Source organism: Salvelinus namaycush, chromosome 26 (genome assembly GCF_016432855.1).
Source record: "Salvelinus namaycush isolate Seneca chromosome 26, SaNama_1.0, whole genome shotgun sequence".
NCBI lineage: Eukaryota > Metazoa > Chordata > Actinopteri > Salmoniformes > Salmonidae > Salvelinus > Salvelinus namaycush.
Window position 1 is genome coordinate 36356209 of NC_052332.1, and position 71399 is coordinate 36427607.

The window sequence follows — 71399 nt, forward strand, 5'->3', positions numbered from 1 at the left end:
TGACGTGTACGACAGCTTATTCCAGTTCCCGCCAATGTCCAGCAACTTCGCACAGCCATTGAAGAGGAGTGGGACAACATTCCACAGGGCACAATCAACAGCCTGATCAACTCTATGCGAAGGCGATGTGTCGCGCTGCACGAGGCAAATGGTTGTCACACGAGATACTGACTGGTTTCCGGATCCACACCCCTACTTGTTTTTTAAAGGTATCTGTGACCAACAGATGCATATCTGTATTCCCAGTCTTGTGAAATCCATAGATTAGGGCCTAATGAATATATTTCAATTGACTGATTTCCTAATTTCAAATATAGCTCAGTAAGATCTTTGAAATTGTTGCGTTTTTATATATTTTTTGTATACATTTACATTTGAGTTGTTTAGCAGATGCTCTTATCCAGAGCGACTAACGGGAGCAATTAGGGTTAAGTGCCTTGCTCAAGGGCACATCGACAGGTTTATCACCAAGTTGGCTCTGGGATTCTAACCAGAGACATTTAGGTTACTGGCCCAACACTCTTAACCGCTAGGCTACCTGCCGCCCAGAATCCCCACCCAGTTGACTAATTTAAAAAATGGTGGAAGCCCTCAATGGCAATGTCCATGCTAAAATGGGTTATATCCATGATCAGTCCTCTATTTATCTCTATGACAACAGGTACAACTCCGATATAAAGTATTTTTTTGGAAAGTTGCGTAACAACCTAACCACTACAAAACTTATATTTGATCAAATAAGCAAAATAGCAATTCCATTTTTTTGTCAACCAAATTTGAAACTCATTGACCTCATTTAGTGGGCTTTTTGTCATGGACAGATTTTGGCCGGAGTAAAACCTCTTGCTTCGCCAATTTCTCTCTGCTATCAGGAACTTCTTCCAGTGTGTGGGTGGACTATTTCCACTTTGGCATCTCCAATTGCGTTACCAACATTGAGGTGCAACACACATTGAGTGCTCCCTCTAATTCTCTCTCTCCCTCTCAGAGGACCTGGGCCCTAGAACCATGCCTCAAGAATACCTGGCCTGATTGACTCCTGGCTGCCCCCGGTCCACCTGGTCGTGCTGCTGCTCCAGTTCCAACTGTTCTGCCTGCAGCTATGGAACCCTGACCTGTTGTTTTCAACTCTCTCTCTCTACGGCACCTGCTGTCTCTAACTCTGAATGATCGGCTATGAAAAGCCAACTGACATTTACTCCGGAGGTGCTGACCTTTTGCACCCTCTACAACCACTGTGATTATTATTTGACCCTGCTGGTCATCTATGAACGTTTGAACATCTTGGCCATGTACTGTTATAATCTCCACCGGGCACAGCCAGAAGAGGACTGGCCACCCCTCAAAGTCTGGTTCCTCTCTAAGTTTGTTCCTAGGTTCCTGCCTTTCTAGTGAGTTTTTCCTAGCCACCATGCTTCTACATTGCTTGCTGTTTGGGGTTTTAGGCTGGGTTTCTGTATAAGCACTTTGTGACATCAGCTGATGTAAAAAAGGGCTTTATAAAAACATTTGATTTGATGATTTGAGTTGGTTGAGTTTAAACACCAATAAAGACAATAGACATACATGATAATCACAACAGCTAAAGGCTCATAAATGACTACCGTATGAAAAATAAACAAACAACCAAAAACCATATAGACAGTATACGATTACAAATAGTTCAAGAAACATTATTAACAATGATACAAAATAAATGCTCTGACCCGATTCCATTGATCACCAACTTTCAATGTATGTTGCATTTTGGGGACACAAAATTGTCTGACTTGCATCTACATGTCACCATGTCCACCTCCAGAATTACTCTGCATTACTCACGCAAACTTTACTTGTGCAACTTCTGAAGCTGCAACTGGCTTGTCTGACGACGACTTCTCACAAACTTTGATGCCTATAAATCCAGGCTATTTTGTTCTATCAGCCAAACGATCAAATACAATTCGTACATTATTGATCATAATTAAATACGTTTGTTGTTGATATCTCCAAAGACAACACAGGTCTTTGAAGTTTGACAAAAAAGGGCTAGCATAAAGCTAATGCTAAATTACTTTAAAATTCTTCTCCTCATGAAACGCAACTCAGATTCATTCAATATTTGGTATATAGACACTCTGTAATGGCCACTAGCTAAAATGGCGCAGTTCGGGGAGCAACACGACCGTTAGACCTGATTACATTTTTCTGTGGATGATCTTCACTGGCTAACGTCGCCATAACATTGTCTACAAGCGTGATTGAGGGGATTTCTATTGGATAAGCATTTTCTAGGCATCTTTATCTTTGGAATAGTAGCTGCCTTCAAAGATGGCCGCTCAATGCCAATGGAGGGCGCCACTGTCACAGACTGTACAGGTGTGTTACTGTACAGGGGTGTTACAGCGATGTCACTGTTATGGCCTGTACAAGTGTCTTACTGTACAGGGGTGTTACCATGATGTCACTGTTATGGCCTGTACAGGTGTGTTACTGTACTGGGGTGTTACAGGTCTGTTACTGTGATGAGGTCAATGTGATACAATATACTTTATTGTCCATTTACATGGACAAATTATTTACATGGAAATTATTTGGCAAAAAAAACCTGTACAAGTGTTTGTGATAATGTCACTGGGATGACTTCCTGTAAACATACACCACTCCAGGTATGTACCCCTTCTCCGGCTCCGCTACGGCTTTCTCCCACTCCTCCACCTCCGTGATCGCCACGTGACCCCAGAGCCCCGCCCCCTCCATCAGCTCCAGCTCATGCTCCAGCGCTGCCTTGTACTCCAGGTTGTCATGGTTACCTCTGGTTGTCATGCAGACGTAACCACCTGGAAGGGGTAAAAGTGAGGCATGGTGGGGAGTTTGTTTCTGTCTCTTTCTGTTTATAAATACACTATCTGGCTGTTTGTAGATCTCCATTGTTACTTGTTCCATACACACTACCGTTCAAAAGTTTGGGGTCACTTAGAAATGTCCTTGTTTTTTAAAGAAAAGCACATTTTTTGCCCATTAAAATAACATCAAATTGATCAGAAATACATTGTAGAGATTGTTAATGTTGTAAATGACTATTGTAGCTGGGTACGTCTGATTTTTAATGTAATATCTACATAGGCGTACAGAGGCACATTATCAGCAACCATCACTCCTGTGTTCCAATGGCACGTTGTGTTAGCTACTAATCCAAGTATATCATTTTAAAAGGCTAATTGATCATTAGAAAACCCTTTTGCAATTATGTTAGCACAGCTGAAAACTGTTGTTCTGATTAAAGAAGCAATAAAACTGTCCTTCTTTAGACTAGTTGAGTATCTGGAGCATCAGTATTTGTGGGTTCGATTACAGGCTCAAAATGGCCAGAAACTGAGAAATTAAGGCTATTCCATGCGAGAAATTGCCAAGAAACTGAAAATCTCATACGACACTGTGTACAACTCCCTTCACAGAACAGCTCAAACTGGCTCTAACCAGAATAGAGAGGATAGTGAGGCCCCGGTGCACAACTGAGCAAGAGGACAAGTACATTAGAGTGTCTAGTTTGAGAAACAGACGCCTCACAAGTCCTCAACTGGCAGCTTCATTAAATAGTACCCACAAAACACCAGTCTCAAAAAAATTAGCTTTTCTTTCAAAAACAAGGACATTTCTAAGTGACCCCAAACATTTGAACTGTCGTGTATATAGAACAAGTGCATGTATTTCAGTATTATTACTAAATAGTATACTTAAGCAATAATGCTCGAGGAGGTGTGGTATATGGCCATTCTTATACAGCCCTTAGCCGTGTTATATTGGCCATATACCACAAATCTGGTTACCAAAGCAACTAGAAGAGTAAACAAGTAATTTTGCATCATACCAGTGGTATATTATCTGACATATCACGGCTTTCAGAACCCAAACTACCCGCTTTATAAAGTGGTACTACATTATTTACAGTATATTTTGTCCAATTAAAAACAGTCATGTGACCTGGTTTGGTGGCCTGGCACAACTCTCTGAGGACTCTCACTGGCACCTGGCCGTCGCTTAGCGCCCCAACAATCACTACCACATCAAACTGCCCTGCAGGAGGGTAGAGGAGAAGGACGACGAGTTACGGGGGATGAGGAGGCAGAGGGGGATTAGAGAGGAGGGAGATGGAGGAGGGTGAGGAGGAGGGGGAAAGAGACAGAGGGTGAAGAGGAGACAATGAGAAACTGTAAACTCTTTTTCACCAAGTTGCTTTTCTTTCCCTGCATTTGTTTGTAATGTAATCTCCCAGGGTAAAGCATGTCTAATCTAATCTCCCTGCATGTTTGAAATGTAATCTCCCAGGGTAAAGCATGTCTAATCTAATCTCCCTGCATGTTTGAAATGTAATCTCACAGGGTAAACCATGTCTAATCTAATCTCCCTGCATGTTTGAAATGTAATCTCCTAGGGTAAAGCATGTCTAATCTAATCTCCCTGCATGTTTGAAATGTAATCTCCTAGGGTAAAGCATGTCTAATCTAATCTCCCTGCATGTTTGAAATGTAATCTCCTAGGGTAAAGCATGTCTAATCTAATCTCCCTGCATGTTTGTAATGTAATCTCCCATGGTAAAGCATGAAAGTCTGCCAGTATTTATGTCAGAATAAATATAATGGTCTAGTAATGTCTTATTGCTTCAGACAGATTATTATGACTATTATGAACATGATCAGTTATACAAAGTTCAGTGGTACCAGCTTGGACAGGAAGTGGTTCGTCTCCCAGCATGCATTGCTTGAGGTCCTGGTAGAGGCCCGTCTTATTGGCCAGTTCCAACATGCCTTTGCTCCCATCAACGCCCACAAAATGCCTGAAGCCCATTATCTTCAGCTGAGTATCAGACAGACACAAAATCACAGAAGTCATCACTCACTCTAAAGCTACACGCCATCCTGTGTACTGTGCAAAACTGTGTTAAAGCTACCTGACATTTTACCATAGGTGTCGGGGTGTGATTTAGTGAGGCTCACCTGTGCTGCGACCAATCCAGTGCCACAGGCCACGTCCAGAATCACTGCTGTCACCCGGTCGCCATGGAAACAGGGGGACAGGCAGTTTGCCGCCAGACTCGGCGCACGATAGTCCAGAAGACCCACGTCCTGCGGTGGAGTTAACATACACACAGTTATACACAGTAGACACTGGAGTAGCCTAGTCTCTCTGGACCCCTCCCCTCCCTAAAAAAAATGAATACATCTAATGCGCCAGCCACTCAAAGTATAGACTACCGATTGATGTCCAGAGCTCTGAAATTGCGACGTCTACGCGGCTGTGGGGCGCGGCTCTGTTGCGACCTGCAGTGTGTGTGACGTTTGGTGTGGCGTTATCTTATGTTTTTAATTTGTACACTTAGTGGCGTTATTTTATGTTTTTAATTTGTACACTTAGTTTACAAACATTCTGCCAACCATGGATTTCCAGTGGTGGGGTGTTGGACTGATCTTGTTGATCGTGTACATACCCGCTACGAACGGACTAAATAATGAAAACGCTGCTGGCAGCGGAATCCAATACAGCAGGGAGTTTTTACTACAATGCAACTCAAATACGAACGCGATGGATATCCCAATGGCCCATCTAATACCTGATTGTCTGCGAGTGGATTACAAACCCAAATGCAAACGTGGAAAACGCGGGGGAATCAGACAACGACTTAAAAAAATTAAGAACAAACTTCCCTTACCCACCACCTTGCTGATTAATGCCCAGTCACTGAGGGGGAAAGCGGATGAGTTGTCAGCGAATCTGCGCTTCCAACACGAATATCGGGAGGCCTGTTTGCTGGCAATTACTGAGACTTGGCTGGATGACAGAGTCCCGGACAGAGAAGTGGAGCCGGCCGGCTTCACCCTGGTCAGAGCGGACCGCGATCTGACAGTCACAGGGAAACTTCACGGCGGGGGCGTCTGCCTGCTTGTCAGGGACCAGTGGTGTAAATCGATCCTGGTAAGAGAGCGACTCTGTACCCCCGACATTGAACTGCTTTCTGTGTCACTGCGACCTTACTATCTGCCCCGTGAGTTCCCCCAATTGTTTGTTACCGTTGTGTACATTCAACCAAAAGCTAATATAACAAAGGCATCAGAGATTATTTATAATCTGTCACAGAAACTGGAATCCATCTCCCCCGACGCACCCAAATTTATTTTAGGGGATTTTAACAACTGTACCTTGCGCAAAGTCTTGCGCACATACCATCAGTATGTGAAATGTCACACTAGGAAAAATAGGACTCTTGATTTGTGCTATGGGACAATACCAAAGGCGTTCTCTGCCACCACCAGACCTCCTCTGGGGACATCAGACCACAATGTGGTCTACCTCAGGCCAACTTACTGTCGCCTCCTGGAGAGGGAGAAACCCACAGTTAAAACTGTCCAGATCTGGAATGACAACAGTATCACTTGTCTCCAGGGGTGTTTTGACTGTACAATGTGGGAGGTATTTGAGGACAGCAGCTCTGATCTGGATGAACTCACAGAGGTTATTTCAGACTATGTAAACTTCTGTGTTGAGTCAGTTGTGCCTACTAAGACCTGTAAAATCTTCCCTAACAACAAGCCTTGGGTATCAAAACATCTAAAATCACTACTTGATAGGAAGAAGGCAGTTTATGCTGGGGGTGATAGACAGGCTTTAAGAGATGTACAACGTGAGATAAAAAGACAGATACTGGTGGACAAGGAGGCATACAAGCAAAGGGTGGAGAGGACCCTCTCCTCAGGAAACGCAAGGGTGGCCTGGCAAGGGATTAAATCCATGGCTAGCGCCCCCCATATAGGCAGGGGAAAAACCAGTGCTGACCTTGGGGGATATGAGGGCCAGAACATGGCTAATGAACTGAATGTTTTCTTCTCAAGATTTGAATCAGACAACTTCGTGTCGGAGGTAAAACAAATGGAAGCATCATTACAAATGTTTGAGAGAGTTGTTGTTCAACAGTCTGATGTTCTAAAGTTGTTCAGGGGATGTAACACATACAAAAGCCCAGGCCCAGACAAAATAAGTGGGCATGTGTTAAAGCACTGTGCTGAACAACTGGCTGGTGTTTTTACAGACATTTTCCAATCCTCACTCAACCAGCAACACGTTCCAGTATTGTGGAAAAAATCAATAATTATACCAATTCCTAAAGTATCGAATCCCTCTGTGCTGAATGACTATCGCCCTGTCGCTTTGACATCCTTAGTTATGAAATGCCTTGAGAAAATTGTGAAAAGTCATATTCTCAGTGTCACCCAGAAGCTCCTCGACCCATTTCAGTTTGCCTATCAGACCAGCAGAGGAGTTGATGATGCCATTCTTACCCTCCTTAACATGGTCTATAGACATCTAGAAGGTGCCAAATCCCATGTCAGGGTTCTGTTTGTTGACTTTTCTTCTGCCTTCAACACAATCCAGCCCTACATTCTGGCACAGAGACTCATTCGGGACTTTTCCTTAGATGGGGGGCTGGTTTTGTGGCTGTTGGACTTCCTGAGCCAACGCTCACAGCGAGTCAAAATAGGTCCCCATGTGTCGGATATACGCAATACCAACACAGGCTCTCCTCAGGGATGTGTTTTGTCCCCACTTCTGTACATCTTGTACACTAATAGTTGTACTAGTTCCCATACTGACAGACACCTCGTTAAGTTCGCTGATGACACTGCCTTGATCAGCCTGTTGCATGATGACGAGGAACATCATGGCCCGGTCCTAGATGACTTTGTAGAGTGGTGTGAGGAATCACACTTGGTCCTCAATACTAACAAGACCAAAGAGATGTGCATAGACTTCAGGAAGCGTACAACACCTACCTCTGCAACATCTATCAGAGGCCAGAATATAGAAATTGTAGAGGAATATAAATATCTGGGTGTCTTTTTGGACAGTAAGCTTCAGTGGAGTAAATGTACAGACCAGATCTACAAAAAGAGCCAACAGAGACTGTACTTTCTAAAAAAGTTGGGTTCTTTTAATATAGACTGTACTATATTGACTCTGTTTTACAAATCCTTTATTGAGAGTATTTTAACTTTTTGTATTGTTTGTTGGTTTGGCAATGCCACTGTCAGTCAGAGAAACATGCTGAGAAGGATTATTACCACAGCAAGTAAGGTACTTGGAGTCAAACAGACAGGCCTGGATGAGATCTTTAAGGTCAGGGCCCTCCGTAAGGCTCACAAAATCATTTTAGACCCAAGTCACCCCCTGTACCTGGACTTTGAATTACTCCCCTCTGGGCGCAGGTATAGGGCACCCCTCAGCAGGAAAAATAGAACGAGACAATCATTTGTGCCAGGTGTGATATCCCTCTTAAATAGCTTGGGCAAATGTTCCCATTGACCTTTAAGGCCAGCAGGCTAGTCTTTGTTTTAAATGTTTTAAATGTTTTAAATGTTTTATTTTTTAAATTTCTTATTTCTTACTAAAAAAAATTTTTTTATTGGTGCGTGACTGTTATTGAAAGTTGTATTGTCAATCTTGTTTTGTATTTAACGCCACTTTAAATGTGTACATGACACTGCAACAAAATTTCCCCATGGGGACAATAAAGTAAGTAAGTCTATCAGACTACGTGGTGTTACGCGTTAGCCTATAGCCTTGCTTTAACGGATACGCGTTAGCCTATAGCCTTGCTTTAACGGATACACGTCAGCCTATAGCCATCCTTTGATGGATACGCGTTAGCCTATAGCTTTGCTTTAATTGATACATGTTTATTTTTATTAGGTTGTCATTTTTGTTTCATGAAGCTATAGGCCTACGGTGTCGCGATGCTGCTATGTTGAATGCTGTCTGCTGGCAATAATGTATTTAGCTACACTACTGGTTTCGTCATTAAAAGTGGGAAATTCAAACATTGCAGATTGTAAAATGAATTTTCGATGCCAGCGCATACTAATCAGTAACCAATAGATTTTTAAGAATACACAACTGTCCTACAGCCTAACTTAGCCATCCTTGCGCTCTCTCGCAACTTGGATAGAAAGTTTGTGCTGCATAAAACCAGTCAATTAATGCCAAGTAATACAATCAGTCCACTGTCAAAACAGTAGCTAACTAGGGGATGTTCCATTATGCAGACAACGCAGTCTAGTCGATTAGCCTGTCTATCTATAGCTATATATAGTATTTAGCTGGTAGCCTATTAAATTACACGACGCTGTCGGGGCTATCCATCTCATCACTTGTAGGGGGGGGTTACTCATGAGCGGCACTGGGTACCTTGCAGTCATCATCTTGGTTTTCTGGGAGAGGAGGAGGATGGCTGGCACTCTCACTAGAGGCACTGAAACTGAGGCACTATTTGACCTTGATAGTTTGTGTGTATGCAGTGATATGTAGGCTGTGTGTGCCTTTTAAAAATATATATGTAATTCTGTCCTTGAGCGGTTCTTGTCTATTAGATGTTCTGTATTATGTCATGTTTCATGTTTTGTGTGGACCCCAGGAAGAGCAGCTGCTGCTTTTTCAACAGCTAAATGGGGATCCTAATAAAATACCAAATACCAAACTATTCTTGATGGGAGGAATTAGAGGAGGCCACTGTCATTGCCGGGCTAGAGCAGTGAGGTCAGTCTGGACTGGGGGGCTGCATCAGTAGGTCTACTAGCTTCCACCTGTGATGGTGTTTTGTAAGTGGAGAACGAGTTGGTAGCTTCGGTGATGTGGTAAATTGGCACGAGCTTGTTCAGATAAAGCTTTTTTGCTTTGTCTTCAGGCACCACTTGCCTTTCGTTGATCCACGTTGAGCAATGAACTTTTTCTCCATCGGAGTCCGACCTGATTCCCCTAACTTTTTTTGAAATTGATAGCGAAATAGGTTAGGATGCCAAGGTGGACTGCCGCCGGTGCCACTGAGAAATGGCTAATTAGATGCATGACAACTATATATAGTCTGTTTTCCTCACCTACTACCATGTAGATTGGACAGCAAAACACTTGCAACATGTGGATAGTAAAAAAAGAGGGATACTGTCAAAATGATTTCTTTAAAAACATGTATAGAAAGACATACAAAAGTATGTGGACACCTCTTCAAATTAGTGGATTCAGCTATTTCAGCCACACCCGTCGCTGACAGGTGTATAAAATCGAGCACATGGCCATGCAATCTCCATAGACAAACATTGGTAGTAGAATGGCCTTACTGCAGAGCTCAGTGACTTTCAACGTGGCACTGTCATAGGAGGCCACCTTTCAAACAAGTCAGCTCGTATAGTTTCTGCCCTGCTAGAGCTGCCCCGGTCAACTGTAAGTGCTGTTTTTGTAAAGTGGATATGTCTAGGAGCAACAACGGCTCAGCCGCAAAGTAGTAGGTCACACAAGCTCACAGAACGTCAGTGGCCATCAGTGCTGAAGAACGTAGCGTATAAAAATCATCAGTCCTCGGTTGCAACACTCACTACCGAGTTCCAAACTGCCTCTGGAAACAAAGTCAGCACAAGAACTGTTTGTCAGGAGCTTCATGAAATCGGTTTCCATGGCCAAGCACACAAGCCTACGATCACCATTGGCAATGCCAACCGTCGACTGGAGTGGTGTAAAGCTCACTGCCATTGGACTCTGGAGCAATGGAAACGTGTTCTCTGGAGTGATGAATCACGCTTCACCATCTGCCAGTCCGACGGACTAATCGGTTTGGCAGATGCCAGGAGAACGTTACCTGTCCCATTGCATAGTGCCAACTGTAAAGTTTGGTGGAGGAGGAATAATGGTCTGGGGCTGTTTTTCATGGTTCGGGCTAGGCCCCTAAGTTCAAGTGAAGGGAAATCTTAATGCTACAGCATACAATGACATTCTAGACGATTCTGTGCTTCCAACTGTGGCAACAGTTTGGGGAAGGCCCTTTCCTGTTTCACATGACAATGCCCCCTGTGCACAAAGCGAGGTCCATACAGGAATGGTTTGTCAAAATCGGTGTGGAAGAACTTGACTGGACTGCACAGAGCTCTGACCTCAACCCCATCAAACACCTTTGGGATGAATTGGAATGACGACTGCGAGCAACGCCTAATCGCCCAACATCAGTGCCCAACCTCACTAAAGCTCTTGTGGCTGAATGGAAGCAATTCCCCGCAGCAACGTTCCAACATCTAGTGGAAGACCTTCCCAGAGTGAGTGGAGGCTGTTATAGCATCAAAGGGGGGACCAACTCTATATTAATGCCCATGATTTTGGAATGAGATGTTTGACTTTTGGTCATGTAGTGCAGGTGTGAGATGACAGGCACATGGGCCCCCAGAGCTCGTGGAACCCACTCCTCGCGGGTCTGCCGGGGTTTCCGGCCCTCCAGTGACAGTAGATAAGTGGACGGTCCATCTAGTGGAGCAGTAGGCCTAACGCATTACATTGACAAGCTGTTGGATTTCAGACAAATCTCAAATGACACCCTTGTCTCCCCCTTTAGTGCACCATACTTCTTTTGACCAATGCCACTTAGACCTCAGGTCATAACAAGTCATTCACTACCGTATATGGGAAATAGGATGCCATTTGAGACGTAGCCTACAGTAATGATCCTACCTGGTCATAGTTCTCTGCCCAGGTGTTGTAAAAGCCGACTTTATCCCCGGCCTCTGTGTTTTTGTGGGCTGATAGAATGACGTCCTTCACGTCCTCAAATGTTCTATATGACATTCTAGATTCTTGTCAATCCTTTTGGTGGGAGAAAATTCTGTAATCAATGTCATGCATTCAGAATACTAACCTTGGCCCAAGACACCAAAGGTAACGATTTGATTGACCTTATTATGTCAGGGCTATCAAAATAGGTCGTTGTCAATAAAACGTCACAATAAGGAGCAGAGCGTTCGGCTGGTCCAACTCGAGGTGTCATAAAAAAAAAATTCGGCCCCATCCCCAAAGTTACATATATTTTCATATGACCCTCCCCCTATTAAAAATAACTCAAAAATAATTATTACCAGCATAAATAAAAATAACTGTAGTAACCCTGTGTTTATAAATGGGGATATCGACCTTACCACTTTAGCATGGTTTTGTGGCACAGTCGATGACACGCAAGGCTAAAGGGCCAGAAGGGTTAGTGTTCGCCAACCACCATGGACGAGCTCACTATCTCTGCCTGTCTCATTACACTACGATCAGAGAAGGCTGCAGACAATGATCAGCTAGTGGGAAATCACATTTTCTACATTTTGATGCTATATCTATAATTTAATAAAATTTGCAGTGCCTTCGGAAAGTATTTAGACCCCTTGACTTTATCCACATTTTGTTACGTTACAGCCTTATTCTAAAATGTACTAAATATATATTTTCTTTCAACAATCTACACACAATACCCCATAATGACGAAGTCGAAAACAGTTTTTAGATAAAAAATAAAATAAATGTATTTACAAAAGTATTCAGACCTTTTGCTATGAGACGTGAAATTGAGCTCAGGCGCAAACTGTTTTGATTGATCATCCTTGAGATGTTCCTACAACTTGATTGGAGTCCACCTGTGGAAAATTCCATTGATTGGACATGATTTTGGAAAGGCACACACCTGTATATATAAGGTCCCACAATTGACAGTGCATGTCAGAGCAAAAACCAAACCACGAGGTCGAAGGAATTGTCCGTAGAGCTCCGAGACAGTATTGTGTCAAGGCAGAGATCTGGGGAAGCGTACCAAAACATTTCTGCAGCATTGAGGGTCCCCAAGAACACAGCGGCATAGGCCTATGTGTCGACTTGGGAGAATGATGATCGGCAACAGACAGCGCATCAGTATTAGAAGTAAAAATACAGCCAGACTAGCCTGCTACTGTGCCTTTCTGTAATCTGTCCAGAGTAGACCCACAACTGACCTAAATGGAATGAAACATTCAAAATACAGGGCTTTTGAGCATTTATTCAAATAAAATTTTCACTGCAGTTTACGGCCTATAGTAGAACTGTACTTATTTGAAAACAATAATGCAATTATTCATTGATTATGGCGTTGTAGGATAGTCTAGGTAGGATAATTTTATTATCCATCAACAAGATCAATAGGGGAGATTTTTGAGCTGCATGTCTTCACTGCTCTTTTATGCGCAATGACGCACCTGGCCTCTCCGCTGCCTATCAGCTATTCCTCTATCTTGTGAATTTATATAGAAAATTGGTACAGATTTGAATTGTTTTATGTGTGGTATGATTGTTAGTTAACATATTGCAGATCTGTACAAATGATTCAACTACCACTATTGTCACTATGGCTAGAGGGCAGGATAGACAGTTTGATGGGTAGACTAAGATCAAATCGTACCACACATGCTCTGACGCTCGTCAGATGTGGCAGGGCTTGCAAACCATTACAGACTACAAAGAGAAGCACAGCCGAGAGCTGCACAGTGACACGAGCCTACCAGACGAGCTAAACTACTTCTATGCTCGCTTCGAGGAAAATAACACTGAAACATGCATGAGAGCACCAGCTGTTCCAGAAGATTGTGTGATCACACTCTCTGCAGCCGATGTAATACCTTTAAACAGGTCAACATTCACAAGGCCGCGGGGCCAGACAGATTACCAGGACGTGTACTGCGAGCATGCGCTGACCAACTAGCAAGTGTCTTCACTGACATTTACAACCTCTCCCTGTCCGAGTCTGTAATACCAACATGTTTTAAGCAGACCACCATAGTGCCTGTGCCCAAGAACACGAAGGTAACCTGCCTAAATGACTACTGACCCGTGGCACTCACATCTGTAGCCATGAAGTGCTTTGAAAGGATGGTAATGGCTCAAATCAACACCATTATCCCAGAAACCCTAGACCCACTACAATTTACATACCTCCCCAACAGATGATGCTCTCTCTATTGCACTCCACACTGCCCTTTCCCACCTGGACAAAAAGAACACCTATGTGAGAATGCTGTTCATTGACTACAGCTCAGCATTCAACACCATAGTGCCCACATAGCTAAGCTAAGGACCCTGGGACTAAACACCTCCCTCTGCAACTGGATCCTGGACTTCCTGACGGGCCACCCCCAGAGGACAGAGCACACTCCCATTCTCATCGACAGGGCTGCAGCAGAGTAGGTTGAGAGCTTCAAGTTCCTTGGTGTCCACATCACCAACAAACTAACATGGTCCAAACACACCAAGACAGTCATGAAGAGGGCACGACAAAACCTATTCCCCCTCAGGAGACTGAAAAGATTTGGCATGGATCCTCAAAAGGTTCTACAGCTGCACCATCGTGAGCATCCTGACTGGTTGCATCACTGCCTGGTATGGCAACAGCTCTGCCTCCGACCGCAAGGCACTACAGAGGGTAGTGCGAACGGCCCAGTACATCACTGGGGCCAAGCTTCCTGTCATCCAGGACCTCTATACGAGGCGGTGTCAGAGGAAGGCCCTAAAAACTGTCAAAGACTCCAACCAACCTAGTCATAGACTGTTATCTCTGCTACCGCACGGCAAGCGCTACCGGAACGCCAAGTCTAGGTCCAATAGGCTTCTAAACAGCTCCTACCCCCAAGCCATAAGACTCCTGAACATCTAGTCAAATGGCTACCTAGACTATTTGCAATGCCCCTCCCCCTCTTTTACACAGTTGCTACTCTGTTGTTATCATCTATGCAGTCACTTTAATAACTCTACCTACATGTACATATTACCTCAACTAACCGGTTCCCCCACACATTGACTCTGTACCAGTACTCCCCTGTATATAATCTCGCTATTGTTATTTTACTGCTGCTCTTTAATTATTTGTTACTTTTATTGATTATTCTTATCCGTATTTTTTTTTAAACTGCATTGTTGGTTAGTGGCTCGTAAGTAAACATTTCACTGTAAGGTCTACACCTGTTGTATTTGGCCATGTTACTAATAAAAATGTATATATGCTCCACCTACTACTGCAGTCACTATGGACAGAGGGCAGGATAGACAGTTGACTGGTAGACAATACTGATCTGTTGTATAGTAAGAGTGTGGAAATACCAAACACCTTTATATGGGAGGCGCAAGCAGATGAGAAAATGTCGCTATATGGAAGACATTATATAGTAAAACTTGCAAAATGGGGGAAAATGCACTCCCCTCCTGTGTCCATTATATGTTTATTGTTTTAACTCCCCAATGCAAAAATAAAAGAGTTTGACCCCCACCCAGCAAATTTCTAACTGTCCCTTAGCTGACACGTTTACTTTGCAAGCTACCGGTAGAAACTTTGTACAGTTGGCTTAACATATAGTGAGTGGTAAGTAGACCTAATGTACTTTTTTCTCTAACCAACGTAGGCATGCCTACCTAGAGAAGTTAGCTAATGTAACCAACCAACTTTATAACATTGTTTTTAATAGTGTTTAATCACGATTGCTGCTGACAGACAGGATAGACAACATTGATTGATGGACCACGTCAAATTGGCAAGATAGGTAATAGAAGACTACGTCAATGTCGCTAGTTAACAAGTTCATTTTCAGTGGTAAAACTAGATGGCCAAATATTGTTTGATTTGCTTGCCATCAAATAGTGGTGATGGCAGTAGTCAGAATGACAACTTCACCACGAGGTTGAGGACTCTTTCCAAAAGCCTAATCTGAAAAAGCAAGCTACAGTAAATGATACGTTTGCATAGATAACTAGCTAACGTTACAGTACATGCCAAGTGGATAAAATATCACACGTATCTGCAAAATTGCTTTTTACTCGTCATGAAAAGCATGCACTTAGCTACTTGCTGTATAACTCTGATGATAGAGCTAAATGTGGAATAACCGTTCATTTGTATTTCTGACTATGCTCAAGAGTTGACGATATTAAAGCCAAAACAACATGTATTTGCCAATGGTTTTAGCGGAACTGGGGTTCTCCTTGCCCCCCAGCAGCCAAATCGAACGCGCTGCACAGTATTGTGACGTTTTATTGTTAACGACCTATAGAACATTCAAGTAATTTCAAAACAACTATTTCAATCTGAGGCTTAAAAACGGTTTGATCTATAGATTACGGAAGTCATTGTTTGATTCCCACAATGCATGATCAGCACATACAACATCAAAGGCTACAACTAAGCATGTCAAAAGCATGAGGAAAGATGAGGAAACAGCCCGCTTCTGTACTGGTGTAGGCTATCTGAGGTCATTCAATGGCGCAAGACTAACCATGCATCTAATTTTATTTACTGTTATCACTCATGTTTTTACTTACCAGATTACTTAGCTAGCTACACTAGAAAACTGGAATGACTTTGGGGTGGCACAGCTGTGACGCACACACGCAATGCAAACGGGAGTCCAACAAGTGTTTCAACTATATAGTAAAATATATAAAAACAAAAATGTGATTTGGAGTATTAATTAAGAGTTATTGTTAGGCATACGGTTAACCGTCTGGATAAGGTTAGGTATAAAATCCAAATTTTAAGAAGAAAATTGTAGAAATGGGCGGGGTTTGTGACTGTGGCAGGTGACCACCAAGTCCAAGTACACGCCATATCAGAGAAAGGGGGGAGATAGGAATCGCATTCCAAGTACTAGAGACATTAGAGAAAGGAGATAGGAATCGAATTGGGCATTGAATAGCGAAACGTATACCACCCATCCAGCAGACTGTTGGACCAATCGCGTTCACGTTGTCATGGTGCGTCACGCAGTTGCTAACATAATCCCGTCTCAGTCAGGGTATGAGTCGATAAATCTGCATATTTTCCTCAAAAGTACGTATTTTTTGTAATGTTGTACTTCCTGTTCACGAAAATCATGCTAATGTTTGGTTGTCGCGCTAGCACGCAATTGACTCCCATTCTCTCCTTAAATGGAAAACTCACATTTCCCCAGAGTGCACCGCGTAGCCCATTGGCGATGCAGGGGAAACGCACACAATGGGCGTTAATAGGATTCCCATCTCCTCAAACGGATCTCTGCTAGTGCACGCGTATATGAGAATTCATAGTTTAGCTACGTTGTAATTCACGTCCATATATTATGAGCGTTTAGCTAGCTAGTAATCGGTTTTACCGTTCCCTTTTAAAAGCTCCTTCTGTACAAAGTTATCGAAGTGGCAGTTTTTTTATTTATTTTGTCATTATGGATGTTTGGAGAAAGTTTCGCCCGTCCCACAACTTGTTTTGGTCCGCTTTCGTGGCGTAAAACTTGTTCGTGTTATTGTAGCCAATAACGTTACTGTTAGCTAGCTTCGAAAGGTTCGGTGGCTTTCCCAGACAAATCTCAGCCTTTCCTTTTGACTCTTGTACGGCAGGAGTTGGAGCAGTTTATTCCTGGGACTCGGCCTAGTCTAGTAACGTGAGCTACTTTTTTTCTAAGGTAAAGGCTTAGCTACATTTAATGCACTTTTTCTAAAGCTAGCAGATATGACACAATGGTTTAGACGTTTTTAATCGTTTCTTCTGACTACAGTTAGAAAGCCATTTTGCTAGTTTAGTTAGACCAAACACAGGCTACCTTACTTTGCGCATGTGTAAAAAAAAAAATAGCTAAAAAATTCATGTTGTGAATAATTATATTTGAAGGAATAGCAGTGTTGACACCCTGTAGTTAATGAACTCTATAAAGCTGGGACAAACTGTGAGTGAGAAATAATGTTTGCTAACTAACGTTAACTAGCTAACAGTAGTTACGTTAGATGCTCATAAAGGATGCTCACAACAAGAGTGTAACGTTAGATTCACAAGAATCTAACTAATTTAACTAGCTACGCTAGACCATTTTCTTTACTTTGTTTGAGAGTGGGTATCTTTTTCTTATTATATATTGATATAAAATATTCAGAACACAAAAATTAGTTATTGTAGCGATCAAGACAGGATAATCTTGGAAACCAGAACCAAATTCTCGCGTGAACGCTAATTTGGGAAAGGGGATGTGGGCCTGAATCTGGGCTAGTAAACCATGAAGTTGTTGATGGAAAAATGATTGACATGTATTTGGTGGTGTTTTCCCCTTCTACAGGTATATCACCAATCTCCGAGGCCTCCAAAATGTCGATTTTAGGATTAAAAAAGAAACAACCAAAGACTTTTAAGGTCAAAGTCATCACTATGGATGCTGAAATGGAGTTTAGTTGTGAGGTAATGTACTTTTGCCTTATTGTAATGACATTACATTTTGGTGTGTACAACAAACAGAAACAGTAGCTGAAATAGTAGTCTTGAATGCTCTCGCTCCCCCTTCCTCCCTCATCATTGTCATGTTAGAAAACTGTACGAATAATTATATTCTCTGTCTCCTCTGCCCCCCCCCCCCCCCCCCCATCTCTCAGGTGAAATGGAAAGGTAAGGATCTGTTTGATCTGGTGTGTCGGACAGTGGGTCTGAGAGAAACCTGGTTCTTTGGGCTCCGGTACACAGTGAAGGACACCTATGCATGGCTGAAGACAGAGAAACGGGTGAGTGAGGGGAGTAGGGCAAGAGGAGGGGATAGGTCTTGATAGGAGAGAAGGGAGAGAGAAGGAAAGATGGAGAGAAAGCAAGATAATGGAGAAAAAAAACAAGATGTGTCATTGCCTAACAGTATAGATTTTGTTTGTGTGTATGCAGGTCTTGGATCAAGAGGTCCCTAAAGACTCGCCGATAACATTTCACTTCCTGGCCAAGTTCTTCCCAGAGAAGGTAGAAGAAGAGCTGGTGCAGGAAATCACACAACACCTCTTCTTCCTGCAGGTAAAACAACTGTATTTCAACTCTTGTTAGGGAATCCAGGAATCTAACAATGCTTTGATGTTGATTATTTGTGTATATATTAGAGGTCGACAGATTAGGATTTTTCAACACCGATACCGATTATTGGAGGACCAAAAAAAGCTGATACCGATTATCAGCCAATTTTTATATATGTATTTGTAATAATGACAATTACAACAATACTGAATGAAAAATTAACACTTATTTTAACTTAGTATAATGCATCAATATAATCTATTTAGTCTCAAATAAATAATGTAACATGTTCAATTTGGTTTAAATAATGCAAAAACACAGGGTTGGAGAAGAAAGTAAAAGTGCCATGTAAAAAAAAAAGAAAAAAAAAAAAAGAAAAGCTAACGTTTAAGTTCCTAGCTCAGAACATGACAACATATAAAAGCTGGTGGTTCAATATTCCCAGTTAAGAAGTTTTATTTTTTATTTCACCTTTATTTAACCAGGTAGGCCGGTTGAGAATAAGTTCTCATTTACAACTGCGACCTGGCCAAGATAAAGCACAGCAGTGTGACACAAACACAGAATTACACATGGGATAAACAAATGTACAGTCAATAACACAATAGAAAAACATATATACAGTGTGTGCAAATGTAATAAGATTAGGGCGGTAAGGCAATAAATAGGCCGTAGTGGCGAAATAATTACAATTTAGCATTAACACAGGAGTGATAGATGTGCAGAAGATGAATGTGCGAGTAGAGATACTGGAGTGCAAAGGAGCAAAAAATAAATAACAATATGGGGATGAGGTAGTTGGGTGGGCTGTGTACAGGTGCAATGTTCAGTAAGCTGCTCTGATAGCTGATGCTTAAAGTTAGTGAGGGAGATATAGGACTCCAGCTTCAGTGATTTTTGCAATTCGTTCCAGTCATTGGCAGCAGAGAACTGGAAGGAAAGGTGGCCAAAAGGGGAGTTGGCTTTGGGGATGACCAGTGAAATAGGCCTGCTGGAGCACGTGCTACAGGTGGGTGCTGCTATGGTGACCAGTGAGCTGAGATAAGGCGGGGCTTTACCTAGCAAAGACTTATAGATGACCTGGAGCCAGTGGGTTTGGCGACGAATATGAAGTGAGGGCCAGCCAACGAGAGCATACAGGTTGCAGTGGTGGGTAGTATATGGGGCTTTGGTGACAACGGATGGCACTGTGATAGACTGCATCCAGTTTGCTGAGTAGAGTGTTGGAGGCTATTTTGTAAATTACATTGCCGAAGTCGAGGATTGGTAGGATAGTCAGTTTTACGAGGGTATGTTTAGCAGCATGAGTGAAGGATGCTTTGTTGCGAAATAGAAAGCCGATTCTAGATTTAATTTTGGATTGGAGATGCTTAATGTGAGTCTGGAAGGAGAGTTTACAGTCTAACCAGACACCTAAGTATTTGTAGTTATCCACATATTCTAAGTCAGAACCGTACCGAGTAGTGATGCTAGACGGGCGGTCGGGTGCGGGCAGAAATCGGTTGAAGAGGATGCATTTAGTTTTACTTGCATTTAAGAGCAGTTGGAGGCCACGGAAGGAGTGTTGTATGGCATTGACGCTTGTCTGGAGGTTTGTTAACACAGTGTCCAAAGAAGGGCCAGAAGTAGACACAATGCTGTCGTCTGCGTAGAGGTGGATCAGAGAATCACCAGCAGCAAGAGCAACATTATTGATGTATACAGAGAAAAGTCAGCCCTAGAATTGAACCCTGTGGCACCCCCATAGACTGCCAGAGGTCCGGACCACAGGCCCTCTGATTTGACACACTGACCTCTATCTGAGAAGTAGTTGGTGAACCAGACGAGGCAGTCATTTGAGAAACCAAGGCTGTTGAGTCTGCCGATAAGAATGCGGTGATTGAAAGAGTCGAAAGCATTGACCAGGTCGATGAAGATGGCTGCACAGCATTGTCTCCTGTCGATGGCGGTTATGATATCGTTTAGGACCTTGAGTGTGGCTGAGGTGCACCCACGACCAGCTCGGAAACCAGATTGCATAGCGGAGAAGGTACGGTTGGATTCGAAATGGTTGGTGATCTGTTTGTGAACTTGGCTTTCGAAGACTTGTAGAAAGGCAGGGTAGGAAAGATATAGGTCTGTAACAGTTTGGGTTTAGAGTGTCTCCCCCTTTGAAGAGGGGGATGACTGAAGCAGCTTTCCAATCTTTGGGGATCTCAGATGATACGAAAGAGAGGCTGAACAGGCTAGTAATAGGGGTTGCAACAATTGCGGCGGATAAGTTTTAGAAAGATAGCAAATATTCAAATGAGAACTTTGAAGGTTGAAGTGGAGAAGGGTTCCATGTGAACAGCAGTTGAACATGGGTCAGTCGGTCCTTTTAGGTTGTAGTTATTATAGGAATAATACCATTTGTATTTCATATACCATTGACTATTGGATGTTCTTATAGGCACTTTAGTATTGCCAGCCTAATCTTGGGAGTTGATAGGCATGAAGTCATAAACAGCGCAGTTCTTCAAGCATTGCTAAGAGCTGCTGGCAAACGCATTGAAGTGCTGTTTGAATGAATGCTTACGAGCCTGCTGCTGCCTACCACTGCTCTGTCAGACTGCTCTATCAAATATAAAATCATTGACTTAATTATAATATAATAACAGACAGAAATACGAGCCTTTGGTCATTAATATGGTCAAATCTGTAAACTATCTTTTCGAAAACAAAACAGTGAAATACGGAACCGTTCCGAACGGGTGGCAACCCGAAGTCTAAATATTGCTGTTACGTTGCACAACCTTCGATGTTATGTCATAATTCTGGAAAATTAGTTCGCAACAAGCCAGGCGTCCCAAGCTGTTGCATATACCCTGACTCTGTTTGCACTGAACGCAAGAGAAGTGACACAATTTCCCCTAGTTAATATTGCCTGCTAACATTAATTTATTTTAACTAAATTTGCAGGTTTAATAAATATATACTTCTGTGTATTGATTTTAAGAAAGGGATTGATGTTTATGGTTAGGTACATTTGTTCAATGATTGTGCTTTTTTTCAGCAATGAGCTTTTGCTAAAGTTGAAGTAGGCTTTGATTCGATGATAAATTAACAGGCACTGCATTGATTATATGCAACGCAAGACAAGCTAGTTAACCCTGTAATATCATCAACCATGTGTATTTAACTAGTGATTATGTGAAGATTGATTGTTTTGTATAAGGTAAGTTTAATGCTAGCTAGCAACTTACCGTGGCTCCTTGCAGCCACAAGGTCCTTTTCACGCTGCACTCGCGTGGCAGGCTCACTCACGTAACAGGTGTTCAGCCTGCCACGCAGTTTCCTCGTGGATTGCAATGTAATCCGCGTCCAAAATGGCCGATTACCGATTTGTTATGAACACTTGAAATCGTTCCTAATTAATCGGTCAACCTCTAGTGTATATATATCAAGTTGGGATTCAGCTCTTTTATGTTCTGACTTTACTACTGTAGCTTAATTGTCCTGAGGAGTCTTGTCGTGCCAACTGTTCTCAGACTACCCAGTGTCTCTGCTGAGAACGGAATGGGTTAATGTCTAATTACCTCTAGGTGAAAAAGCAAATATTAGACGAGGAGATTTTCTGTTCTCCTGAAGCCTCTGTCCTGTTGGCGTCGTACGCTGTTCAAGCCAAGGTAAGGAAAGGCTTTTTCAGTGTGAATATCCTGTGTTGATATTAATATATGGGCTGTGTTTTCAAGGCTTCTCCAGATGTAGATTTCGAAAGCTGTCATCTACATGAATGTATTTTTCTCTCATACAGTATGGGGACTATGAACCAAACTTTCACAAGCCGGGGTTCTTAGCCCAGGATGAGCTCCTACCTAAAAGAGTAAGTAGTACCACTATGGAAAAATAAGTGGGTGTGTGTGATCATGTTATTTGTGTATGTGTGGTCATCTTTTGATGTGTGTGTGAGATCATGTTATTTGTTTGTTTCCACAGGTTCTGATGCAGTACCAGATGACTGCAGACATGTGGGAGGAGAAGATCACAGCCTGGTACGCAGAGCACAGAGGCATCGCCAGGTAAGACCAGCTGACGCAGCTACTACTACACTTATAGAGAAGCAGAGAGTTTCTCAACTCCGGTCCTGAAGTTCTCCCAGCGGTTCACATTATTGTTGTAGCCCAGGACAAACGCGCCTGAGGAGCGTTCGGCAGCACAACACGTTTTGGAACGTTCAGACAGAAATGTTATGTAGAACTAACATGTATCTCTGACATGTAGAATAAGGACTCACGTCTGCGCCATTCATGGCATTTCTATCTGCAAAGTTCAATAATGTTTGGCTGCTGAACATGGCCCTGATTCAACTTGTCAAGGGCTTTATGATTAGTTGATTGATAGAATCCGGGGGGTGGTTCTATGGCAACAATGTCTACTGTTGGGGTTACTGGAACACCGGAGTTGAGAAACACAGCTATAGAGCAATATCTACCAGTACCAGACGAGTCAGATGTTTCTCCCATAGATACAGAACTACATGACCCATTGACTTGTTGCTGGGCCAGAGACGGTGTTGTCTAATGATTGATGTGTTTGGTATGTGTGCTGTTCACAGGGATGAGGCTGAGATGGACTACCTGAAGATAGCTCAGGACCTGGACATGTATGGAGTCAGCTACTTTGCCATCACTGTGAGTTACTCCTTCAGTCAAACACTTCTCTCTTACTTTGGTTGCGTCCCAATAATATCTCCTTTCTCCTGAAGTGTACACTCGTTCACTACTTCCCACAAATTTAAAATAATTGGATTGGTGAAGGCATGGGATAGAGGGAGTTTCCACCACGTTTCTTACACCTTTCAATCAGACAGTAGTTTGTTACCCTCTGGTGATTTCATATTGTGTAACAGGAATGGGCTGCAGGCAACTCACTGGCCTGATTTGCCCAGCGCTAGCTGACAGACACGTGACTCTTATAATCAACCAATCACGATCTCCAGTATAGAATAGTTAGTTTAATCAGCTGTTTTGGCTAGGGCTGGGGGAACATGTGTGACACCAATCAGGCCAGGAGTAGGACTGGAGTTGCCCATCCTTGTTGAATTTAAAAAATATATTTTGTCACATACACTGGAGAGGTGTAGTGAAATGTTGTTTTTACAGGGTCAGCCATGCGGTTCCACTGGTGCAAATTAGGGTCAAGTGCATTGCTCAAAGGCACATTGTCAGTGTACTATGCAAACTAATTTAGACCTTTATTTATCTTCGTAGGAACTTTGTCAATAAAGCCAGGCACATCTGAATGCAATAAAATCACACAAACACATAGCCTGTGTTACATTCAAGGACATAAGAACGCAGCCTTCAGCAGCCCAATACAGTTGAAGGTATTTTACAGTCATATGTTTGTTTGCTGTTTGACCCCCAATTATTGGACAAAGATGGCGTTTAGGGTCGTAACCTTGTCTGATTAAACTACACTTTGGGTGCATTATACCAGTTATCTCTTCTACATTATCCTCGCTCACCCAACCCCTGGAACAAAGGTTTGTATTGATGTACGCACTCCGTCAGACCTGACTATCTATGGTATTACAATTACTTTGACACATTTGGAAATAACTATTAAGATGTGTTTTATTTGAAAACACAAGTAGTTGACTATTGTAATGTATTTGGAAATACACTTGGATATTATTTGAAAATACTCATACACTGACTGAAATAGACTCCCTTGCATTTAACCCAGGTATTTTGAAAATACTTTTAAGTATTACGCTATTAATAGGAAATTGTGAGAAAATATTTTGAAAATACTTCAAATAGAAGTAGTTGATTCGGGCCACATTTTTTGTAAATTCTCAAATACTCAGAAATTAAGTATTGCACCCTTTTCCGGGGCCCTTTGGAAATCGAATTAACATAATACACATCTGTCTGTTTAAGCTAGAGATGTTTTTTTTGCATGGGCTGCGTCTCAATCCACGTCATCCGCCGATATTGCCCTTCCACATCTGTGGTGAAAGGTGGCAGAGCTAGCTAGAGCGGTGTTTTGTCAGACCACGAGACAAAGTCTATAGTTTCCGTATGGTAATAATGACCCTGAACTATTATGACCCCTCTGTGGAAAGTTGAGTCTTAAGAACACGGTGGTGTTCTCAGTGTTGCTCTACGACCCCTACAAGCATCACGGGACTCGTCTGAAGTCGGTACAGCCTCTTCTGCCAACTTCTGTCTGTAGCGTCTGAACAGTTTGGGCTACACACTAATATGACCCCTCTGTGGAAAGGTGAGTCTCACATGAACACGTACTTCCAAATGAATGGAAGTCAACTATATATACAAAAGTATGTGGACACGCTTTCAAATTAGTGGATTTAGCTATTTCAGCCGCTCCCTTTGCTGACAGGTGTATAAAATCGAGCACACAGCCATGCAATCTCCACAGACAAACCTTGGCAATATAATGGCCTTACTGAAGAGCTCAGTGACTTTCAACGTGGCACTGTCATAGGATGCCACCTTTCCAACAGGTCAGTTCGTCACATTTCTACCCTACTAGAGCTGCCCCGGTCAACTGTGAGGGCTGTTACTGTGAAGTGGAAACGTCTAGGAGCAACAACGGCTCAGCCCCGAAGTGGTAGACCACACAACTCACAGAGCAAGACCGCCGAGTGCTGAAGCGAGTAGCGCGTAAAAGTAATCTGTCCTCGGTTGCAACACTCACTACAGAGTTCCAAACTGCCTCTGGAGGCAACGTCAGCACAAGAACTGTTCTTCGGGAGCTTCATGAAATGGTTTTCCATGTCCGAGCAGCCGCACAGAAGCCTAAGATCACCATACACAATGCCAAGCGTCGGCTGGAGTGGTGTAAAGCTCGCCGCCGTTGGACTCTGGAGCAGTGGGAATGCATTCTCTGAAGTGATGAATCACGCTTCACCATCTGGCAGTCCGACGTACGAATCTGGGTTTGGCAGATGCCTTAATGCATACTGCCAACTGTAAAGTTTGGTGGTTGAGGAATATTGGTGTGGGGCTGTTTTTCATGGTCGTGGTAGGCCCCTTCTTTCCAGTGAAGGGAAATCTTAATGCTACAGCATACAATGATTCTGTGCTTCCAACTGTGGTAACAGTTTGAGGAAGGCCCTTTCCTGTTTCCGCATGACAATGCCTCCTGTACACAAAGCGAGGTCCATACAGAAATGGTTTGTCAAGATCTGTTTTGGAAGAACTTGACTGGCCTGCACAGAGTCCAGACCTCAACCCCATCGAACACCTTTAGGATGAATTGGAACGTCAACTGCGAGCCAGGCCTAATTGCCCAGCATCAGTGCCCAACCTCACTAATGCCCTTGTGGCTGAATGAAAGAATGTCCTCACAACAATGTTCCAACATCTAGTGGAAAGCCTTCTCAGAAGAATGGAGGCTGTTATACCAGCGGGGGGGGCGCGCGCAACTCCATATTAATGCCCATCACTTTGGAATGAGATGTTTGACGAGCAGGTGTCCACATACTTTTGGTCATGTAGTGTGTGTATATACGGAGTTAGTTTAGTTGCCTAAAATAAGCAGTTAAATACATGTAAAAAATATATATATATATATATAAATATATATTGTTTCCTGATAATTCTTATGTCTCTCAGATATAGGACAGACACTTCAGAACAAACTTCCGGTAGATTTTTTCGGGGACTATCTGTTATTTTATGAAGCTAATAGGGCTAATGGCAATAAAGGCCAAATTCAATGTTTCATCAAAAAATGTTTACATATTTGTTTTTTTATACCTTAAGGGGTCCTTAAATTCTAAATCAAATAGCGAAATGATCCTTGGTATGACCATCTTAAAACAATTCCATATGTTAGCTTTATTATTATGGGACCAGCAGGTACATGTAGCGTTTATATTTTTGTTCAGTGTCTTAATAGTACATGTATGAATGTTATAATACGTTATCTTCACAGCAAATTAATCATGGCACAGACGTGCATGAGTTTATAAATGAATAGTACATGTATGAATGTTTTATATTGTGAAATCTCCACAGCAAAATAAACGAGACACAGACCTGCTACTGGGTGTCGATGCCCAGGGCCTTCATATTTACAGCCCCAACAGCAAACTGAACCCCAACAAGTCTTTCCCCTGGAGCGGCATCCGCAACATCTCCTACAGCGAGAAGGAGGTAACCACGGTGAATCTGCTATTATTTATTTAATTAATTTTTGTCCAATTAAAAATACATCTCTGGTGTTATGGCTACCTAGCCACATTAAACCGGCCCATTCTCACAAGCTCACTTTTATGTTTTACATGAAGTAAACCTGATCGCAGCGGTCTGGTCATCTACTACACAGATGATAACATGTTATTAACTTTGTCCTCTCCCCTGGTACAGTTCACAATAAAACCTCTGGACAAGAAGAAAGATGTTTTCAAATTCTACTCCTCCCAACTGAGAGTCAACAAACTGGTAGGTTGTTGTTTGTAGGAAGTCAGAGTTGGTGCCAGTTTTATCCTCTTATCTGGTAAACGCCCATTTTAACCCATGTGTGTTTGCCTGCGCCTGTATGTGTGTTCAGATTCTGCAGCTGTGCATTGGGAACCATGACCTGTTCATGAGGAGGAGGAAAGTGGACTCCATCGAGGTACAGCAGATGAAGTCTCAGGCCAAGGAGGAGAAGGCTCGCAAGAAGGTCCGCTCTCAACACATCCACAGACACTCTACCACACCCCTGTATTTGTGTCGTTTTCAAAGATATACAGTGTTTCTGTATAGACATAGCTGCCAGTATTTTTCAATAAGAAGATACTATGTTGTGAACATAGCACACTGTTCATGTCAGTTGCTAGCCAGTCTGTTCTCTGATTAGCTGTTCTGCCTATCCGTTTGCAGGCAGAGCGTTCTGATTGGTTGCGAGTGATATTTTCTGTTCTCTGATTGGCTGAACTGCCTGTCCATCTGCAGGTGGAGCGTCAGATCCTTGCGAGGGAGAAGCAAATGAGGGAGGAGGCAGAGCGAGCGAAGGAGGAGATGGAGAGACGGCTGTTCCAGCTGCAGGACGAGGCACGGCTGGCCAATGAGGCGTTGGTAAGGGTGGCGTCTGATCCATGAGAGCGGGGTCTCCTTAGGAATGTATATGAACTGTTTATAAGTGTTATGTCTGCTTATGAAGGTGTTGTGTCTGTTTGTAGCTGCGTTCAGAGGAGACCGCAGATCTGCTGGCGGAGAAGGCCCAGATCGCCGAGGAGGAAGCCAAGCTGTTAGCCCACAAGGCTGCCGAGGCGGAGCAGGAAAGGCAGAGGATAGAGGCTACCGCTCTCAAGACCAAGGAGGAGAAGAGACTGATGGAGCAGAAGATGAGAGAGGCAGAGCAGCTGGCCGTCAAACTGGTGGAGCAGTCAGAGAGGAGGTACAGATATTACTGTCAGTGTTCATGTTATTATTATTAGTGTTTTAGTTTAGAGGATAAGTAGCAGTAAAGGTCAAATGTAGCCACGAGCAGCAGGAGGAACGGCAGGGTTTGCAGATGAGCTTAAAATAGCCGCAGGAGGAATAGTAAAGATTGCAGATGAGCTTAAAATAGCCACAGGAGGAATGGTAGAGATTGCAGATGAGCTTAACCTAAGACAATGCACTCAGTGTCTGCTCAGGGTGTGCTTCATTATGCACCAATGTGATAGATGCAGGACTGAAACAGTGGACAAGTTTAAACATCCACTTTCCGCTCTTGGTTATAAAAGTCAGCCCAGCTCTGCTGTATATTTTGTGCATCGCTGACTAGTCAATGCACAGTAAGTAGCGGTTCCTCTCTGCAGGTCGAAGGAGGCGGACCATCTGAAGCAGGACCTTACGGAGGCCAAGGATGCTGAGAGGAGAGCCAAGCAGAAACTCCTGGAGATCACCAAGACATCTTACCCGGTACAGAAAACTATAACCCTAACCAAGACATCTTACCCGGTACAGAAAACTATAACTCTAACCAAGACATCTTACCCAGGTACAGAAAACTATAACCCTAGCCAAGACATCTTACCCGGTACAGAAAACTATAACCCTAACCAAGACATCTTACCCGGTACAGAAAACTATAACCCTAGCCAAGACATCTTACCCGGTACAGAAAACTATAACCCTAGCCAAGACATCTTACCCGGTACAGAGAACTATAACCCTAGCCAAGACATCTTACCCGGTACAGAGAACTATAACCCTAGCCAAGACATCTTACCCGGTACAGAAAACTATAACTCTAACCAAGACATCTTACCCGGTACAGAGAACTATAACCCTAGCCAAGACATCTTACCCGGTACAGAAAACTATAACCCTAGCCAAGACATCTTACCCGGTACAGAAAACTATAACTCTAACCAAGACATCTTACCCGGTACAGAAAACTATAACTCTAACCAAGACATCTTACCCGGTACAGAGAACTATAACCCTAGCCAAGACATCTTACCCGGTACAGAAAACTATAACTCTAACCAAGACATCTTACCCGGTACCTGAACCATAATTTTAGAGCTCACCATTATCACAATCACAGCTAATACAACATACCCAGTACACTCCACACCATAACCATATTGATCATGTCTAACAACAGAGTTTATCAAAACCACATCCTCCCTTTTTCCTGGCCCCTATAACTGGCGCCTCTTGTTCTTTCTGTGTGTGTTCCAGCTCATAGCGGCCTACTCCACCCCCCCTCCTCCCCCAGAGGGAGGAGACCTAGCTCTGGGATCCGGATCGATGCGGATCGACTTTAAAGACTCTGATATGAAGAGACTGTCAATGGAGATAGAGAGGGAGAGGTGAGCTGGGTTCCCTCCAAATGGCATCATATTCCCTAAATAGTGCACTAATTTTGACCAGGGTCTGTGGTCTGAAGTAGTGCACTACATAGGTAATAGGGGACATTTCATTGCAAAATGTTGTTCCCTTTTCTCGTGACCTTGCGAAGCTAAGTAAACAGCCTTCACCTATCAGTTTTATCTCACCCCCCCCCCCCCCCCCCCCCTCAGACTAGAGTACGTGGAGAAGAGTAAACACCTGCAGGATCAACTGAAGGAGCTGAAGTCTGAGATTGAATCTCTGAAGCTGGAGGAGCAGCAGCAGCAAGCTGGGGTCTACAGCCTCCGCAACGAGGCCCGCGGCTACCCCCCTGAACCACCCTACATGCCCCATAGTAATGTAAGAACCACCCTACCTGCCCCATAGTAATATTAGAACCGCCCTACCTGCCCCGTAGTAATATTAGAACCACCCTACCTGCCCCATAGTAATATTAGAACCGCCCTACCTGCCCCATAGTAATATTAGAACCGCCCTACCTGCCCCATAGTAATATTAGAACCGCCCTACCTGCCCCATAGTAATATTAGAACCGCCCTACCTGCCCCATAGTAATATTAGAACCGCCCTACCTGCCCCATAGTAATATTAGAACCGCCCTACCTGCCCCATAGTAATATTAGAACCGCCCTACCTGCCCCATAGTAATATTAGAACCGCCCTACCTGCCCCATAGTAATATTAGAACCGCCCTACCTGCCCCATAGTAATATTAGAACCGCCCTACCTGCCCCATAGTAATATTAGAACCGCCCTACCTGCCCCATAGTAATATTAGAACCGCCCTACCTGCCCCATAGTAATATTAGAACCGCCCTACCTGCCCCATAGTAATATTAGAACCGCCCTACCTGCCCCATAGTAATATTACAACCGCCCTACCTGCCCCATAGTAATATTAGAACCGCCCTACCTGCCCCATAGTAATATTAGAACCGCCCTACCTGCCCCATAGTAATATTAGAACCGCCCTACCTGCCCCATAGTAATATTAGAACCGCCCTACCTGCCCCATAGTAATATTAGAACCGCCCTACCTGCCCCATAGTAATATTAGAACCGCCCTACCTGCCCCATAGTAATATTAGAACCGCCCTACCTGCCCCATAGTAATATTACAACCGCCCTACCTGCCCCATAGTAATATTAGAACCGCCCTACCTGCCCCATAGTAATATTAGAACCGCCCTACCTGCCCCATAGTAATATTAGAACCGCCCTACCTGCCCCATAGTAATATTAGAACCGCCCTACCTGCCCCATAGTAATATTAGAACCGCCCTACCTGCCCCATAGTAATATTAGAACCGCCCTACCTGCCCCATAGTAATATTAGAACCGCCCTACCTGCCCCATAGTAATATTAGAACCGCCCTACCTGCCCCATAGTAATATTAGAACCGCCCTACCTGCCCCATAGTAATATTAGAACCGCCCTACCTGCCCCATAGTAATATTAGAACCGCCCTACCTGCCCCATAGTAATATTAGAACCGCCCTACCTGCCCCATAGTAATATTAGAACCGCCCTACCTGCCCCATAGTAATATTAGAACCGCCCTACCTGCCCATAGTAATATTAGAACCGCCCTACCTGCCCCATAGTAATATTAGAACCGCCCTACCTGCCCCATAGTAATATTAGAACCGCCCTACCTGCCCCATAGTAATATTAGAACCGCCCTACCTGCCCCATAGTAATATTAGAACCGCCCTACCTGCCCCATAGTAATATTAGAACCGCCCTACCTGCCCCATAGTAATATTAGAACCGCCCTACCTGCCCCATAGTAATATTAGAACCGCCCCTACCTGCCCCATAGTAATATTAGAACCGCCCTACCTGCCCCATAGTAATATTAGAACCGCCCTACCTGCCCCATAGTAATATTAGAACCGCCCTACCTGCCCCATAGTAATATTAGAACCGCCCTACCTGCCCCATAGTAATATTAGAACCGCCCTACCTGCCCCATAGTAATATTAGAACCGCCCTACCTGCCCCATAGTAATATTAGAACCGCCCTACCTGCCCCATAGTAATATTAGAACCGCCCTACCTGCCCCATAGTAATATTAGAACCGCCCTACCTGCCCCATAGTAATATTAGAACCGCCCTACCTGCCCCATAGTAATATTAGAACCGCCCTACCTGCCCCATAGTAATATTAGAACCGCCCTACCTGCCCCATAGTAATATTAGAACCGCCCTACCTGCCCCATAGTAATATTAGAACCGCCCTACCTGCCCCATAGTAATATTAGAACCGCCCTACCTGCCCCATAGTAATATTAGAACCGCCCTACCTGCCCCATAGTAATATTAGAACCGCCCTACCTGCCCCATAGTAATATTAGAACCGCCCTACCTGCCCCATAGTAATATTAGAACCGCCCTACCTGCCCCATAGTAATATTAGAACCGCCCTACCTGCCCCATAGTAATATTAGAACCGCCCTACCTGCCCCATAGTAATATTAGAACCGCCCTACCTGCCCCGTAGTAATATTAGAACCGCCCTACCTGCCCCGTAGTAATATTAGAACCGCCCTACCTGCCCCGTAGTAATATTAGAACCGCCCTACCTGCCCCGTAGTAATATTAGAACCGCCCTACCTGCCCCAAAATAGCATCTGATAGGAAAGCAGTTTGTTTACTGTTTCCTTGGTTATACTAAACTGTCCAATTTAAATGTCTTAACAATCAAAGGGTAAAACATGTTTGGTAGGAATTTGTTTTCAAAATATAAAAGCGGAATAGTCATCCGCAAGCCAGAAATTATATTAATCTTACACTGTCGATTGTCCATAGGGTTGGTCCTTACTGGGGAATGGAGAAAAATACATCTAACGTATAAGTTAACAGACTTTCCAAAAGTCCTGCGTGTACGACATACCTGCACAAAAAAACAAGAACTTGTGGGGGACTTTTTCTTTGACATGAGGTAAGGTGAGAGGAACACAGTTCACTGAGGAACTGCTTGGGTCTACAACAACCATTAAATTATATGTTACATTAGATGTTTCTCTCTCAAATTCCCCCCTGCATAAGGACCAAGCCTACAGACAATCGACAGTGTAAGATTGAATTTAACTTCTGACTCGCGGGAGGCTATTCAGTTTTTTACAAGCTAATTCCCAGCAATGCTAGTGTGTGAATACTATCATTACAAAAAGCAGCTAATTTTCCCTTTCTCAAACATTTTTGTTCTTTGTTCTTTCAGAGAAACTCTGCCTACATGGCTCAGATGGCTTTTTTTGAGGAAGTGTGATCCAACGGCCATTGGATTGAAACAGGGGTAGGCTAAGTGCCATTGGAAGACACGCAGGGAGGCGGGACATTGGTTGTGACTCTTGTTCCTTAATACCAAGATATGCCTACTTGGCATATATCTATGTTTTGTGCCTGACAAAAGGAGCACACTGACACACACACTGACACACACACACTGACACACACACTCCCAGTGACACTCCAGAAAAGACTGTGCTTTGGAAAGATTTGTTTTCCTCAGATGACACATCACAACACTACAAGTTTTCCTTCCAGTTTTCCGTTATGGTTTATTTGATGCAGCCCTAGTTACACTGCCTGTGGGTGTATATTATCACAGACGGTGCTGTGTGCATGTTCTGTGGATGTATTTTACTTCAATGTTTGGTTTTTAAAGGGATGCCTGGTAGAGTGTGACATAGATTTGACTGAGGTATTTTATCCTATATGACTGACTCTACACTACAGTGTGCCTTTAGGAGAATATACTCTCTCAGCGACCAGGATCATGTCTGTCAAGCTACCAGGCTTCAGGTGTGATACTTTGCCTTCGCTGATTAATGTCTTACTTTACTCAGTCGTTTTATTGTTGTAGCATGGTCGAACTGATCGTCTCCAGAGCAACATGTGTCCTGCATCACATTATGCCTCCTAACCATTATCAATTCAAACTCATTTCAACGGTTTTCTGTTTTTAGTATTTTAGATCGTTGACGTGCTTTTAACTTAGCTTTTTAAAGAGTTTTCTTCACGTTACAAACATTAAATATGCAATCCCTCGTTCACTAGTTCCTGTTATGGAGCATCCCAAAAGGCACCATATTCCCGTTTTAGTGCACTGCTTTTGACCAGTGCCCTATTTAGTTCATTTAGGGTGACATTTGTGACGATGACCTGCCTGGATTGTCAAACACCTCTGGGGTGGGTTTAGATCCAACACCTCTGGGGTGGGTTTAGATCCAACACCTCTGGGGTGGGTTTAGCTCCAACACCTCTGGGGTGGGTTTAGCTCCAACACCTCTGGGGTGGGTTTAGCTCCAACACCTCTGGGGTGGGTTTAGCTCCAACACCTCTGGGGTGGGTTTAGATCCAACACCTCTGGGGTGGGTTTAGCTCCAACACCTCTGGGGTGGGTTTAGATCCAACACCTCTGGGGTGGGTTTAGATCCAACACCTCTGGGGTGGGTTTAAATCCAACACCTCTGGGGTGGGTTTAGATCCAACACCTCTGGGGTGGGTTTAGATCCAACACCTCTGGGGTGGGTTTAGATCCAACACCTCTGGGGTGGGTTTAGATCCAACACCTCTGGGGTGGGTTTAGATCCAACACCTCTGGGGTGGGTTTAGATCCAACACCTCTGGGGTGGGTTTAGATCCAACACCTCTGGGGTGGGTTTAGATCCAACACCTCTGGGGTGGGTTTAGATCCAACACCTCTGGGGTGGGTTTAGCAGGCAGACAAGCCCATTTCTCTTCTGATTTCTACGACATCTTGTTAGCGCTTAGCTCAGAGGAAGGTTCCATCTCTAGAAAAGTAGGGAAGACATTCTGTATATGGAGGAGGAGAAGCGAGAGAGAGAAGGTGGCTTGTGCTTGTGAAGGAAGTAGATTTTAGATGTAATAACTCATGGTTAAGGGTTGGGGTCAATTCCATTTCACAGAAATATAATAAGATTATAATGCCTATTTGCTGAGTTGAAATGGTCTGGACCCAACTTTTGCTGTGGTTTTTGAATGGGAGCCATGTCTTACATGGTCAGATATCCTAACTAACAGAACACTGCTTGGCAGATTATGCAACATTTTCAAGGTTGGGGGTTGGTTTGGCATTTGTGTGGGTGCAGACACCTGCACGTACAGAGACACACAGCCATGTATTCAAACCATGTGTCTATCACATTTAAACCCTACATTTATTAGTCATTTTTATTGTAACATAAATAAGTTATTGTCAGATCTGTTGTCAGAAGTTTCCTCTAACCGATGTCAGGTTTGAATCGAAATGGAGTTGTTTTGGATGGCAAGATATCACACACGCACTCTCAGCATAACTGTTGTGTACATGTGTTTTTCATTTCTCATGGTTATACCTATTTATGTGTGTAGAATAGTGTTGTTGGGTTTTATAATAACTCCTTTTGTTGTTTATCTGAAGCTAGAAACTCTCTTTACTGTTGTTGACTTAACCATTCCTGCTTTTTTCCATCCTCTCCCCCCTATCCTCCTTTCCCTCTCTCGCACTACTCCTTTTTCATGTGTTCATCGGCTTTAAAGGGCTTAAGTGTCACATCAGTTTGTTTTTGTTTTTCACTGTTTGTTTTCATAGATGACCTCAGAACTGTTTCATATCTATACGTTTACTGTAATCACCCATATCTGTCCCAAGTGGCACCCTATTCCCTATATGGTGTACTACGTTTGACCAGGGCCAGCATCAGGCTCAGGTCAAAAGTAGTGCACTATACAAGGGGGAATAGGGTGCCATTTGGGACACAGGCACTATATGGCTGTCTCTCAACACTCTGTCGTTGCCTCCTTTCCTTTTTAGAGGGCGGCAAGTAACCTTGCGGTTAAGTTAGGCCAGTAAACGGCCGACGAGGTCGTTGATTTAAGTACCTGAGCCGACAAGGTGAAACATTTGTCGATGTGCCCTTGAGCTACTACTATGGCTGACCTTGTAAAACACTACACTGGACTGTGTTTTTCTTCTTCACAACCTTGATTCCGTTCCTTCATTGCCGTTAGTCAATTTATAGAGGTGTGGAGGTTTCCTCCGTGTGGAGGTTTCCTCCGTGTGGAGGTTTCCTCCGTGTGGAGGTTTCCTCCGTGTGGAGGTTTCCTCCGTGTGGAGGTTTCCTCTGTGTTGCTGTCACCTATCATGCCCTGTCAGATCAGTGGCCATAGAGGAAAGGACACAAGGGAAGGAAGCTAGTTAACACTATTAAGACACAGCCAGGGAGGGACATGCCAAACAAAAGCGAGTCACAATGTCTGATTTCCGAGATTAAGTGTTTTGAGTGCAGTTTCTTTTTGCATTTTGTCATAAGTGAATCAATGCTGTCAAAGGTCTTGGCTGTTGCTTATAAAACAAATATACATTAGCATTGCTTGTATTGTCACAGTTCTTGATGGTTACAGTCTTGAAGTTGTACAACTCTTGTCTAATGATTTATGTTTCTTGTGTTGATGTTTGGAATACATTTGAGAAGACCGTTTTATTTATTTTTTTAATAAAATTTTTTTTTTTTTTTTTTTTATACATCCAACTAACATTTTACTTCTGTCTTCATCAACCCCTCTGAAAGACCCATACCTACAGGTTTTAGGAGAGATGTGCAGAGCTGTTATTGTGGTGGGGGGGGGGGTTTAAGTGCCTTGCTCAATGGCAGAATGGCAGGCAGCTCACTTTCCGACAGATTATTTCCCCGGCAGACCCGGGATTCAAACTAGCAACCCTCCACCTCTAACCGCAAGGCTACCTGCTGCACCCTTGGCAGCCACACCAAACACAGATTGATTTTTGGGGATGAAGTGTTGTCACCAATGGTAATAGTAAAAGGAAGTGCGAGTCCAAATGAAGCAGGAGAGGACCGCGTTAATCAAATATTTATGAAGTACTTTAAACATGTTTGTGCTTAAGCTGTACAACTCTAGGCTAACAAGTTAGATTCATGATCAATGTGTTTTGCTGATATTGGTAATCAAATTGAGTGTGAAGCACTTCAATGTTTGCAGATCTGTAAGGTGAAATAAGAAATGGTGCAAATCACCACCACTACCACACTGCTTATATCAAAGGGTTAGGGCGACGGGGTAGAGAGGGATTTGGGAGGGGATGACTGTGTCTGCACTGTACCACTCTGATGTTCCACTAGAGGGGAGAAGAGATCCAGCTATTCTTGTTGGATGAGAAGAAAGACATGATTCTTACCAATAGAAACAGGGAGGAGAGGGAGAATGCAGGTAGAGTATTGATGTACATGTTTGTCAAATATCTCATTCCAAAATCATGGGCAATAATATGGAGTAGGTCCCCCCCCCCCCTTTGCTGCTGTAACAGCCTCTTCTGGGAAGGCTTTCCACTAGATGTTGGAATATTGCTGCAGAGACTTGCTTCCATTCAGCCACAAGAGCATTCGTGAGGTCGGGCACTGATGTTTGGCGATTAGGCCTAGCTCGCATTCCATTTCATCCCAAAGGTGTTTGATGAGGTTGAGTTTAGTGTTCTGTGCAGGCCAGTCAAGTTCTTCCTCAACGATCTCGACAAACCATTTCTGAAACCGGAAAGAGCCTTCCCCAAACTGTTGCCACAAAGTTGGAAGCACACAATCGTCTAGAATGCTATTGTATGCTGTAGCGTTAAGATTTCCCTTCACTGGAACTAAGGGGCCTGGAGCGTTGGTTTCTGATGAAGCATGTTAGATATGTAAAAGACGACGCAGGTTATCTGAGGATAATAGTTTTTAACAAACCAGCTTTGGTCCAGAAGTACCAATTTGGGTAAGTTTCGAGACGGGACGACATCATTTTTGAAAACAGTTTATCTGTGTTTATCAAAGATGGAGGGCGATTGTGAGAGCAATGGGTGTCATCCCTTTTTTTTTTATGAAAGCGAAATTCATGCTGTATTCACATCCCTTCCAAATGAACCTTTATGAACGGCCGTGTTAGTTTGAAATGATTAACAGTGGACCTAATTGGTTCCAACATTTTTAAATGGACCTCAGGAGAAATACTGTCACAACCAGGTGATTTGCCGTTCTTCATGTTATCCATGGGCTCCCACCCAGCAAGCCGACTTCCTAAGTTGAGAGAAGAGGAGTTCTTATATCATTTTAAAAGTACTCTATCTGGCTCGGTGTGGATTTACATTCAGAGGCATACAGTTCTTTATAGAAACAGGAGACTCTTTGGTTGATTTAATTTGGGTTCTGATAGTAATTCACCTGATTCAGATTCAATAGTTGCAATATCCGCTAATTGATCATTACTGCTAAGCTTTTAGCCACTGGGTCGATTACAATGGTTGAGTCTAACTCAATGGATGGCATATTCTGCTTTCTCTCATTAGATTTAGTTCTGTCTTGACTTTGAAAAAACTAGCTGCATGGTTTTTAATAAAACATTAAATGGTGTCCCATAAAAGAAGAGGATCGTCCACTGAATTTCTGTTAATCATTATGAATTCATTCAATTCAGTTTAAAATTGTTCACAGAAAGTATGATTTTATAGTAAGGAAACATTAAAGCTCCATCTTGTGGCTTTTTTAGGACTGTGTTTCCCAACCCTGGTCCTCCAGTACCCCCAACACTGCACAGTTTTATTGTAACTAATCATTAAGCCCTCAATGAGTTGAATGAGGTGTGTTTGTCAAGGGCACTGGAGGACCAGGGTTGGGAAACTACTGTTGGGGGTACTGGAGTACCAGGGTTGGGAAACTGTGTAGTGTTGGGGGTACTGGAGGACCAGGGATGGGAAACTGTAGTGTTGGGCATGCTGGAGGACTAGGGTTGGGAATCTGTGTACTGTTGGGAATGCTGGAGGACCAGGGTTTTACATCTGGCAGTAATAAGTATGATGATCAGAGGCTCATATGAGGAGTAGATGGTACGAAATCGATTGGGGGTAATGTTTGGTTCCTGTTTGAATAGAACGTGAACCCTTTTGCTTTGGGGTTATGAGCTCGCCAGGCATCAATGAGGTTTTAATCAGAGAGTATATTACTGTACATGTTGGAGAGCCTTAGATTATAATTGGTCTTATTAGATCTGTCCTGCATGTCCAGAATGACATTCATGTCTGTCCTATAACCAGTTGGAATTCAGTTAATTATAGCAATATGTTGTCCACAGAATAAACATAGGATCATATTAATTTGGAGTATACACATAAATAAAGGCCATTTTATTTACATTATGGATACATTCAAAGAAAGGGATTCTGCCTTCTTGGTCTTCGTCTTTACCAAGGATGGTGATTTTGAGTTTCTTATGTATCGTTATAATTACACACTTTGTTTTTTTTAAGGCTGATGAAAAAGCAGCCCGTTTGTTCTCTATTCTATGTGTGTCTTTTTGGAGCAGGTGTTTGTCCTTGGAGCATTTCTACATCAATATGGTTTCTTGCTAGAATATCAAGACAGCTGGAAGGCGTGATAGAAATATTAAGGCCTTTCCAATTCAATGAGAGAAGAGCTAGTGTTGCCGTCGTTTTACAAAAATGTAATTGTTCTCTTTTGTGGTGATAAGCCTATGGATGTTAAATAAAAAAGGACACACAGGGAAGCCCACCCATTGGTCACTCCCCACCCAGAAGACCCTCTCTATAAATCGTTCCCCCTTCCCTCCCTTCCCTGCCCCCCTTAGCCCCCAACCCTCTCTCCCCAGTTCCCCATGCACTATAATTACAGGGTTGTAGCACATGGGTGGGTGGCAGCCATATACATGAAATACATGAAATATACATGAAATGACCAAGTCCATATTATGGCAAGAAAAGCTCAAATAAGCAAAGAGAAACGACAGTCGATCATTACTTTAAGACATGAAGGTCAGTCAATACGAAAGATGTCAAGAGCTTTGAAAGTTTCTTCAAGTGCAGTTGCAAAAACCATCAAGCACTATGATGAAACTGGTTCTCGTGAGGACCCCCACAGGAAAGGAAGTCCCAGAGTTACCTCAGCTGCAGAGGATAAGTTCATTAGAGTTACCAACCTCAGAAATTGCAGCCCAAATAAATGCTTCACAGAGTTCAAGTAACAGACACATCTCAACATCAACTGTTCAGAGGAGACTGCTTGAATCAGGCCTTCATGGTCGAATTGACCAGCAAAGGGACCCTCAGCATTACGCAGACATGCCCTCACTGTGGGCATTCCTATAAATGGAACAGGAAGGACACTTCAATCAGGTTGGTGACATTTGACCTGGTCAAAGATTGAAACAGTTTTCAGTTTTGTCCCAATTCACTTTCATAACCTAGCCTGGTGGACCCAGCTTGATTGCTGTGTTTACCATTCTATTTCACTGGAATGGTAAACGCAGCGATCAAGCTGGGTCCACCAGGCTAGGTGTGTGTGTGTGTGTCTGACCAGTATCTTTGATGCAGGGCCAGGAGCTGATGTATGCTGCTATGCCCATCAATGGGGTGCTGGCAAAGACCTTACCTCCAGTCTCACCTCTTTCCTGCTCACCAACGGTTGTCGACGGGGAGACCCAGAATTAGGTAGGTTTAGTCTGACCTGTTCAAACTTTTAACATGGTATATGTTTGTCTGTCAGATATCACCTACCCTAACTGCCATTGGTAATAGAACAGTGACTGTGTATGTGCCTACAGATGCTTCGATGGTGCCAGCACTTGGAGACTTGCAAGACGATGTGATGAAGTCCAGACTGACAGAGAAGCTTGATACTGATGTCTCTAACCTGGTACTTGGCATACCATCTTTACTAGACACAACTTTTACTTGTATTGTATTTTTTTATTATTGAATTGAATGATATCAGTCAGTATGGGGAGGCTGTGTATTCTGCATCAGGATCAGGGAACTCCTGTTGTATATGGTACACCACACAGGAATATATGAACATGTTACCATGGTAACCCCATTACCACCACACAGGAATATATGAACATGTTACCATGGTAACCCCATTACCACCACACAGGAAGGTATGAACACTCTGGCATGTTACCATGGTAACCCCATTACCACCACACAGGAAGATAGGACCACTCTGACATGTTACCATGGTTACCCCATTACCACCACACAGGAAGTTATGACCACTCTGACATGTTACCCCATTACCACCACACAGGAAGTTATGACCACTCTGACATGTTTGCCAAAGTAGCCACATTACCACCACACAAAATGCTGATAGGTACAGTATCTGTATCGGCTGGGATTGATAAGGAAAGGTGAAAGGTGTACATTGTTATTTTAGCAGAATACTGCTTCTATGGTATTATGTAAAGGGTTGTTTATTCTATATGAACCTGATGCTACATTTGAAAGTTGTCAAAACACTCAGTTTAGAATATATCCATAAATTCATCAATTGCATTCTTCTCATATTACTCTGTCGGCTACTGACCAATTCAAAGCTTCCTCCGGCGTCTCACGCTACATCTGCCTGTAGTTATTGAACTCTACCTGCAGGACTTTTTGTTGTTGTTGTTGTTGTGATTGATTGTGGGGAAACAGCTGCAGGCAATGTTCTGACAGATGGAATACCCACATCAAACCACACCCACAAGTCAACTCACCTTTGGCTTCTGTCATGGCTAACAGCATTTCTTGAGGAACAAGCCAAAAAACTAGGCTAAATCACTGGGTCCAGTTCCCCTTTAACCTCAATGTCAAAACAATTTTACTTCACGTTGTGGACTTTAGTTGTATTGATGATGTATTTTGGATGTTTTCAGTGTATTTTCAATGCATTCACGATTAACAAACGACTGTGCACTAAAATTACAAAAAGTGAATTTGATTAATTCTATAAGCTCTGAAATGAATTTACAAAATACAAAAACTCTTCCCATTATTCCAGCCCGAGCAGCAGAACTGTCAGCCCTGGACAACCGACTGAGTGCTAGTGAGAGCCAGGTAGATGAGCTGAAGAGTGTGAATGCAGGTAATATATACATGGACTCAACACAACACCATCCTTCACCATATTGCTGTTTTCTCTCAGAATAGGCCTCGAGTCCTTCCTCATGTGCTTACTATGTAGATTGAACTATTTGCTTTAGTATATAGTGCAGGTTGTGTGCTTCATGCTAACATAGTTGCCAGTACAAATCAAAAAGTGTTTACTATTTTGTGTTCACAGAGAGACCAAAGGTGGCATTCTATGCTGATTTGACTGATACGGGCCCTTCAACACTGACACTACTCTGAAGTACAGTAACTTCTTCACCAACATCGGCAAGGGCTACAACCCAGCCACAAGTAGGCTAATGACTACACTAAACTGGCCACATGCTGGCACGGGGAGAATATTTAGGGGTTCAAAGCAGCGACGCTGAGAGAAACCCAATTGTATTTGTTGCCGTTAGCTATTATTTAGCCTAGTTTTTTGGCTTGTCATTTCAGAATGATGAAGGTTTTTCTTTATTTTTTACTATTTTATACAAAACTATGAATTAGAAATATGGAATCATGTAGTAACCAAAAAAGTGTTAAACAAATCAAAATATATTTTAGATTTGAGATTCTTCATCGTGTTCTTGGAGACTTGGAAATGTTTTGGTACCCTTCCCCAGATCTGTGCCTCGACACAATTCTGTCTCGGAGCTCTACAGACTATTCCTTCGAACTCATGGCTTGGTTTTTGCTCTGACATGCACTGTCAACTGTAGGACCTTTATATAGACAACTGTTTGCCTTTCCAAATCATGTCCAATCAATTAAATGTACCACAGGTGGACTCCAATCAAGTTGTAGAAACATCTCAAGTATGATCAATGGAAACAGTTTCGAGTCTCATAGCAAAGGGTCTGAATGCTTATGTAAATAAGGTGTTTCTGTTTGTTTTGTCATCATGGGGTTTTGTGTGTAGATTGATGAGGAAAAAAACAACAATTTAATACATTTTAGAATAAGGCTGTAACGTAACAAAAAGTGGAAAAAGTCAAAGGGTCTGAATACTTTCCGCATGCACTGTATAACATCTATGGACCAAGGTCTCTAAACGCAATATTTTCCAAGCTCGTACCTCAAATAACATGGCAGCTATGGACAATTTTTTTTTTTTTAAGTGGGCATGACCTGGCACATAAATGAATATAAATCAGACACAGTTATTCATATTAGAACAAAATGTCTTCCAAACAGTCAAGACTCAACATATTCAAGAACAATCAGGTCCACCACATATTTAGACATCTTAATCTGTTCAACTGAAAATCATAGACTTTGGCGCACATGCTCTGGGATGTGAGTCTAGCTAACCTGTAGAGTATGGTTATGTTTGACCCCATGGTGGCGATGTTTGACAGGGAAAAACATGCATGCTAGCTCAATGACTTATAGCTGCCATGTTGTTTAAACAATAGTCTGGGAAAATAATGTGCTTTAAAGACGTGGGTCCATAGATGCTATAAACTAAATGTGGTGCCAATCGATCCAGTGGTTCTGGAGAAGATCCCGCTTTAAAGTAGTCAATATAAGAAAAATATACATCAAAAGTGTATTTCATGATCTGTTTTATTTTGAGTTGTGATATTTTTCAGGCATGTTTTTTAATAAAACACATTTTTTTGCCCCTTTTTCTCAGTATCCAATTATAACTATTAGTAGTATAGTTATAGTCTCATCACCGCAACTCCCGTACGGAGAGGCATGCCTCCAAAACACAACCCAACCAAGCCAAGCCGCTGCTTCTTGACACAATGCCAGCTTAACCCGGAAGCCAGCCACACCAATGTGTCGGAGGAAACACCATACACCTGGAGACCATTTCAGCGTGCATGCGCCCAGCCCACCGCAGGAGTCGCTAGAGTGCAATGGGACAAGGACATCCCTGCCGGCCAAACCCTCCCCTAAACCGGACAGCTGTGCGCCGCCCCCCATGGGTCTCCCGGTCGCGGCTGACTGAGACAGAGCCTGGACTCGAACCAGGATCCAGTGGCAGAGCTAGCAACTGTGATGCAGTGCCTTAGACCACTGCGCCACTCGGGAGGCCCCTGTTTGGCAGGCATGTTAAGGAGTACAGAAGTAGCTCATCCAAAGGAAATGAGTCCATTTTGTCCAAAAGGTGGTGCTGTGGTGCCATAGGGTTTGAACCCCGCCTATGGCTGGTTGTTGCTGCAGTATTTTACTAGGTTACTTCAGTGTCTGTAAGAGACTGACGGTGGTGATTTCTTTACTTTTCTCTACGTTGCAGGTTTCTTGACAGCACCAGTGAGAGGAGACTACTACATCAGATTTACCTTGTGCAGTCTCCATGGTGAGGAGACTGCATGTCCAAGAATAATCAGAAAATAATGTTTAATGCAGAATGGAAGGAAAACGCTGGTTTTGAGTATCCATCTAATGCAGTTGCTCTATAGCTGGAGACGGGATCAGGTGCACGTGAGCCTTCCCGCATGCATGGCAATCTATGATAATGACTTTAACCAAAGCCCCTTTGGTGGATTTCTGCTCTTCTCTGTGTAGGGAGGAGAGAACTATGAATGATGTTCTAAACCAGGGGTGTCAAACGTACAGCCCAAAACAAAGGGGTCCAGTACAAAAAATAACATGCAGTAGATATATTTTGTATTTTTCTTTAAATGTTTTTTTTTTTTTTTGGGGGGGGGGTGCGAGACCAACTCAATATACTTTAAAATGATTAAAACCAGTTTCTTGATTGTCCAGCTTGCTAATAAGCACTGTGCACAGTCAATGGACCTACACTATATACAAAAGTATGTGGACATCCCTTCAAATTAGTGGATTTGGCTATTTCAGCCACACCCGTTGCTGACAGGTGTATAAAATCGAACACACAGCCATGCCATCTCCATAGACAAACCTTGGTAGTAGAATGGCCTTACTGAAGAGCTCAGTGACTTTCAACGTGGCACCGTCATAGGAGGCCACCTTTTCAACAAGTCAGTTGTCAAATTTCTGCCCTACTAGAGCTGCCCCAGTCAACTGTAAGTGCTGTTATTGTGAAGTAGAAATGTCTAGGAGCCACAGCGGCTCAGCCGCAAAGTGGTAGGCCACACAAGCTCACAGAACGGGACCACCGAGTGCTGAAGTCTTCTGTCCTTGGTTGTAACACTCACTGCCGAGTTCCAAACTACGCCTAGAAGCAACGTCAGCACAATAACTGTTTGTCAGGAGCTTCATGAAATCGGTTTCCATGGTTGAGCAGCCGCACACAAGCCTAAGATCACCATGCTCAATGCCAAGCGTCAGCTGGAGTGGTGTAAAGCTTGCTACCATTGGACTCTGGAGCAGTGGAAACTTGTTTTCTGGAGTGATGAATCACGCGTCACCATCTGACAGTCCGTCGGACTAATCAAGGATTTGGCAGATGCCAGGAGAACGCTACCTGCCAACTGTAAAGTTTGGTGGAGTAGGAATAATGGTCTGGGGATGTTTTTCATGGTTCGGGCCCCTTAGTTCCAGTGAAGGGAAATCTTAACGCAACGGCATACAATGACATTCTAGACGATTCTGTGCTTCCAACTTTGTGGCAACAGTTTGGGGAAGGCTGTTTCCTGTTTCAGCATGACAATGCCCCCATGCACGAAGCGAGGTCCATACAGAAATAGTTTGTCAAGATCGGTGTGGAAGAACTTCACTTGTCTGCACAGAGCCCTGACCTCAACCCCATCACCTTCGGGAAGAATTGGAACGCCGACTGTGAGCCAGATCTGATCGCCCAACATCAGTGCCCAACCTCACTAATGCTCTTGTGGCTGAATGGAAGCAAGTCCCTGCAGCAATGTTCCAACATCTAGTGGAAAGCCTTCCTAGAAGAGTGGAGACTGTTATAGCTTCAAAGGGATGACCAACACCATATTAATGCCCATGATTTTGGAATGAGATGTTCGACGAGCAGGTGTACAGTTTCTTGACTGTCCATCTCGCTAATAATAGACAGTCAGGGTGCATTGAAAATTCCCCAAAAAATGGATTGAGGACTATTTTTTGCAAATTGACTGCAATGAAATAGAACCAATTTCCTTTGCGGCCCTCCGGACCTAGTTGAAGACCGAATGTGGCCCCTGGGGCAAAATAATTTTAACACCCCTGTTCTAAATTGTAATGAGGAGTCTGGAGGTTATGGCTGTTAAAAAACAACAACTAAATAAATCACAACTAAGCTCAACTAATCCAACTGGCATTTGGGGGGGGATCTTCGAGGCGAATGGAATGATCGATTTACTCAGGAAGTTCAAGGAAGCTGCAACTCTTTTTAAAAGGCTAAATTATAACAATTTAGCTGAATGTTGTTGTTTTTTATCAAAATCTTGCTTTAGTTTGTAGGGTGCTGTTCATGGTGCTGATAGGCCTATTTGTTTGTCAAGACAGCTGTGCATGGCTGTATCTCACTGTAGTAGGCTGTAGGCTGCATCTCACTGCAGTAGCCTGTATCTCACTGTAGGAGGCTGTATCTCACTGTAGTAGGCTGTAGACTGCATCTCACTGTGGTAGGCTGTAGACTGCATCTCACTGTAGTAGGCTGCATCTCACCATAGTAGGCTATATCTCACTGTAGTAGGCTGTTGGCTGTATCTCACTGTAGTAGGCTGTATCTCACTGTAGTAGGCTGTTGGCTGTATCTCACTGTAGTAGACTGTAGGCTGCATCTCACTGTAGTAGGCTGTAGGCTGCATCTCACTGTAGTAGGCTGTAGGCTGCATCTCACTGTAGTAGGCTGTATCTCACTGTAGTAGGCTGTTGGCTGTATCTCACTGTAGTAGGCTGTATCTCACTGTAGTAGGCTGTTGGCTGTATCTCACTGTAGTAGGCTGCATCTCACTGTAGTAGGCTGTAGGCTGTATCTCACTGTAGTAGGCTGTAGGCTGCATCTCACTGTAGTAGGCTGTTGGCTGTATCTCACTGTAGTAGGCTGTATCTCACTGTAGTAGGCTGTATCTCACTGTAGTAGACTGTATGCTGTATCTCACTGTAGTAGGCTGTATCTCACTGTAGTAGACTAGGCTGCATCTCACTGTAGTAGACTGTATCTCACTGTAGCAGGCTGTATCTCACTGTATTAGGCTGTATCTCACTGTAGTAGACTGTATGCTGTATTTTACTGTAGTAGGCTGTATCTCACTGTAGTAGGCTGCATCTCACTGTAGTAGGCTGCATCTCACTGTAGTAGGCTGCATCTCACTGTAGTAGGCTGCATCTCACTGTAGTAGGCTGCATCTCACTGTAGTAGGCTGCATCTCACTGTAGTAGGCTGCATCTCACTGTAGTAGGCTGGATCTCACTGTAGTAGGCTGTAGGCTGCATCTCACTGTAGTAGGCTGTAGGCTGCATCTCACTGTAGTAGGCTGTAGGCTGCATCTCACTGTAGTATGCTGTATCTCACTGTTGTAGGCTGTATCTCACTACAGCAGACTGTATCGCAATGTAGTATGCTGTAGGCTGCATCTCACTGAAGTAGCCTGGAGTCTGTATCTCACTGTAGTAGGCTGTATCTCACTGTAGTAGACTGTATGCTGTATCTCACTGTAGTAGGCTGTATCTCACTGTAGTAGGCTGTATCTCACTGTAGTAGGCTGTATCTCACTGTAGTAGACTGTAGGCTGTATCTCACTGTAGTAGGCTGCATCTCACTGTAGTAGGCTGCATCTCACTGTAGTAGGCTGCATCTCACTGTAGTAGGCTGCATCTCACTGTAGTAGGCTGTTGGCTGTATCTCACTGTAGTAGGCTGTATCTCACTGTAGTAGGCTGTATCTCACTGTAGTAGACTGTAGGCTGTATCTCACTGTAGTAGGCTGCATCTCACTGTAGTAGGCTGCATCTCACTGTAGTAGGCTGCATCTCACTGTAGTAGGCTGCATCTCACTGTAGTAGGCTGTATCTCACTGTAGTAGGCTGTAGGCTGTATCTCACTGTAGTAGGCTGTATCTCACTGTAGTAGGCTGTATCTCACTGTAGTAGGCTGTTGGCTGTATCTCACTGTAGTAGGCTGTATCTCACTGTAGTAGGCTGTATCTCACTGTAGTAGACTGTAGGCTGTATCTCACTGTAGTAGGCTGCATCTCACTGTAGTAGGCTGCATCTCACTGTAGTAGGCTGCATCTCACTGTAGTAGGCTGTATCTCACTGTAGTAGGCTGTAGGCTGTATCTCACTGTAGTAGGCTGTATCTCACTGTAGTAGGCTGCATCTCACTGTAGTAGGCTGCATCTCACTGTAGTAGGCTGCATCTCACTGTAGTAGGCTGCATCTCACTGTAGTAGGCTGTATCTCACTGTAGTAGGCTGTAGGCTGTATCTCACTGTAGTAGGCTGTATCTCACTGTAGTAGGCTGTAGGCTGTATCTCACTGTAGTAGGCTGTATCTCACTGTAGTAGGCTGTAGGCTGTATCTCACTGTAGTAGGCTGCATCTCACTGTAGTAGGCTGTAGGCTGTATCTCACTGTAGTAGGCTGTATCTCACTGTAGTAGGCTGTAGGCTGCATCTCACTGTAGTAGGCTGTATCTCACTGTAGTAGGCTGTATCTCACTGTAGTAGGCTGTAGGCTATATTTTGGTTGTCTAGATCTCCATTCACTTCTTGTTTACTGCATTTGTTTACTGTTAATGAAACTAGCATAAATATAGATTTTGTAATGCCTTTATTAATCTGGTATTTTGTTTTAGGCCTTCTACTTGGTACCACTGTTTTGTTCTGTTCCATTCGTTCGCATTCGCAGTTGTCCACATTCAAAACCAAACTGCTATTCAGTATTTTCGTTTGCATGCATGAATAACTAGGCTACTACTTTTAGCATTTAGTTTGCATTATTTTGGTAAGAGCTGTGTGTACGGCTGCATTCATACTGGCTGTTTGTAATAGGTGAAACGCCCTATCTATCTTGCAGCCTATATTCATTATCAGAACAGCCTTGCTGTAGGGTGCTGTCCATTGTGCTGATACAAAGCAGGGATAACAGGCTACATATTACAAAAGTCTCAACATTTTAACTTTGTTTATTGTGGTATAGCGTGATTATATAAGCAGAATTAATTGAGTGCTTTTGAAATCTGTGACCAATTTCTGCTGCGCTGTATTAACACAATGGACAGTACCCAACCGTGGGGCCGTTTTGGTAATGAATCTAGGTTACAAGATAGAGAGGGCAATATACCTATTACTATTCCTGACATTTAATCCAAGTAAAAATTCCCTGTCTTAGGTCAGTTAGGATCACCACTTTATTTGAATAATGTGAAATGTCAGAATAATAGTAGAGAGAATGATTTATTTCAGTTTTTTTTCCTTCATCACATTCCCAATGGGTCAGAAGTTTACATAAACTCAATTAGTATTTGGTAGCATTGCCTTTAAATTGTTTAACTTGGGTCAAATGTTTTGGGTAGCCTTCCACAAGCTTCCCACAATAAGTTGGGTGAATTTTGGCCCATTCCTCCTGACAGAGCTGGTGTAACTGAGTCAGGTTTGTAGACCTCCTTGCTCGCACACGCTTTTTCAGTTCTGCCCACACATTTTCTATAGGGTGGAGGTCAGGGATTGGTGATGGCCACTCCAATACCTTGACTTTGTTGTCCTTAAGCCATTTTGCCACAACTTTGGAAGTATGCTTGGGGTCATTGTCCATTTGGAAGACCCATTTGCGACCAAGCTTTAACTTCCTGACTGATGTCTTGAGATATTGCTTAAATGTATCCACATAATTTTCCTACCTCATGATGCCATCTATTTTGTGAAGTGCAGCAGTCCCTCCTGGAGCAAAGCACCCCCATAACATGATGCTGCCACCCCTGTGCTTCACGGTTGGGATGGTGTTCTTAGGCTTGCAAGCCTCCCCCCTTTTCCTCCAAACATAACGATGGTCATTATGGCCAAACAGTTCTATTTTTGTTTCATCAGACCAGAGGACATTTCTCAAAAGTACGATCTTTGTCCCCATGTGCAGTTGCAAACCATAATCTGGCTTTTTATGGTGGTTTTGGAGCAGTGGCTTCTTCCTTGCTGAGCGGCCTTTCAGGTTATGTCGATATAGGATTAGTTTTACTGTGGATATAGATACTTTTGTACCTGTTTCCTCCAGCATCTTCACAAGGTCCTTTGCTGTTGTTCTGGGATTGATTTTCACTTTACGCACCAAAGTACGTTCCATTCTAGGAGACAGAACGTGTCTCCTTCCTGAGCAGTATGACGGCTGCGTGGTCCCATGGTGTTTATACTTGCATACTATTGTTTGTACAGATGAACGTGGTACCTTCAGTTGTTTGGAAATTGCTCCCAAGGATGAACCAGACTTGTGGAGGTCTACCATTTTTTTCTGAGGTATTTGTCTGATTTCTTTTGATTTTCCCATGATGTCAAGCAAAGAGGCACTGAGTTTGAAGGTAGGCCTTGAAATACATCCACAGATACACCTCCAATTAACTTAAATTATGTCAATTACCCTGTCAGAAGCTTCTAAAGCCATGACATCATTTTCTGGAATTTTCTCAGCTGTTTAAATGCACAGTCAACTTAGTGTATGTAAACTTTTTCTCACGACTTCTCCCGAAGTCGGTTCCTCTCCTTGTTCGGGCGGTGTTCGGCGGTCAACGTCACCGGTCTTCTAGCCATCATCGATCTATTTTTCATGTTCCATTTGTTTTGTCTGGTTGTCGCACTCACCTGGTTACAATTCCATAATTACATGTTGTATATGTTCCCTCTGTTTCCCCCATGTCCTTGTCGGGAATTGTTTATTGTAAGTACGTGTGCTTTATGTGACTGGTGCGATATAGGTTTTTGTGAAAGTGGGCGCAGACCGCCACCGCAGTGAGTCTGGCTCTCGACCCGGAACCTGTTCCTCCGCCTGCCCTGTCGGAAGCTGGGTCCGCGGTTTGTGGGGCCATTTAAAGTCCTGAGGAGAGTGATCGAGGTATGTTATAGGTTACAGCTTCCTCCTGATTACCGCATTAACCCCTCGTTCCATGTGTTTCTTCTCAGGCCGGTGGTTGCTGGTCCGCTCCAGGAAGCTGAGGTGCGGGAGGTTCCTCCGCCCCCTCTGGACATCGAGGGGGCCCCGGCGTACTCCGTTCGATCCATCCTGGATTCGAGACGTCGGGCGAGGGGCCTTCAACACCTCGTGGACTGGGAGGGTTACGGTCCGGAGGAGAGATGCTGGGTTCCGGAGGAGGACGTGTTGGACCCTTCTATGCTGCGGGATTTCCTCCGTCTCCGCCCGGATCGCCCTTCGCCTCGTCCTCCGGGTCGTCCCCGAGGCCGGTGTCGGCGCGCTGCTGGAGCCGCGAGTCAAGGGGGGGGGGGGTAGTACTGTCACAACTTCTGCCGAAGTCGGTCACACTCACCTGGTTTCAATTCCATAATTACATGTTGTATATGTTCCCTCTGTTTCCCCCATGTCCTTGTTCGGGAATTGTTTATTGTAAGTACGTGTGCTTTATGTGACTGGTGCGATAAGGGTTTTTGTGCCCATGTGTTTTGTTACTTTTGTATGCCGGTAGTTATGTACATTAAACGGATCCGGCTATTTACCAAGTTCTGCGTTTGACTTCATGCCACCAGTTACGCACCCCTTGACACTTCTGACCGACTGGAATTGTGATACAGTGAATTCTAAGTTAAATATTCTGTCTGTAAACAATTGTTGGAAAAATGACTTGTGTCATGCACAAATTAGAAGTCCGAACCGACTTGCCGAAACTATAGTTTGTTTACAAGAAATTTGAGGAGTGATTGAAAAACAAGTTTTAATGACTCCAACATAAGTGTGTGTAAACTTCCGACTGCAACTGTAGCTGTTTTACCAAAATAATGCAAATTAAGTGCTGAAAGTGGTAGCCTAGTTATTCATACATCCAAACAAAATTGCTGAAAGCAGTTTGGCTGAGAATACTGACACGACCCCCCCCCCCCCTGGTGCCCTCTGGCCCTCTCTGAACAGTGTGTGAGAGAGAATACTGTGTGAGAGAGAGAATACTGTGTGAGAGAGAGAATACTGTGTGAGAGAGAATATGGTGTGAGAGAGAGAATACTGTGTGAGAGAGAGAATACTGTGTGTGAGAGAGAATACAGTGTGAGAGAGAATACTGTGTGTGAGAGAGAATACAGTGTGAGAGAGAATATGGTGTGAGAGAGAATACAGTGTGAGAGAGAGAATACTGTGTGAGAGAGAGAATACAGTGTGAGAGAGAGAATACAGTGTGAGAGAGAGAACAGAGAGAGAGAACAGCGAGAGAGAGAGAAGAGAGAGAGAGAGAAGAGAGAGAGAGAGAGAGAGAACAGAGAGAGAGAGAACAGAGAGAGAGAGAGAACAGAGAGAGAGAGAGAACAGAGAGAGAGAGAGAGAGAGAGAACAGAGAGAGAGAGAGAGAACAGAGAGAGAGAGAACAGTGTGTCTGACAGTGTATTTCTATTTGTACCTGGACTTAAGCATGCGTGACAGCACCTGTTTGTTTGTGTGTGTGTGTGTGTGTGTATGTGTGTGTTTGTGTGTGTATGTGTGTGTATGTGTGTTATACACAGCCTATATTGAGAGATGTGAGTGACAGGGTCAATGGGACGGATCAGTCTAGTTGTCCAATGGGAGTTCTCTACACTATCTGTCATATTCTCTCCTGGTTGGCTGGACTGAGTGATTGACAGCACATGGTATTATGTATCTACAGGGCTTTGTGTGTGTGTGTGTGTGTGCGCGCATGCGTGTGTGTGTGCGGAGACATCCTGTGTTGCCATCTCTTAGCAAAACATTATTTTCACGTATTGGCAGATGGCAGCTTTCTATTGGACTGTACAGCCCAGTGACTGGGAGATTCCAGGGGGGATTTAAAAAAGGTTACATTTAATATTGTCATTCTACCATATTATCTTCAATGTGTATCAGGCAGGTTGTGTGAGCAGTGAAGCATGAAGGATAGATCAGACTTTTCAAGGTGAAAGCCATGACAGATAGATGTGTGTCTCACACACACACATACACACACACACACACACACACACACACACACACACACACACACACACACACACACACACACACACAGAGAAAGAGTACCTGTGTGTCTCCAGAAAGAGAACTGCAACACAGAGAGAAGATGTGGCACTTTAACTGAGGTGTTGTGTGTGGGGGAGGTCAGTGTTTTTTTTCATTGTTTCTGATGTTTTTACAGGGATGGGATTTCTCCCGGTATGCAACCTCATCATACGAGGTGTGTGTGGTGTTATTTTAAAGGAAGCAGACCTGTAGAGGGGGTGTCTGGGGAGTGGATGAGGATGGGTACGAGGTGTGTGTGGTGTTATTTTAAAGGAAGCAGACCTGTAGAGGAGGAGTCTGGGGAGTGGATGAGGATGGGTACGAGGTGTGTGTGGTGTTATTTTAAAGGAAGCAGACCTGTAGAGGAGGGGTGTAGAGGGGGTGTCTGGGGAGTGGATGAGGATGGGTACGAGGTGTGTGTGGTGTTATTTTAAAGGAAGCAGACCTTTAGAGGAGGGGTGTAGAGGGGGTGTCTGGGGAGTGGATGAGGATGGTTGAAGTCTGGTTGTTGTTGCAGAGTGCAGCAGACTCACTGGCAGAGACACTTTGTGCTGGATTTGCATCTTAATGACAGAGGAAGTAACACACACACACACACACACACACACACACACACACACACACACACACACACTGATTGGAGTTGGAGGTCACACACTTTGTCACTTGGCAGACCTGATGAAGGTGGTGGCGGTGTCAAATTAGATATTGATCTCAGTGTGTGTGTGTCTGTGTCTGTCCGTCCGTGTTGGTCTCTGTGTCTGTCCGTGCGTGTTGGTCTCTGTGTCTGTCCGTGCGTGTTGGTCTCTGTGTCTGTCCGTGCGTGTTGGTCTCTGTGTCTGTCCGTCCGTGTTGGTCTCTGTGTCTGTCCGTGCGTGTTGGTCTCTGTGTCTGTCCGTGCGTGTTGGTCTCTGTGTCTGTCCATCCGTGTTGGTCACTGTGTCTGTCCGTGCGTGTTGGTCTCTGTGTCTGTCCGTGCGTGTTGGTCTCTGTGTCTGTCCATCCGTGTTGGTCTCTGTGTCTGTCCGTCCGTGTTGGTCTCTGTGTCTGTCCGTCCGTGTTGGTCTCTGTGTCTGTCCATCCGTGTTGGTCTCTGTGTCTGTCCGTCCGTGTTGGTCTCTGTGTCTGTCCATCCGTGTTGGTCTCTGTGTCTGTCCGTCTGTGTTGGTCTCTGTGTCTGTCCGTCCGTGTTGGTCTCTGTGTCTGTCCGTCCGTGTTGGTCTCTGTGTCTGTCCATCCGTGTTGGTCTCTGTGTCTGTCCGTCCGTGTTGGTCTCTATGTCTGTCCGTCCGTGTTGGTCTCTGTGTCTGTCCGTCCGTGTTGGTCTCTGTGTCTGTCCGTCCGTGTTGGTCTCTGTGTCTGTCCGTCCGTGTTGGTCTCTGTGTCTGTCCGTCCGTGTTGGTCTCTGTGTCTGTCCGTCCGTGTTGGTCTCTGTGTCTGTCCGTCCGTGTTGGTCTCTGTGTCTGTCCGTCCGTGTTGGTCTCTGTGTCTGTCCGTCCGTGTTGGTCTCTGTGTCTGTCCGTCCGTGTTGGTCTCTGTGTCTGTCCGTCCGTGTTGGTCTCTGTGTCTGTCCGTCCGTGTTGGTCTGTGTGTTTAATCACCCGTTATTAATATTAAACACAGGGTCACCCCAGTTGATATGAAGGCAACGTGTGCCTTTTTTTAAATATATTTTTTTGTTCTGTTATTGTTCTGTATTATGTTTCATGTTTTGTGTGGAACCCCAGGAAGAGTAGCTACTGCTTTCACAACAGCTAATGGGGATCCTAATAAAATACCAAAAACTAAGTGGAGACATATTGTTCCCCTGTGCTTCTGTTAGCTGAAGACACACACACACACACACACACACACACACACACACACACACACACACACACACACACACACACACACACACACACACACACACACACACATTGTTTCAGACTGCTGGATCTTATTGAGCTGCAGGTCAGATAAAACAGACCACTGTATGCGTCGCCACACGCTTGTAAACACACACTTGAACCTGTATCTGTCACCATGCTCTGGCAGCTTTGAGTAGATCAATAGTCCTTGGGATGGATGGATACTGTACAACCTCAAATCTTCATTCTTCTCTGAACAGGTGACAGTTACTGGTGTTGGTCAATAATGTGGGACAGGAAGTGGTGTCTTGACAGCGTATAAGGTGGCATTGATGTGGACTAGAAGTTGTGTTATGTAGACTAGAGGTGGTGTTGTGTGGATTAGAGGTTGTGTTGTGTAGACTAGAGGTTGTGTTGTGTAGACTAGAGGTTGTGTTGTGTAGATTAGAGATTGTGTTGTGTAGACCAGAGGTTGTGTTGTGTGGACTAGAGGTTGTGTTGTGTAGACTAGAGGTTGTGTTGTGTAGACTAGAGGTTGTGTTGTGTAGACCAGAGGTTGTGTTGTGTAGATTAGAGTTTGTGTTGTGTGGACTACAGGTTGTGTAGACTAGAGGTTGTGTTGTGTAGACTAGAGGTTGTGTTATGTGGACTAGAGGTTGTGTTGTGTAGACTAGAGGTTGTGTTGTGTAGACTAGAGGTTGTGTTGTGTAGACTAGAGGTTGTGTTGTGTAGACCAGAGGTTGTGTTGTGTAGATTAGAGGTTGTGTTGTGTGGACTAGAGGTTGTGTTGTGTAGATTAGAGGTTGTGTTGTGTAGACTAGAGGTTGTGTTGTGTAGACTAGAGGTTGTGTTGTGTGGACTAGAGGTTGTGTTGTGTAGACTAGAGGTTGTGTTGTGTGGACTAGAGGTTGTGTTGTGTAGACTAGAGGTTGTGTTGTGTAGACTAGAGGTTGTGTTGTGTAGACTAGAGGTTGTGTTGTGTAGACTAGAGGTTGTGTTGTGTAGACTAGAGGTTGTGTTGTGTAGACTAGAGGTTGTGTTGTGTGGACTAGAGGTTGTGTTGTGTGGACTAGAGGTTGTGTTGTGTAGACTAGAGGTTGTGTTATGTAGACTAGAGGTTGTGTTGTGTAGACCAGAGGTTGTGTTGTGTAGATTAGAGGTTGTGTTGTGTGGACTAGAGGTTGTGTTGTGTAGACTAGAGGTTGTGTTGTGTAGACTAGAGGTTGTGTTATGTGGACTAGAGGTTGTGTTGTGTAGACTAGAGGTTGTGTTGTGTAGACTAGAGGTTGTGTTGTGTAGACCAGAGGTTGTGTTGTGTAGATTAGAGGTTGTGTTGTGTAGACTAGAGGTTGTGTTGTGTAGACTAGAGGTTGTGTTGTGTGGACTAGAGGTTGTGTTGTGTAGACTAGAGGTTGTGTTGTGTGGACTAGAGGTTGTGTTGTGTAGACTAGAGGTTGTGTTGTGTAGACCAGAGGTTGTGTTGTGTAGACCAGAGGTTGTGTTGTGTAGACTAGAGGTTGTGTTGTGCTACAGGTAGCCTGGAGAGAAGAAGGACATATGTAGCGTTTCATCTTACACATCTGTACAGTAAATGTTGATCATGAAAATATTATGAATGCAGTGTCTCACTCTACCATTCCTGGGAGGATACAAAGACTAATATATAACTAACTCTGTTGAGGCATTTTATTTGGAGTGAGAGAACATTTTGTCTCCTGTAAGCACTGTCTGTCTATGTGAACTGTTTTTGTGTTTGTGTCAAATGTTTTCTTGTGGCGTTAGCTGTCATGTTAATTTGGGAGCTCCTCTCCATAATAAATGAGTCCTTGATTCCACTCTCCTCCTGCTAATGCAGTCATGAATCACGTCATGTCTTCAGTACAGGTATCACATACACACGCACACACACACACATGCCGGCATGGACCCACACACACACATGAAGGCATGTACGCCATATACACAGACTCTCTGTTTCTCCATTTTACATCTCGCATCCCATGCTCTCAAACTCCTTCTCTGCCCATCCCTTCATCTCTCACCAGGTCTCTCCCTTTCTAACTAGTCTGCACCCTCCCTCCCTCCCTCTCCTGAGAAAAAAGACAGAATAGGAGAAAAAAGGGAACAGAGTGTGTCTGGAAACTCAAACAGGCCTCTTCAGACACTCCTCTTCAGACACTCCTCTTCAGACAGGCCTCTTCAGACACTCCTCTTCAGACAGGCCTCTTCAGACAGGCCTCTTCAAACAGGCCTCTTCAAACAGGCCTCTTCAGACACTCCTCTTCAGACAGGCCTCTTCAGACAGGCCTCTTCAGACACTCCTCTTCAGACACTCCTCTTCAGACAGGCCTCTTCAGACACTCCTCTTCAGACACTCCTCTTCAGACACTCCTCTTCAGACACTCCTCTTCAGACAGGCCTCTTCAGACACTCCTCTTCAGACACTCCTCTTCAGACAGGCCTCTTCAGACACTCCTCTTCAGACACTCCTCTTCAGACACGCCTCTTCAGACAGGCCTCTTCAGACACTCCTCTTCAGACAGGCCTCTTCAGACAGGCCTCTTCAGACACTCCTCTTCAGACACTCCTCTTCAGACACTCCTCTTCAGACAGGCCTCTTCAAACAGGCCTCTTCAGACACTCCTCTTCAGACAGGCCTCTTCAGACAGGCCTCTTCAGACAGGCCTCTTCAGACAGGCCTCTTCAGACAGGCCTCTTCAGACACTCCTCTTCAGACACTCCTCTTCAGACAGGCCTCTTCAGACAGGCCTCTTCAAACAGGCCTCTTCAGACACTCCTCTTCAGACAGGCCTCTTCAGACAGGCCTCTTCAGACAGGCCTCTTCAGTCCTTTTCAGCCAATCATCTTCAGACACTCCTCTTCAGGCAGGCCTCTTCAGGCAGGCCTCTTCAGTGAGTCCTCTTCAGCCAATCATCTTCAGACACTCCTCTTCAGGCAGGCCTCTTCAGGCAGGCCTCTTCAGACACTCCTCTTCAGACACTCCTCTTCAGACAGTCCTCTTCAGGCAGGCCTCTTCAGCCAATCATCTTCAGACAATCATCTTCAGACACTCTTCAGTCCTCTTCAGACACTTTTCTATAATTGTCATCTAAACAATTATAGAAATGTTTATAGGAGATCCAACTCGGTGGCCTTGTGATTAAAGTGTCTGAGATTGGAAGGTTGGATCCCTGGCCGAGTCATACCAAATCACACCACTGTACAAATGGGACCCCTCTGCGTCTCTGCTTGGCACTCAGAGATGGGCAGATAGATTGGGGGTAAGGCCCTGCGATAGACTATTATCCTGTCCAGGGTGTGTACATCAAGCTGCCTCATGCTACAGAAACAGTTGTTCCGGCTTGGCTACTTGCTTTACTACTTAGAGGAGAAAGCGTGCCCACACATGTCTCTCTCTCTCTGTCATGTTATCATCTCTCTGCTTCCCCTCTGAACTGCTTGAAAGGATGGAAGACAGATGGAGAGAGAGAGTACCTTGGCACTCTCTCATTTCACTGAGTGACTTAAACACATTGTTAATTGGTGTGAATGGTTTTGGGCTGAAGCCCGACTGACAATCTGATTACCTTGTTATGTAATCAATACTAAACACATAGTGAGAGATCAATCATCCTGACCTGTCATTTGAATGATCTGATCCCTGTTTCATTCTCTCTCCAGACCGACAGACAGACAGACTGACCGACCGACCGACCGACAGACAGAGACCATCCTCCACTGTCTAATTGAACCCCTTGTCTCAGTTACCACTACTGAGGCAAAATAGGCAATGACATCATTATGACGCCATCCCAGTCAGTTTTGCCCGCTGGATGTTCTGGCACTGTAGTTAAGTCAGGTGCAATTTTAGCATGTAAATCTTGGTGGGGGGAAAAAAAAGTGGGATGCATGCCAGCAAAGCCACTACACAACACAACACTAAACAATACATTAATTGCACTATAACGGTGACAAACGTTGCCCACAAACTGTTATGGCCTACATAAAGCTGTCCCAACAGCAGTCCCAACACCTTACCACTGCTACACCTGGTTATCAGCGGAGCCTTTAACAAATGGGTTTTCCACTGACAATTGAGATGTACAAACTATGGCATAAGAGGACGACAAGCGGATAAGAGGCAGTCTATAATTTCGATTAAGACATTAATGAGCGAGCTAAGACAGACTCGATCGATATAACTATTTGTTCAGAAATGTACAGCGACAGAATTCAGAACATGGGCCGTTCTTACAGTGTTCTCCCTGTACACCAAGTCAGAAACGTAGGATAAATAAAGGGAACCATATTGTCACGGATCCCCCCGGTACTGCTGCTCATTCCGTTCACCAGCTCCGGAGGTCTACGTCACCGGCCTTCTAGGCGTCACTGAATTGGATTTATTACCACCAACCCCGGACTGTCTTGTCTCATTACGCACACCTGGTTCCCATTCCCCCTGATTAGTATGTGTATATATGTGCCCTCTGTTCCCCATTGTCCTTGTCAAGTATTGTCCCATGTCCGTTGGTCTTGTGAGTACCTGTACTCTGTTGTATTGGCTTTTGTGCTACGTGTTTTTGTGCACTTGTTATTAGAGGTTTACACCTCACTCTTTTGTTTGGGTTACATCCCGGGTCACCACTGGGGTAAATGTCAGATCAAGTCACATATCTTATCAGAATGTATTAGCACTAAACTCATAGTATAGCTCACTATGACGTAGAGCTTATCCAAATGAAAGGTTGTATGATAACATGTACATATAACATTATACTCTTGAGTTCATCTGGGGGGGGAGGTGGCACGCCCTGACAGAGGGGAGAGGAGGGAGAGTGGACGGGGGATTGAGAGGGGTTGAGATGGGGAGGGAAAGATAGAAGGAGAGAGGCAGGGATTGATGTAGAGAGTGAGGTGGGGAAAAGGGGCGGATGAGGTGTGGTCGAAGAGCTGGGTCAGTACTATGTCTTGTTCCTGACTTTAATTACCAGACACTGGAACGGTTTATTAGTTTATGAGAAAGAACATTTATTTATTGCATAATATGTGTCTATCCACATCCTTAGGTACTGCTGATGTTTTCCTGTAAAGAGAGAAAACATGTTAAGAGTTTTTTTCAGACTCCGACATTCAAAAAGTTTTGGGAGCGCCAAACCATTGATGAGGCTCCGCTAACTTACTCTTTCTTATCAGTGTTACCATTTGGTAATGTTTATCTCTATGGAAACATTTTTATTTATTTAAAAAATGTACCCGTTTAATCCTCGTTTATTGAAGAGCCAAACTATTTCTTCCTGGTGTCCAACCATGGACTCAGGGGTAGATGTAACATAGTAAACGTAAACCCGGGACACTCCAAATAGTATGATATGTTGCGTTTAATTTCGTATGGTATGTATTCATTTGTGGATGTCCATCATGTTACGAATTACAATTTGTATGATATGGTACGAATTGCAATTCATACAGTGTTACGAATTTTCAAAATGTATATGTTATGAATTCAAATTTGTTGTGGATAACTTTAGCTAGGTTAGGTGGCAAATGTTAGCTAGGCTCGGGGTTAGGATTAGAGGTTAAGGGAAGGGTTAACTAACGTGCTAAATTGTTGCTAAAAAGTAGGTAGTAGTTGCAAATGAGCTAAAATGCTAAAGTTGTCCATGATGAGATTCAAACACACAACCTCTGGGTTGCTAGACGTTCACATCACATGCCTAACCATCCACCCCACCCAACCACCCTACTTTCCTTTTTGCCTTAAGTGACCTGTATTATGTAACCATACCAAACGTAACATATCATACTAATTTGAGTTTCCCGGATTTACGTTTACTATGATACGTCTAGTCTATGAGACCAGGCTGGGGGTGTTAAACCAGGTCTGCGGTCTGAAGCGTGATTTATCCTGGGTAATTGGGTAGTGTCAAGGTGGCCAAGACCCAAGTGTGAGATAAATAGTAACCCGGTATATTTCTGCTTAATGCAGGGTCTTACTCTATTAGTTGAAATGTAAATATTGATGGTGATGTTAGATTATTTCCTGGCTATGTTTATTGTGCAAGAGAAAGAGGGGACAAGTTGCTATATTTTTGAGTCCTGGTGTTTATTGAGCTCAACCTTTTAATTAGATTTATCTTCAGTTATTGTCTAATTTATGTTACCTGTCCAGTTATCGTGTGCTTTGTTATTTTGTCTGTACGTAGTAGATGTACATAGCTGTTGAAACTGTACACAGTTTGGCGCCATGCTTTCACCAATAAAAAGTCCTCACCACTAGCACTGAACTGGGTCCATCTGTCTCCTTACTGAAACAAGTGGGGAAACAGAAGCCCTGTTTATACCTGCCTCTAACATGGGTCCTTCATAATGATCTTGACCTGATCTTGTCTGTTTACACTTATAAGATCTGATCACAATCAGATCACAATGTGTCTATTAGTCATCTACACTGGTCTGAATAGTATCAGGGAGAGATGGAGAGATTCTTTCACCCATATAATGCCCCTGTGTGTCTGTGAATGTCAGTGTATATGTTGGCAAAAAACATGGACCAAGGCTATCATTTTATGTCAAATTACATGTTTTTCATTGATCGTGATATTTCCTTGAAAAGTAGCCTAACTGCCGGTGCCCTGAGGCAACAAAAATGTAACTACATGTTTTAAATATGTATTAAAACAAAATATGTTCAAAACCTATTAAATATGTTTCTTTAGCTGTTCCTACACAAGTACATATTTTTTTTTGTGTCAAGTTATCTCTTTAAACTAAATAATGATGGTAAGGACAGTGCGCTTGAGGACAGTGACAGCAATGAATAATGTTTCTACTATTTTCTCCTTAATAAATGTTCTGAAAATAGGTTTTAGTACGCTTAAGGCACAGTGGTGCCCTGATGCAACAAAAACTATTCTGGGTGGGGCAAAAGTTTTTAAAAATTATTATTGATACATTATCAGAAAGCCTAAATCTTCCAAAAAATGAGAAATCTAAATGTGTGCAGTAGAGGGTTAATGTGTCAGGCCAACATCCACTCAGAAATCGTGCAGCAACAATCTGTGTATCCAACAGGTAAATGTTTGTGGTGTTATAATCCCAAACACAGTTCATGTATCTCCTCATAAAACGGGAAAGGGCACACATCCAACAGACACTGTCTAACCACTAACCAACCACTAAACATCCACTAACCAACCACTAACCATCCACTATCCAACCACTAAACATCCACTATCCAACCACTAAACATCCACTAACCAACCACTAACCAACCACCACAAACAGACACTAAACATCCACTAACCAACCACTAGCAAACCACTAGCAAACCACTATCCAATCATAACCAACCACTATCCAACCTTTCTCTTTCTCTCAGTGATACTGTAGTTATTCTGTGCAGCTCCTCTCTGGGCCAATAGGAATCCCCGGAACCATCAATCCCATATCTTGACAACTCCATCACCACAGTGATAAGCCCAAACACAGCAGGGACACAGAACACTGGGGCGTGAGATGATAGAAAAGGGGAAGGAGGTGGAGGAAGGGGAGGAAGAATAGGGAGAGAGGTGGAGGGAAGGAGGAAGAATAGGGAGAGAGGAGGTGGAGGGAAGGAGGGAGAATAGGGAGAGAGGAGGTGGAGGGAGAATAGGGAGAGAGGAGGTGGAGGGAAGGAGGGAGAATAGGGAGAGAGGGGTGGAGGGACGGAGGAAGAATAGGGAGAGAGGAGATGGAGGGAAGGAGGGAGAATAGGGAGAGAGGAGGTGGAGGGAGAATAGGGAGAGAGGAGGTGGAGGGAAGGAGGAAGAATAGGGAGAGAGGAGGTGGAGGGACGGAGGAAGAATAGGAGAGAGGAGGTGGAGGGAAGGAGGAAGAATAGGGAGAGAGGAGGTGGAGGGAGAATAGGGAGAGAGGAGGTGGAGGGAAGGAGGGAGAATAGGGAGAGAGGAGGTGGAGGAAGGAGGAAGAATAGGGAGAGAGGAGGTGGAGGGAAGGAGGGAGAATAGGGAGAGAGGAGGTGGAGGGAGAATAGGGAGAGAGGAGGTGGAGGAAGGAGGGAGAATAGGAGAGAGGAGGTGGAGGGAAGGAGGAAGAATAGGGAGAGAGGAGGTGGAGGGAAGGAGGGAGAATAGGGAGAGAGGTGGAGGGAAGGAGGGAGAATAGGGAGAGAGGAGGTGGAGGAAGGAGGAAGAATAGGGAGAGAGGAGGTGGAGGAAGGAGGAAGAATAAGGAGAGAGGAGGGTGGAGGGAAGGATGGAGAATAGGGAGAGAGGAGGTGGAGGGAGAATAGGGAGAGAGGAGGTGGAGGGAAGGAGGGAGAATAGGGAGAGAGGAGGAGGAGGGACGGAGGTAGAATAGGGAGAGAGGAGGTGGAGGGAAGGAGGAGAATAGGAGAGAGGAGGTGGACGGAAGGAGGGAGAATAGGGAGAGAGGAGGTGGAGGGAAGGAGGAAGAATAGGGAGAGAGGAGGTGGAGGGACGGAGGAAGAATAGGGAGAGAGGAGGTGGAGGGAAGGAGGGAGAATAGGGAGAGAGGAGGTGGAGGGAAGGAGAGAGAATAGGGAGAGAGGAGGTGGAGGGAATGAGGGAGAATAGGGAGAGAGGAGGTGGAGGGAAGGAGGAAGAATAGGGAGAGAGGAGGTGGAGGGAGAATAGGGAGAGAGGAGGTGGAGGGAAGGAGGGAGAATAGGGAGAGAGGAGGTGGAGGGAGAATAGGGAGAGAGGAGGTGGAGGGAAGGAGGGAGAATAGGGAGAGAGGAGGTAGAGGGAAGGAGGGAGAATAGGGAGAGAGGAGGTGGAGGGAAGGAGGAAGAATAGGGAGAGAGGAGGTGGAGGGAAGGAGGAAGAATAAGGAGAGAGGAGGTGGAGGGAAGGAGGGAGAATAGGGAGAGAGGAGGTGGAGGGAGAATAGGGAGAGAGGAGGTGGAGGGAAGGAGGGAGAATAGGGAGAGAGGAGGTGGAGGGACGGAGGAAGAATAGGGAGAGAGGAGGTGGAGGGAAGGAGAGAGAATAGGGAGAGAGGAGGTGGAGGGAAGGAGGGAGAATAGGGAGAGAGGAGGTGGAGGGAAGGAGGAAGAATAGGGAGAGGAGGTGGAGGGACGGAGGAAGAATAGGGAGAGAGGAGGTGGAGGGAGAATAGGGAGAGAGGAGGTGGAGGGAAGGAGGGAGAATAGGGAGAGAGGAGGTGGAGGGAAAAAGGAAGAATAGGGAGAGAGGAGTGGAGGGAAGGAGAGAGAATAGGGAGAGAGGAGGTGGAGGGAAGGAGGGAGAATAGGGAGAGAGGAGGTGGAGGGAAGGAGGGAGAATAGGGAGAGAGGAGGTGGAGGGAAGGAGGGAGAATAGGGAGAGAGGTGGAGGGAAGGAGGGAGAGGAGGTGGAGGGAAGGAGGGAGAATAGGAAGAGAGGAGGTGGAGGGAGAACAGGGAGAGAGGTGGAGGGAAGGAGGAAGAATAGGGAGAGAGGAGGTGGAGGGAAGGAGGGAGAATAGGGAGAGAGGAGGTGGAGGGAGAATAGGGAGAGAGGAGGTGGAGGGAAGGAGGGAGAATAGGGAGAGAGGAGGTGGAGGGACGGAGGAAGAATAGGGAGAGAGGAGATGGAGGGAAGGAGGGAGAATAGGGAGAGAGGAGGTGGAGGGAAGGAGGGAGAATAGGGAGAGAGGAGGTGGAGGGAAGGAGGAAGAATAGGGAGAGAGGAGGTGGAGGGACGGAGGAAGAATAGGGAGAGAGGAGGTGGAGGGAAGGAGGAAGAATAGGGAGAGAGGAGGTGGAGGAGAATAGGGAGAGAGGAGGTGGAGGGAAGGAGGGAGAATAGGGAGAGAGGAGGTGGAGGGAAGGAGGAAGAATAGGGAGAGAGGAGGTGGAGGGAAGGAGGGAGAATAGGGAGAGAGGAGGTGGAGGGAGAATAGGGAGAGAGGAGGTGGAGGGAAGGAGGGAGAATAGGGAGAGAGGAGGTGGAGGGAAGGAGGAAGAATAGGGAGAGAGGAGGTGGAGGGAAGGAGGGAGAATAGGGAGAGAGGAGGTGGAGGGAAGGAGGGAGAATAGGAGAGAGGAGGTGGAGGGAAGGAGGAAGAATAGGGAGAGAGGAGGTGGAGGGAAGGAGGAAGAATAGGGAGAGAGGAGGTGGAGGGAAGGAGGGAGAATAGGGAGAGAGGAGGTGGAGGGAGAATAGGGAGAGAGGAGGTGGAGGGAAGGAGGGAGAATAGGGAGAGAGGAGGTGGAGGGACGGAGGAAGAATAGGGAGAGAGGAGGTGGAGGGAAGGAGGGAGAATAGGGAGAGAGGAGGTGGACGGAAGGAGGGAGAATAGGGAGAGAGGAGGTGGAGGGAAGGAGGAAGAATAGGGAGAGAGGAGGTGGAGGGACGGAGGAAGAATAGGGAGAGAGGAGGTGGAGGGAAGGAGGGAGAATAGGGAGAGAGGAGTTGGAGGGAAGGAGAGAGAATAGGGAGAGAGGAGGTGGAGGGAATGAGGGAGAATAGGGAGAGAGGAGGTGGAGGGAAGGAGGAAGAATAGGGAGAGAGGAGGTGGAGGGAGAATAGGGAGAGAGGAGGTGGAGGGAAGGAGGGAGAATAGGGAGAGAGGAGGTGGAGGGAGAATAGGGAGAGAGGAGGTGGAGGGAAGGAGGGAGAATAGGGAGAGAGGAGGTGGAGGGAAGGAGGGAGAATAGGGAGAGAGGAGGTGGAGGGAAGGAGGAAGAATAGGGAGAGAGGAGGTGGAGGGAAGGAGGGAGAATAGGGAGAGAGGAGGTGGAGGGAAGGAGGAAGAATAGGGAGAGAGGAGGTGGAGGGAAGGAGGGAGAATAGGGAGAGAGGAGGTGGAGGGAAGGAGGGAGAATAGGGAGAGAGGAGGTGGAGGGAAGGAGGAAGAATAAGGAGAGAGGAGGTGGAGGGAAGGAGGGAGAATAGGGAGAGAGGAGGTGGAGGGAGAATAGGGAGAGAGGAGGTGGAGGGAAGGAGGGAGAATAGGGAGAGAGGAGGTGGAGGGACGGAGGAAGAATAGGGAGAGAGGAGGTGGAGGGAAGGAGGGAGAATAGGGAGAGAGGAGGTGGAGGGAAAGAGGAAGAATAGGGAGAGGAGGTGGAGGGACGGAGGAAGAATAGGGAGAGAGGAGGTGGAGGGAGAATAGGGAGAGAGGAGGTGGAGGGAAGGAGGGAGAATAGGGAGAGAGGAGGTGGAGGGAAAAAGGAAGAATAGGGAGAGAGGAGGTGGAGGGAAGGAGAGAGAATAGGGAGAGAGGAGGTGGAGGGAAGGAGGGAGAATAGGGAGAGAGGAGGTGGAGGGAAGGAGGGAGAATAGGGAGAGAGGAGGTGGAGGGAAGGAGGGAGAATAGGGAGAGAGGTGGAGGGAAGGAGGGAGAGGAGGTGGAGGGAAGGAGGGAGAATAGGAAGAGAGGAGGTGGAGGGAGAACAGGGAGAGAGGTGGAGGGAAGGAGGAAGAATAGGGAGAGAGGAGGTGGAGGGAGAATAGGGAGAGAGGAGGTGGAGGGAGAATAGGGAGAGAGGAGGTGGAGGGAAGGAGGGAGAATAGGGAGAGAGGAGGTGGAGGGACGGAGGAAGAATAGGGAGAGAGGAGATGGAGGGAAGGAGGGAGAATAGGGAGAGAGGAGGTGGAGGGAGAATAGGGAGAGAGGAGGTGGAGGGAAGGAGGAAGAATAGGGAGAGAGGAGGTGGAGGGACGGAGGAAGAATAGGGAGAGAGGAGGTGGAGGGAAGGAGGAAGAATAGGGAGAGAGGAGGTGGAGGGAGAATAGGGAGAGAGGAGGTGGAGGGAAGGAGGGAGAATAGGGAGAGAGGAGGTGGAGGGAAGGAGGAAGAATAGGGAGAGAGGAGGTGGAGGGAAGGAGGGAGAATAGGGAGAGAGGAGGTGGAGGGAGAATAGGGAGAGAGGAGGTGGAGGGAAGGAGGGAGAATAGGGAGAGAGGAGGTGGAGGGAAGGAGGAAGAATAGGGAGAGAGGAGGTGGAGGGAAGGAGGGAGAATAGGGAGAGAGGAGGTGGAGGGAAGGAGGGAGAATAGGGAGAGAGGAGGTGGAGGGAAGGAGGAAGAATAGGGAGAGAGGAGGTGGAGGGAAGGAGGAAGAATAAGGAGAGAGGAGGTGGAGGGAAGGAGGGAGAATAGGGAGAGAGGAGGTGGAGGGAGAATAGGGAGAGAGGAGGTGGAGGGAAGGAGGGAGAATAGGGAGAGAGGAGGTGGAGGGACGGAGGAAGAATAGGGAGAGAGGAGGTGGAGGGACGGAGGAAGAATAGGGAGAGAGGAGGTGGAGGGAAGGAGGGAGAATAGGGAGAGAGGAGGTGGAGGGAAGGAGAGAGAATAGGGAGAGAGGAGGTGGAGGGAAGGAGGGAGAATAGGGAGAGAGGAGGTGGAGGGAAGGAGGAAGAATAGGGAGAGAGGAGGTGGAGGGAGAATAGGGAGAGAGGAGGTGGAGGGAAGGAGGGAGAATAGGGAGAGAGGAGGTGGAGGGAGAATAGGGAGAGAGGAGGTGGAGGGAAGGAGGGAGAATAGGGAGAGAGGAGGTGGAGGGAAGGAGGGAGAATAGGGAGAGAGGAGGTGGAGGGAAGGAGGAAGAATAGGGAGAGAGGAGGTGGAGGGAAGGAGGGAGAATAGGGAGAGAGGAGGTGGAGGGAAGGAGGAAGAATAGGGAGAGAGGAGGTGGAGGGAAGGAGGGAGAATAGGGAGAGAGGAGGTGGAGGGAAGGAGGGAGAATAGGGAGAGAGGAGGTGGAGGGAAGGAGGACGAATAGGGAGAGAGGAGGTGGAGGGAAGGAGGGAGAATAGGGAGAGAGGAGGTGGAGGGAAGGAGGGAGAATAGGGAGAGAGGAGGTGGAGGGAAGGAGGACGAATAGGGAGAGAGGAGGTCGAGGGAAGGAGGACGGATAGGGAGAGAGGAGGTGGAGGGAAGGAGGGAAAATAGGGAGAGAGGAGGTGGAGGGAAGGAGGGAGAATAGGGAGAGAGGAGGTGGAGGGAAGGAGGGAGAATAGGGAGAGAGGAGGTGGAGGGAGAATAGGGAGAGAGGAGGTGGAGGGAAGGAGGGAGAATAGGGAGAGAGGAGGTGGACGGAAGGAGGGAGAATAGGGAGAGAGGAGGTGGAGGGAAGGAGGAAGAATAGGGAGAGAGGAGGTGGAGGGACGGAGGAAGAATAGGGAGAGAGGAGGTGGAGGGAAGGAGGGAGAATAGGGAGAGAGGAGGTGGAGGGAAGGAGAGAGAATAGGGAGAGAGGAGGTGGAGGGAATGAGGGAGAATAGGGAGAGAGGAGGTGGAGGGAAGGAGGAAGAATAGGGAGAGAGGAGGTGGAGGGAGAATAGGGAGAGAGGAGGTGGAGGGAAGGAGGGAGAATAGGGAGAGAGGAGGTGGAGGGAAGGAGGGAGAATAGGGAGAGAGGAGGTGGAGGGAAGGAGGAAGAATAGGGAGAGAGGAGGTGGAGGGAAGGAGGAAGAATAGGGAGAGAGGAGGTGGAGGGAAGGAGGGAGAATAGGGAGAGAGGAGGTGGAGGGAAGGAGGAAGAATAGGGAGAGAGGAGGTGGAGGGAAGGAGGGAGAATAGGGAGAGAGGAGGTGGAGGGAAGGAGGGAGAATAGGGAGAGAGGAGGTGGAGGGAAGGAGGACGAATAGGGAGAGAGGAGGTGGAGGGAAGGAGGGAGAATAGGGAGAGAGGAGGTGGAGGGAGAATAGGGAGAGAGGAGGTGGAGGGAAGGAGGGAGAATAGGGAGAGAGGAGGTGGAGGGAAGGAGGACGAATAGGGAGAGAGGAGGTCGAGGGAAGGAGGACGGATAGGGAGAGAGGAGGTGGAGGGAAGGAGGGAAAATAGGGAGAGAGGAGGTGGAGGGAAGGAGGGAGAATAGGGAGAGAGGAGGTGGAGGGAAGGAGGGAGAATAGGGAGAGAGGAGGTGGAGGGAAGGAGGGAGAATAGGGAGAGAGGAGGTGGAGGGAAGGAGGGAGAATAGGGAGAGAGGAGGTGGAGGGAAGGAGGGAGAATAGGGAGAGAGGCGGTGGAGGGAGAATAGGGAGAGAGGAGGTGGAGGGAAGGATGAAGAATAGGGAGAGAGGAGGTGGAGGGAGAATAGGGAGAGAGGGGAGAGGTGGACATACAGTTAAAGCTGCATTACTCTCCCAGCTTCACGGTCTGCCAGCGCCTCTGTAGTAGGAAGATTTAGCGCAGAGAGAGAGAGAGAACCCTCATCCTCGTCCCCTCCTGTTATCACCGTGTCCCCCTGCTGTTTCCTAGTCTCTCCCCTGGAATACACACAGCTATTGTACTGGGGAGGTTTACTGTGGGGTACCGTGTTAGTCACATTTTTTAACAGCCTTATATCAGCTCGTTCTATCGCTGTATACTGGCTGTATTCTTGTGCTGTGTTTATTTATTTACTTTATATTTAACCTTTATTTAACTGTATACCTGTCTGTCTTCTGTTGTACACCTGTCTGTCTTGTTTTGTGTATCTGTCTGTCTTGTGTTGTATACCTGTCTGTCTTGTGTTGTGCACCTGTCTGTCTTGTGTTGTATACCTGTCTGTCTTGTGTTGTATACTGGGACAATATGCTGCAAAATACATGCATCGGTCTACATGCTACAGTGTCTTGCATGTGTCTTTTAACCTCCTAGACAGAAGCCATTATTGAAGTTTAGGTAAGGTTAGTAGAGTGAAAGCCAAGGTCCTCTCCTCCCCCTGTCCATCTTCCCTTGCACCTGTCACTTCTCCATCTCTCTCCCACTCCATCTCCCTCTTTCCTCTCTCCCATCACTCCTCACTCTACACCCCCTTCAGTCCCCATCCCTCCTCTCACCTGTTTCTCTCCCCCTCTTTCATCTCCTCCTCTCACCTGTTTCTCCTCTCCCCATCTCTCCTCTCCTCCACTCACCTCTGTTTCACTCCTCTTTCCCCTCTCCTCTCCCCCTCACCTGTTTCTCTCCTCTCCCCCTCACCTGTTTCTCTCCTCTCCCCATCTCTCCTCCTCTCACCTCTGTTTCTCTCGTCTCCCCATCTCTCCTCTCCTCCTCTCACATCTGTTTCACTCCTCTCCCCTTCTCTCCTCTCCACCTTTCTCCTCACTCCCCATCCGTCCTCTCACGTCTCTCCCCCTCTACCATCTCCCCTACCTCCCTACCTCTCTATCCGTCTGATCCTCAGTGGTTTCATTAACTCTAATTAATGTTATTTAATTTAGACTCGGGATGGCTCTGCAGGGATTCCAGGGTCTGAGTGTGTGTGCATGCGCTTGTATGCGTGTGAGTGCGCGTGTGTTCGTTTGTCTGTGAATACGAACGTTTTCATTTCCACAGTTTGTTTGTCATCCCTCTCTGTCTCACATAAACAAACAAACTAAAGACTGAGCCAAGATGATTATCACTTATTTACACTGCCTAGCTAAAGGAGGGAGAGGAGAAGAAGGAACAGAAGGATGGCGGAAGACTATTATAATTTTAATAATAATGAGGGGAAGAGGGAGGAGGAGGATCAGGGAGGGTCAGAGAAAGAGAGAGGAGGAGGATCAGGGAGGGTCAGAGAAAGAGGGAGGAAGAGGGTCAGGGAGGGTCAGAGAAAGAGGGAGGAAGAGGGTCAGGGAAAGAGGGAGGAGGAGGGTCAGAGAAAGAGAGAGGAGGATCAGAGAAAGAGAGAGGAGGAGGATCAGAGAAAGAGGGAGGAAGAGGGTCAGGGAAAGAGAGAGGAGGAGGGTCAGGGAAAGAGAGAGGAGGAGGGTCAGAGAAAGAGGGAGGAAGAGTGTCAGGGAAAGAGAGAGGAGGGTCAGAGAAAGAGAGAGGAGGAGGGTCAGAGAAAGAGAGAGGAGGAGGGTCAGGGAAAGAGAGAGGAGGAGGGTCAGGGAAAGAGAGAGGAGGAGGGTCAGGGAAAGAGAGAGGAGGAGGGTCAGAGAAAGAGAGAGGAGGAGGGTCAGGGAAAGAGAGAGGAGGAGGGTCAGGGAAAGAGAGAGGAGGAGGGTCAGGGAAAGAGAGAGGAGGAGGGTCAGGGAAAGAGAGAGGAGGAGGGTCAGGGAAAGAGAGAGGAGGAGGGTCAGGGAAAGAGAGAGTAGGAGGATCAGGGAAGGTCAGAGAAAGAGGGAGGAGGAGGATCAGGGAGGGTCAGAGAAAGAGAGAGGAGGAGGATCAGGGAGGGTCAGAGAAAGAGGGAGGAAGAGGGTCAGGGAAAGAGGGAGGAAGAGGGTCAGGGAAAGAGAGAGGAGGAGGGTCAGGGAAAGAGAGAGGAGGAGGGTCAGAGAAAGAGAGAGGAGGATCAGAGAAAGAGAGAGGAGGAGGATCAGAGAAAGAGGGAGGAAGAGGGTCAGGGAAAGAGAGAGGAGGAGGGTCAGAGAAAGAGGGAGGAAGAGGGTCAGGGAAAGAGGGAGGAAGAGTGTCAGGGAAAGAGAGAGGAGGAGGGTCAGGGAAAGAGAGAGGAGGCGGGTCAGAGAAAGAGAGAGGAGGAGGGTCAGGGAAAGAGAGAGGAGGAAGGGGCAGGGAAAGAGAGAGGAGGAGGGTCAGGGAAAGAGAGAGGAGGAGGGTCAGAGAAAGAGAGAGGAGGAGGGTCAGGGAAAGAGAGAGGAGGAGGGTCAGGGAAAGAGAGAGGAGGAGGGTCAGGGAAAGAGAGAGGAGTAGGGTCAGGGAAAGAGAGAGGAGGAGGGTCAGGGAAAGAGAGAGGAGGAGGGTCAGGGAAAGAGAGAGGTGGAGGGTCGGAGAAAGAGAGAGGAGGAGGGTCAGGGAAAGAGAGAGGAGGAGAGTAGTTATTCTGCAGAAAATCCAAAAAAAGAAACATATTTTGAATCCAGGTTTTTCTGGAAATATAATATTACGTTATACATATCCTCAGAGGGTGGAGGGGGACCTGTATCAGTGATCAGAGATGAAGCACCTTATGTACTTGCCTATGGTTATAACTAGATCAAATCAAAATGACTGTCACGGACTTCAAAATGAACGGAACAAGGCGCAGCGTGCATTGAGTTCCACATCTTTTTAATACAAAGTGAAACTAGAAAAAAAGACAAAAAAACATACAAAGAACGTGAAGTCGTAGTGCCCAAACACACTAACACAAACAATATCCCACAAACACAGGTGGGAAGAATGGCTACTTAAATATGATCCCCAATTAGAGGCAACGATTACCAGCTGCCTCTAATTGGGAACCATACAAAACACCAACATAGAACATTTAAAC

At 45.3% G+C, this 71399-nt stretch overlaps 2 protein-coding genes across 5 annotated transcripts; one reads left to right on the forward strand and one right to left on the reverse strand.

Moving 5' to 3' along the window:
- Positions 1-1480: 1480 nt before the first annotated feature.
- On the reverse strand, positions 1481-16262 carry mettl27 (methyltransferase like 27). Its single transcript, XM_038965517.1, has 6 exons — positions 16159-16262; positions 11518-11649; positions 4977-5105; positions 4701-4836; positions 3964-4056; positions 1481-2819 (listed from the first exon to the last, which is right to left on the reverse strand). The coding sequence occupies exons 2-6, from the start codon at positions 11629-11631 to the stop codon at positions 2611-2613; spliced, it is 681 nt and encodes a 226-aa protein (XP_038821445.1). The 5' UTR covers positions 11632-11649; positions 16159-16262; the 3' UTR covers positions 1481-2610.
- A 615-nt stretch (positions 16263-16877) lies between these two features.
- Positions 16878-35830, forward strand: nf2b (neurofibromin 2b (merlin)). 4 transcript variants are annotated; one of them, XR_005472528.1, is made up of 18 exons: positions 16878-17273; positions 17919-18037; positions 18229-18354; positions 18506-18628; positions 22189-22272; positions 22401-22469; positions 22583-22665; positions 23202-23277; positions 26638-26784; positions 26989-27063; positions 27173-27286; positions 27559-27681; positions 27786-28003; positions 28410-28512; positions 29281-29411; positions 29622-29790; positions 32677-35543; positions 35578-35830. XR_005472528.1 is itself a non-coding variant. In XM_038965335.1 (17 exons), the coding sequence occupies exons 2-17, from the start codon at positions 17948-17950 to the stop codon at positions 32722-32724; spliced, it is 1779 nt and encodes a 592-aa protein (XP_038821263.1). In that variant the 5' UTR covers positions 16878-17273; positions 17919-17947; the 3' UTR covers positions 32725-35830. The 4 variants fall into 4 exon arrangements, 3 of the variants coding, with proteins under 3 accessions (XP_038821263.1, XP_038821264.1, XP_038821265.1); XM_038965335.1 differs by having other exon boundaries at positions 32677-35830; XM_038965336.1 differs by having other exon boundaries at positions 26638-26775; positions 32677-35830.
- The last annotated feature ends 35569 nt before the right edge of the window (positions 35831-71399 follow it).

Coding starts and splice junctions, on each gene's coding strand:
- mettl27 (XM_038965517.1), bottom strand. CDS start 11,631: ATGTCATATAGAACATTTGAGGACGTGAAGGACGTCATTCTATCAGCC. Junction 5,106..11,517: donor GGGCAGAGAACTATGACCAG/GTAGGATCATTA, acceptor ACTCCACCGCAG/GACGTGGGTCTTCTGGACTA. Junction 4,057..4,700: donor ACCACTTCCTGTCCAAGCTG/GTACCACTGAAC, acceptor ACCCTCCTGCAG/GGCAGTTTGATGTGGTAGTG.
- nf2b (XM_038965335.1), top strand. CDS start 17,948: ATGTCGATTTTAGGATTAAAAAAGAAACAACCAAAGACTTTTAAGGTC. Junction 28,004..28,409: donor GTGGAGCAGTCAGAGAGGAG/GTACAGATATTA, acceptor TCCTCTCTGCAG/GTCGAAGGAGGCGGACCATC. Junction 29,412..29,621: donor ATGGAGATAGAGAGGGAGAG/GTGAGCTGGGTT, acceptor CCCCCCCCTCAG/ACTAGAGTACGTGGAGAAGA.